Source organism: Silene latifolia, chromosome 1 (genome assembly GCF_048544455.1).
Source record: "Silene latifolia isolate original U9 population chromosome 1, ASM4854445v1, whole genome shotgun sequence".
Lineage (NCBI taxonomy): Eukaryota > Viridiplantae > Streptophyta > Magnoliopsida > Caryophyllales > Caryophyllaceae > Silene > Silene latifolia.
This window is the reverse complement of record NC_133526.1, coordinates 156,182,569-156,254,657: the sequence shown is the minus strand read 5'-3', so window position 1 is coordinate 156,254,657 and position 72,089 is coordinate 156,182,569. Positions and strand designations below refer to the sequence as shown.

The 72,089-nt window shown below is 40.1% G+C and overlaps 1 protein-coding gene across 2 annotated transcripts; it reads left to right on the top strand.

Annotated features, from left to right (window-relative positions):
- The first annotated feature begins 27,666 nt into the window (after positions 1 to 27,666).
- Positions 27,667 to 46,960, top strand: LOC141610855 (uncharacterized). Of its 2 annotated transcripts, none has more exons than XM_074429141.1 (25): positions 27,667 to 27,869; positions 29,501 to 29,615; positions 29,727 to 29,789; positions 30,813 to 30,914; positions 31,013 to 31,178; positions 31,307 to 31,405; positions 32,422 to 32,571; positions 32,673 to 32,712; positions 33,424 to 33,481; positions 33,961 to 34,043; positions 35,071 to 35,169; positions 35,272 to 35,387; positions 35,472 to 35,590; positions 36,300 to 36,370; positions 36,802 to 36,907; positions 37,265 to 37,404; positions 37,710 to 37,868; positions 38,249 to 38,352; positions 39,016 to 39,191; positions 39,643 to 39,832; positions 40,871 to 40,970; positions 43,708 to 43,876; positions 45,667 to 45,749; positions 45,822 to 45,898; positions 46,590 to 46,960. In XM_074429141.1, the coding sequence occupies exons 1-25, from the start codon at positions 27,804 to 27,806 to the stop codon at positions 46,759 to 46,761; spliced, it is 2,823 nt and encodes a 940-aa protein (XP_074285242.1). In that variant the 5' UTR covers positions 27,667 to 27,803; the 3' UTR covers positions 46,762 to 46,960. The 2 variants fall into 2 exon arrangements, 1 of the variants encoding a protein (XP_074285242.1); XR_012528424.1 differs by having other exon boundaries at positions 27,692 to 27,869; positions 40,871 to 42,739; positions 43,374 to 43,876; positions 46,590 to 46,920.
- The last annotated feature ends 25,129 nt before the right edge of the window (positions 46,961 to 72,089 follow it).

Genomic DNA, 72,089 nt, shown 5'->3' with positions numbered 1-72,089 from the left:
TTCCTCCTATTCAACTTCTATGCATGGTCTAACAAGACTCGAGTTGGTTTATATCTTACAAGTCAAGTTGAGTAGATAAGAGATGGTTGTAAATGCAAGGATTCATAGGCTTAGCATTTCATCAAACATAACATGTGCATAAAGTTGACATCACAACAAGCAAGCAATTTAATCATGTGAACATATTAGATTAAGCATGAATCAATCCCATGTTGGTTTCCCCTAATTACCCACGAATCCTAGCTAAAAGACTACTCACTCATTATCATGGGAAACATGTCATTAATGGTGTCAATCATCACAACAAGTATAAACATGATAATAGAATGAAGAAATGAACAATAAAGATTAAAGGGTAAAGGAATTATACCAAACTTGAGATGATCCAAATAATAAAGCAAAGAATAATAGAAGAAACTTGATTGATTGATAAAGAGTTGTCAATCCTCCAATAATAACCCAATAGTCTTCAATTACCCAATAATAAACTTGAATAATAAACTTGAACAATAATTAAGGAGGGATTAATGTGTAATTTGTGGAAAGATTAAAGAGTAATCTATTCTAATCTACTCCTAATCTAATCTAAGAGAACTTGATTTAATCTAAGGAAACTTGATTCTAATCTAAAAAAACTTGATGGTTTGATTATTACAAATGGGGTATATATAGTAGAGATTAGGTGCATGAATTAGGGTTAACTAAGGGTTTAAATGACGATTAAGTCCCTTGTTGAGGAAACGCCGGTCTTTTTGGAAAGACTCTGGTCTCTAGGAAGACTCCGGTCTCTAGAAAAAGATGTGCATCTTTCTTTGAAGCTTGAAGAAGATGAAATGGGTCTGCCTGGGAATCCGGGCGTCTTTAGCACGGGACGGGCGGATTTGGTGGTCTCTGCCTGGGGGTCTTGTGGAGAAGACGGGCGTCTTCTTGAGCTTTTGCCCGGGCGTCCAGAGGGTGAAGACGCACGGGTTGTGGGTGGTGGACGGGCGTCTTCTGGGGAAGACGCACGGATTGCTGGGCAGTCTCGTTTCTTCTTCTTTTCTTCCTTTTTCTTCATAAAATCCTTGAGGATTTCCTCGGGGATGCAAGGATCTTTTCTCATCATTGCCCATCTACTATAGTATGTACAAAGGCATTCTAATCTTGTCTCTCCTTTATGCTTGGTCATTGAATTCAATCAATTTAGTCTCATTTTGCCATGAAAATGCAAGGTTTGTACTCCTTTCCTACCAAGGGATCAAAACCTCAAAGAATATGCAAAACAAAGAACTAAAGACAATAAATGACCCAAATATGCACTAAAAAGCATGAGAACAAGGCTAATTCGGGGACTAAATATGCTCTAATTATGGTCACACCAAATATCCCCAAACCGAACCTTTGCTCGTCCCGAGTAAAGAGGTGACAAAGACTAGGACCATTATTTAAACTAACCTAATAACATAGCCGATATGAGACAATTAGCGGGTCTCACTCCGCCCCTTCAACTCACAACAAGACAACCATGAGGTAGGATGCCTTCTTGCAAGGCAGGGTGGGGCCTGCCAAAATGGCGATACATCCAAGCATTAAGGCACACAAAACAAGTAATGGATGCATCTACAAAAGAATAGCCACTTTCCTCATCTAAGTGGCGGAAATTATCTAAAGGGGAAGCAATTCAAGGGTACACACTCCTTCATAGATGCAATTTCTTCAAACTACTAAGCCTAGAAGGATACCAATAAATCACCTCCAAGTTGTGTCAAGCTAGGGTACCTTTGTCCTCAATCGTTAAATGCTTTTGTCAAGAATAGACTCCCTATGGTGTTAGAAACACTGGAGGATCGCGGAATTCCCCCTCTTGCCTAGACAAGAAGAAGGGTCGTCCCCTCTCTACCATGCACAAAAATGGATACGATGGATAAAGAGATCAATAGATATTTGAGTTTCACTTTGGGAGTTTGCTTTTGTTTTTCCCCCCAATTTCTTGTGGCATATAACATTTGAGAACACTTTCTTGCCATTTCTTTGATGTTTGGCATTTCAATACTTGACAACTTTTCAACTTTTCTTTTGCATTTCTTTTTGAACATTTTCAAAGTCACCCCATATGTAGTGAGGGTGCCTTATATTTGAAGCATAGGAGTTTTCATTTTTGTTACTCCTCTTTTCTTTTGATGCATTTTTGCAAACTTTCTTTCACTTTTCATTTCATTGAACTCAAATCAATTTCTTTTTGTGCCCATTCCCTTTTTGATGACAAAATGTGGTAGAACATGGATGAATGATGGTTGTATGGTTTCAAGGGTCACCTTGGAATAAACGGTAGCCAAGGAGTTATCACACCACAAGGTACTCTTGACTAGGCCTTAATCCATGGGTCAAAGGATACTAGCATGACACATCCTATGGTGTTTTACAAGTATTCTAACAAGCAAAGCCTTAAGAAGAAAGAGCATATACTAGGGCCTATATACACTTGTCAAGCTTCCCAAGTAGACGGTTTCGCAACATTTTTCTAACATGAAACTATATGCCATGATGCAACTAACATTTATACATCCTAATGCATATGATTCTACCAACTAGTATGTCATATCAACTAAATGCAATCCTAAATTCACATTGTTTATACCGCATCAATCAAAATAAAGCCACATAGTCATTAACATAAAGAGGAAAAAGGAGATTGGAAAGATCATACCATGCGGTCTTCAATATCCTCATGTCTCGGATGTGGCGTAGTCAATCAATGTGAACAAGGATGAACAAACACAATATATACAATATATACAATTCTACACTATAAAGGAATGAACTTGTTTTTGGATTTTCAATTTTTCAAATTTTTATGGGTTTTTTTGTTTTATGAAATTGAAAGACATATTTTTGTGATTTTTCAAATTTTTCAATTTTTATGCGTTTTGGAATATAAATTCCCATCCCCCACTTTATTTTGGACATTGTCCTCAATGTACATGTAGGAGTAGGAATGAAAAAGAAAAACATGTTTTTGGATTTTTTGATTAAACGCAATGATATGAATGCATGCTCTAACTAAATGCAATTCTATATGACATATATAATAAATGAATGCAATCTACATTACACTAAATGATGCATGATTTCTAGTAAACTATGGTCACCTATGATCAAACCTCCCCAAACCGATTTAAACACTATTTCTAGTGTAGAAAAGAATAGGATTGGTCATTAGTGACTATGCATGAATTGTAGCCTATATGCAACTATCTACATGAATCATGTGAGATATATTACAATGCAACTATACTATATGAACTAACTAATGTAAATGCAATATGAAATATAATACAAATGCAAGCTAAATGTATATGTATATAACTAAATGCAAGTGTATATGTAATGCAAAGTCAAAGGAAAGGATATCTTACAAATGGTGGTTTGAGGGAGGACTCCACCAAACTCATTCCTTGTTTCCATGATTATTGATGTTGTCCATGTTGCTCAATGCTCTCAATAACCGGTCAAAGGCTTGTGAATGGTCTTCAAGTAGACAAGTGTAAGTTTTGAACCATTTCAAAATGGAGTAGGGCCATTCCATGAGTGACCTCCCTTTGAACTCCTTTCCCTTCTCTTTTGCTTTGTGATGATGGCCTTCCCGGCTCTTAAAACTAGCAAACTTGAGATTCTTGTCATGGGGGCTTTTCCGGTTGCTCCTATTTCTTCCAAAGTTGATGACGCAAATGCTTGGACTAGTCAATTCTCCAAGGGTAGAAGGCGAACTTTCATGGCATTGATGATGGGATGTCTTAGGAGTTGGGATAGTGGATGCCAAATTTCCACATATAGACTCCTTCTTAACCTTTTCTTTGAGCTTCCCCACTAAGTAATTCGTGTATGACGATTTGACTTTCGTGAGAAGGTCCATAATGTCATCTCCAACTATCATGGGCTCCATAGTGGGTGCGAAAAGGTTCTCATGAAGGCATTCCTCCTCTTCATCGAAGCAATCTTCAAACTTCTCAAGGATGGGTTCCTCAAGAAAGCTAATCCCATGACTCCATTCATCATTTGAGTCCATATTTCCCTCATCATCTTCTTCCATAGATGCATCATCATCGCTTTCTCCATATGAATCATAAATAGGGGCTTCACTCTTCTTCACCAACTCATTCTCCAACACCTCAACATCTACTTCAAATGACACACCCTCATACTCACAAAGGCTAAGAGTATTTGGCTTACTCAACCTCATGTCTTCATCATCAAATACCACACTTTCATACTCACAAGAGCTTAGAGAGATTGGCTCTTCCCACTCTTCATTTTCCATGTCAAAAGTTACTACTTCAATTTCACATTCATGATCAATGTCTAAGGGATGGTGAGGAGTAGTTAGTTGGGTTTCTTTTATTTGGGCAATTTGAATTTCCAACTCCTCACCTTGGGTAACAATGCCTTGAAGAACAATGTCCCTTCTTTGGATCTCTTCTAGCATTTGTTTGAAGAAGTTTTGTTGATCTCCCATCATTTGGAGAATCACATTTTGAATGGGTTCATTTTCTTGTTATGGGTGGGTGTGAAAATGGTTGTATTGTGGCATTTGGAATTCATTGTGAAGTGGGTATTGGGTGGGTGGTTGTTGTGGATATTGGATGTGGTGATTTTGGTGGGAAAAATTGGGGTAGTAGTTGTATGAATAATAAGGTAGGTTTAAGTTGACTTGCTTCTCAAACTCCCCATACCCATAGTCATACTCAAAAGATCCACCACATACTCCATATGTCAAGTCTTGAGCCATCATAGCTAAGACAAGGAAACAACTACAAGCATGGAAACTACACAAAAATGGTAAGAACAATCCTTGAGGAACAAGTTCCTCAAGGTGAGAGCAAAATCAAAATAGACAAACAAGTAAGAACTTAATCACATAGCACCATCCCTGGCAACGGCGCCATTTTGATGTGGGTCATGTCGTCGGGTCACCCAATCAAAACACATTTATAATTCTCAACAAACAACTAGTTAGCGTTAAGTCGAGGTCGATCAATGGGACGGTGTGCTTTGGGTTCTAAGTCTATCTACCTCAATTTATGCTAGTGTCACAATTGATTTGGGTTTGTAGTTGTGTTCTAGACTAATAAAAGCAATAAAGTAAAACAAGCAATAAAAGGAAGGATGTAAACAAATGACTAAAAGCACTAGGATGTCATGGGGTCATAGGGGATTCATGGTATTGATCATACAAACATGTTTACAAAGTTGCAAGCAATTATTGTTGTAAAGGAACCAAGTTGGTTTATGTCTTACGGTTCATAGGAAGAGTTGGGTCCCGGAGCCGAATCGATTAGATTGTACAACACCTACAAGTCGACTTACTTTCCTCCAATTCAACTTCTATGCATGGTCTAACAAGACTCGAGTTGGTTTATATCTTACAAGTCAAGTTGAGTAGATAAGAGATGGTTGTAAATGCAAGGATTCATAGGCTTAGCATTTCATCAAACATAACATGTGCATAAAGTTGACATCACAACAAGCAAGCAATTTAATCATGCGAACATATTAGATTAAGCATGAATCAATCCCATGTTGGTTTCCCCTAATTACCCACTAATCCTAGCTAAAAGACTACTCACTCATTATCATGAGAAACATGTCATTAATGGTGTCAATCATCACAACAAGTATAAACATGATAATAGAATGAAGAAATGAACAATAAAGATTAAAGGGTAAAGGAATTATACCAAACTTGAGATGATCCAAATCAATATTGTCAGGATCGGGATTCTACTTTGGATTGACGGGGAGGGTAGGATCGAATTGGTAGAATCGGATCGTAGAATCGTAAGATTCTACGAACTCACCAATTATAGTTATTTTTTTTGGTAAAAACATATCATTGAAAATCAAAATACTTATTTATTAATATTTATCCATAAAATATTGATAATTAATTATTTTAATATTATTATATGAACATGTTTCTACAACTTACCCAAAATTTGAGTTTACGATGTCATTATATAAAAATATATATTAATTTTTTTTACTATGAAATCGGATCGTAGGATCGTAAGATCGTAGTATCGTATTATGATTCTACCTCTAGAAATTTTCAGATGATTAGGATCGTAAGATTCTACAACCATGATAGAATCGTAAGATCCAGGATCGGTCAAGCATTTTTAGATCGTAAAATCGTAGAATCGTAGGATCGAATCGGGATTCTGACAACAATGATCCAAATAATAAAGCAAAGAATAATAGAAGAAACTTGATTGATTGATGAAGGGTTGTCAATCCTCCAATAATAACCCAATAGTCTTCAATTACCCAATAATAAACTTGAATAATAAACTTGAACAATAATTAAGGAGAGATTAATGTGTAATTTGTGGAAAGATTAAAGAGTAATCTATTCTAATCTACTCCTAATCTAATCTAAGAGAACTTGATTTAATCTAAGGAAACTTGATTCTAATCTAAAAAAACTTGATGGTTTGATTATTACAAATGGGGTATATATAGTAGAGATTAGGTGCATGAATTAGGGTTAACTAAGGGTTTAAATGACAATTAAGTCCCTTGTTGAGGAAACGCCGGTCTTTTTGGAAAGACTCCAGTCTCTAGAAAAAGATGTGCATCTTTCTTTGAAGCTTGAAGAAGATGAAATGGGTCTGCCTGGGAATCCGGGCGTCTTTAGCACGGGACGGGCGGATTTGGTGGTCTCTTCCCGGGCGTCTTCTGGAGCTTTTGCACGGGCGTCCAGAGGGTGAAGACGCACGGGTTGTGGGTGGTGGACGGGCGTCTTCTGGGGAAGACGCACGGATTGTTGGGCAGTCTCGTTTCTTCTTCTTTTCTTCCTTTTTCTTCATAAAATCCTTGGGGATTTCCTCGGGGATGCAAGGATCTTTTCTCATCATTGCCCATCTACTATAGTATGTACAAAGGTCTTCTAATCTTGTCTCTCCTTGATGCTTGGTCATTGAATTCAATCAATTTAGTCTCATTTTACCATGAAAATGCAAGGTTTGCACTCATTTCCTACCAAGGGATCAAAACCTCAAAGAATATGCAAAACAAAGAACTAAAGACAATAAATGACCCAAATATGCACTAAAAAGCATGGGAACAAGGCTAATTCGGGGACTAAATATGCTCTAATTATGGTCACATCACTTTCAAAAGACTAACGCATAAAATAAACCACAACTTCGCGACCTTGTCGATCGATCAAGTGGCACGGTCGATCGACCAGCCAGTACAGTGATGGCAACGCTGCTTCTCTGTTAAATTCCATGGTCGACCGACTGGATACTCTGGTCGATCAACTAGATGTGCTGTAGCAACTTCCAACTTCATGCACGCATCCCAAGACGATCTAGTTCCGAGCTTCTACTTCATAGTTTCCATAAAATGCCCCCGGGAACGGATAAAGGCTCGATTTAGCTTACTTCCGGTCATTCCTGCAATAATGACATAGGAAATACAAAGTAAACCGTTTCGGGAGAAATAATAGCTTAAAGCTAACAATTAAGCATAGAAATACGTGCCAAAAATGCTAATAAAGTGTATAGAATATGCACGTATCAAATCTCCCCAAACCAAACCTTGCTTGTCCCCAAGCAAGCAATAAGACTCAATCTAAACACCTATTGGAACGGATTTCTTTCTCAAAACAAGAACGTATTATCATGCCCAACCAATTTAATGCAACAAATAATATCAAAGTATTTTGTCAAGCGCAAACGAGTTGAACATGTTCAAGAATTTACCAAATTTCGACCTTGCAAGACTCATGTATATCGGACTCTCACGGGTCGCTCATTCACTCAATTTAAGAATAGGGTGAGAATTTAATTGTGCAAGATAGAAGAATGAACGAAACAAGTCTCTCACCTAACTACGACCCATAAAAACATGCCTGCAATCTAACATGAATAATATCTCTACAATCGTACATATGCATTCCAACCCTTTAATGACCATGACACATGCCGTGGCGATTTTGGAATTGTGAGGCTACGGGTAAGAAGGGGCTAAAATAAATTTGGATAAGAGGAGGTAAAGTCGAGCAAGCAACTTCTAAACCCAAATTTTTGAACATTTCCCAACTTCATACTCGAGAGAAAAATCAAAACGGTGCTACTTGTAAGCACAAATCTCACAAACTCCCAAAAATAATAACAACTCCCCAAATAATATGAATAACAACATGGGAATTAAAAATCACCATCCGAAAATCATTCTAATCATGTGATTTCTCTTTTTCTTTTTTTTTCTTTTCATTTTCTTTCTTTTTCTTTTCTGACTTTCACTTTTTTTTTTTCAAAACCAGGACTGGCAGTCGATCGACCAGGTGGTGCAGTCGATCGACCACCCTTGTTTAAACTGAACCCCTCTGCCCAGTTCAGTTCCTTCTTTTTTTTTCTTTTTCAATTCACAGCAGCAGGTTCAATTCACAGCCTCCCTTCATTTTCCAACAAATCATCCAACGAGACAATAAAACCAAATCGCAAGATAACATTCCCGAATCACTACCTTTACTAGCTCGGCTAGGGTGGCTAAATTTGGAATGTAGTTTGTGGGACAAAAAGGCAAATTTGGCTTTTGTGGGGCTTATGGGCAAAATGAAATAAAGGGAACCTCTTCCACATGTGTCAGCAAACCGCAAAACCAAATGCATACAGGTATTAAGCAGATAAAATTCATGTTTATGCAAATTTATGTGACATGCCTTACGAGGAGTAACTATTCTCATTCCTACATGAAACTGGTCATGAATGACACCAGTTTAAATAAGCTCTAACCTTAGAAATTTTAAGTAGTTTGCCAATATTGAGTCAAGTCTATTTGTTTAGTAAAATTCCAACAAAAACTCGTAGACTATGCAAGTGACATACTCAACGACATTACAAGTGCAATGAGATAATACGCAAAGCCATTTTATCTTTGAAATCCATCCATTCCGACTCGACCTACATGCTAAAGTAAACGTGATATTTTTGAATTTTTTTTTAAATTTTTCAATTTTTTTTTTTTAAGATTGAAAACAAATGCAAGCTGAAATGCAATAAACGTGGAACAGAAATGCAATAAATAACAAATGCAAATGCAATAGACATATGCATATACCCTCCCTAAACCAAAACGCACAATGCCCTCATTGTGCTCAGCAGCAAACTCACCAGCAGCAACAACAAAATTGGGAAGAATATAAACATTTACAGAAGAAATGGAAACTAATGAAAAAGAAACAGAAACTCACTAAATACGGCCTCCCCAAACCAGCCAAAAATGGGGGAGGTCATATGCATCTAATCTCCACCGTCATACTCGGGATCGTTACCCTCATCCTCCTCGGATCCCGAGTCATCCTCCTCTTCCGCCTCAGCAGCAGCGACAGTAGTAGTCGTAGGAGTAGATGTCGTAGCAGGCGGAGGATATCCGCCCACCGGGGGAACAAAGAAGGACGGGTGAGTCCAGGGACCCCGTGGGAGCATCCCTGTCCAAGCAAACTCCTCAGAATCGGGTACATGGCCGAGCCATGTCCATCCTGTGCTGATCAAAACTCCTGCACAAGTCACCCAACACACGTGAAACCGCCCTTTGGTCCATGACCGCAGGGATAACAATAGGTGTAGGGGGACGAAAAGTAGCCGGGAAACCCGTGGGAGCAGGAGTGGAGGAGGAAGGGGCCTGTGAAGAGGAGGCGCGAGCTCCTCTCGAGGTGGAAGCAGTGGTGGTGCCCGCCCTAATAGGGAGCCTGTAGCTAGGCAAGGGCGGGCGAGTCGCCCCCAAAACAGTAGTAAGGGGCAAAATGGGAGGGAGGCCAAGGATAGGGATGAGGTCGCAAATGAAAGAATCAATCTTCCACCGACCCCGAGTATTGACCCACTTCACAGACTTGACGTAGTCAAGGTCCATGAAGCGTGCCTGAGGGTCGAGAGGAGCCTCCTCTCGAGGGAAAACAAGAACCAAACGGTTGGCTATACGAGTCACCAACCCACCACAAACAATAGTGGCCAAAGAGGTACCCTCACTTATAGTGTTAAAGTGAGAGGCAGTCAAATAAGCTATGTTATAAATACGGGCTACCCGACTCTCGATGTTCAGGTAGCCTGCTAAGATAGACAATTCAATTGTATTAACATTATTTGACTCTTTGCGGCCAAAAATGGTGTTACCCATTAGCCGGAGGAAGTAACGAAAAGGGGGTAAGTGGACGGAAGTGCCCGTCCTCTTAGGGGCGTTCAGGTCAGAGATACACGACCACATTACCCTGTGCACATCAGAAGATTCCGAGGTGTTACCCTCGAAACAAAGACCCAAATAACCAGCAAACTCAGCCAATGTCAAGGAGTAGGTGACATTAAACAGCCGAAAAGAAATACAAGAGCTACTCTTATTAGCTTCAAAAGTGGTCTGGTCAAAAGCAAAAGACGGGAAAAACTCAAGGGTTAAAGTATAGTAAGTGAACTCAACCATGTCCACCAATCCCGACATCCCTGTCCCATTTAGCAGAGACACAACAGCTTCAAGATACCCTAGTTTCTCTAAAGTTGGCTTATGAATAAAACGGGTTGCCTGAACTTTTGTTTTTTCGACCAAGGTAATAAATTTAGCTCTCTGAGTAGAGGTAGAGAAAATCACCTGCGGATAGCCAGGTAGACTATCCGTAGTTGCCTCGATCATTGGCGGCGGACCCCGCGACCGTTTAGCTGCTCCTTGACTGGACTGCCCACTGAAGATCGTCTGCTTCCCTTTCGTCATTATTGCTTCCTACAAAATTTAACAAACTCAACAATTAGCTTCCCACAATCTTGAATAATAGAAATTAACAAACCCTCAAACAAAATCAGAAATCAAACATTAAATTAGGGTTTCGAAAAATTTGGGGAAGACGAAATTAGACTCCTCCTAGTTGTTGAGATGGCTCGAAATTCAAAGGAATAGGATAGCAAATGCAATTAAAGCACAAATTCGAAAAGAAATTAGCCCTAAATCGATTTTCCCTCCAAATCGATTTTTTCGAAACAAGGTGACATTGCTCGAAATTTGGGCATAAAAATTCAGCGAAAATCGAATTTAAAGGACTAGAAGATGATTAGAGACATACCTTTGATGAGAACTTGGGGATTTGAGCAAGAAAAGTCGAAATTAAAGGGTAGATTAGCAAGAAAATCGCGAAAGGGGGAAGAACTAGGGTTTTTCTATTTTTTTGATCAAATGAGTATGAATGAAGTAGGAATTAGAACTTCCCTATTAACTTGCCCTCCGGTTTCGCGCGGTGGTCGATCGACTATCAGACCCAGTCGATCGACCAATCTTCCCTTTTAACAGCTTCTGATCTTTTCGCTTCAGTCGATCGACTGATGCACTTGGTCGATCGACTGCAAGTACTGGCAATTAAGCTCAGTTACGTTAATTAATTTATTTTTTTCCACTTCAAATTTCCCTCTGTCTCTCATCGACATCCAGGAGATCATCCTACGCACTTTGCATAAAATAATTACCTGCAAACATTCTCAAAGGCGCACGTCTTCCCATAAAAGTAATTGCTAAATTAAAATTAAATAAATCTAAAGCTCCTAATGCAAATTAATGAAATAAAACTGTAAAGTTCCTAATTACATAAAATTTACAAGCCGGGTTGCCTCCCGATTAGCGCTGGTTTAAGAGGTCCCGCACGACCTTCTTACCTCAATTTGCAGCTTCTAAAATTGGGTCAAAGTATAGTACTTCGACCTGCCCAACAAATTCGTCTGCACCGTGATAGTTTTTCACGTATTGACCATTCACTTTGAATCGATCTCCAGATGAGGTTTCCAATTCAACTGATCCGAATTTTGTAACTGTTGTGACCGTATAAGGGCCACTCCGCCTGGATTTCAGCTTACCAGGAAATAAACGGATACGAGCATTAAAAAGGAGTACCTTATCACCGACATTGAACTCGCGCTTGATGATCCTCTTGTCATGCCATCGCTTTGTCTTCTCCTTGTAGATCCTAGCATTATCATAGGCCGTGACCTAAATTCCTCTAACTCATTCAACTGCGTCATATGTTTCTCACGAGAGAGGTTAGGATCTAAATTCAAATCACAAATAGCCCACCAAGATTTACGTTCCAATTCAACAGGCAAATGACATGTCTTACCATAAATCAATCAGAATGGTGACATCCCAATTGGCGTTTTAAACGCAGTCCTATAAGCCCACAAGAACCAATTTAAGACTCCAATCTTTCCGTGATTTAAAAACAACTTTAGCTAACATTTCTTTCAATTCTCGGTTAGAAATCTCAACTTGACCACTAGTTTGGGGGTGATACCCCAAACCTCTACGATGTTGGACACCGAATTTAGTCAACATAGCACAAAGTTGTTTTTCTTTAAAATGCATACCTCCGTCGCTAATGACAAGCCTAGGGACACCAAAACGAGGGAAGATTATCTTTTTAAACAGCTTAATCACGGCTTTTGCATCGCAATAAGGGGTAGCAACAGCTTCTACCCATTTGGACACATAATCTACAGCTACGAGGATATATTTATTACCTTGACTGCTCGGAAAGGGTCCTTGATAGTCAATGCCCCAGACATCAAAAATCTCAACCTCTAGAATGCCTACCTGTGGCATCTCATGTCTCTTTGAAATATTTCCCGATCTTTGACAAGCATCGCACTTAGCAACAAAATTCCGACTATCTGCATGCAAAGTTGGTCAATAGAAACCAGATTGGAGTACCTTAGCCACAGTGCGGGACGGACCATGGTGACCACCATAGGCAGAAGAGTGGCAAGCTTTTAGGATATCCTTGACCTCCCATTGAGGCACACATCTCCGGATAAGACCGCCTGCACATTCCTTGAAAACGAATGGATCATCCCAAAAGTATTGTCTAGCATCATAAGTGAACCGCTTCTTTCACGCCATGAAAGCTTGGGTGGTATTTTACCTGTCACTGCAAAATTAGCATAATCAGCAAACCACGGAGGTGGATAAGACCCCGAATTAGTAATAGCTAACAGACTCTCATCAGGAAAAGAATCATTAATGGGTAACGAATCCTCCCTTTCTGTCAGCTGCAGACGAGATAAATGGTTAGCCACCACATTCTCTGCACCATTCTTATCTTTGATCTCCAAATCAAACTCCTGCAAAAGGAGTATCCACCTCAAAAGCCTCGTCTTCGCATCCTTCTTAAGAAAGAGAGTCTTCATTATTTGGATGGTCAGTATAAACAATAACCTTAGAACCCAACAAATAAGACCGAAATTTATCTAAGGCAAAAACTACAGCTAGAAACTCCTTCTCAGTTGTGTAATAATTGACTTGAGCCTCATCCAGAGTTCGTCTCGCATAATATATGGCATTCAAAACTTTATTTTTCCATTTGTCCTAAAACCGCACCAATCGCATAATCACCGGCATCACACATAATCTCAAATGGGAGGTCCCAATCAAAGCGGCTGTATGATTGGCGCGAGAAACTAAAGCCTCCTTTAACCTCGTTAAAAGCCTGAAAGGCACTCATCGAAAACTCAAAAACAAAGCATCCTTAAGAAGCAATTGTGTAAGTGGTTTAGCAATTTTCGAAAAATCCTTAATGAACCGCCGATAAAAACCAGCATGGCCAAGGAAACTCCTCACTCCTTTAACATTCATAGGAGGAGGCAGTTGCTCAATAACCCGCACTTTTGCTTTATCAACATGTATGCCCTTATCAGAAATCAAATGTCCCAACACAACTCCCTCATTGACCATAAACTGACATTTTTCCCAGTTTAAAATAAGATTAACATCAATACAACGCTGCATGACTTTATCAAGGTTAGCTAAACAACGATCAAAGTCATTACCATAAACTGAGAAATCATCCATAAATACCTCCATAATATTCTCTATGTAATCAGAAAAAATCCCCATCATGCACCTCTGAAAGGTAGCTGGGGCGTTACACAATCCGAAAGGCATTTTGCGGTATGCAAAAACACCCTGTGGACAGGTAAAAGTGGTCTTAATCTGATCATCTGGATGAATAGGGATCTGGAAGAACCCTGAATATCCGTCTAGAAAATAGAAAAATTTATTAGAGGCTAGTCTTTCGGTCATCTGGTCAACAAAAGGGAGGGGGAAATGGTCTTTCTTTGTGGCGGCATTTAACTGTCTGTAGTCAATGCACATCCGCCATCCTGTTACAACTCGAGTTGGTATTAATTCGTTTTTCTCATTTTGAACCACAGTGGTCCCTCCTTTCTTCGGGACTACCTAAACTGGGCTAACCCACTTGGAGTTGCCAACTGTATAAATAATACCTGCATCGAGTAGATTCATCACCTCAGCCATGACAACCTCCTACATCTTCGGATTCGGACTTTTTGACACCTGTCTGTAGGGCTTGTGACCCTCCTCCGGCTCAATTACGTGCATACAAATGTCGTGGTGATGCCCTTAATATCATCCAAAGAGTAACCTAAAGCCTTCCTGTTTTTCTTAAGTACACACATCAAAGCAGAAAGCTGGTTATCGTCAAGCTTAGCACTAACAATAGCTGGGTATTGCTCCGTATCATCTAAAAAGACATACTTAAGATTAGGAGGAAGTGGCTTACGCTCTGGCACCTTTACCTCAACAGAATGGGCAGAATCAGCTTCAATGGTATAGCAAGTGTTTACCAAATTCTCGTTGGCCAGGCTTATGAGCATCTCATCTTCTTCCTCTGTGAGCTCGTGGTCTTCCATTACTGCTTCCAAAACATCCAGCTCATCAGCATTCTCCGCTGGATTAACTGCACACTCACTTAAACAGGTTAAATCAACTAAGGGATCCTTGGCTAAGGATTCCCTCCGATTCTATTAATGACCTGTCAACAATATCAACGGAATAACACGTATCATCATCGGCGGAGTTCGATCGCGGTGCGAGCAAGCAAGACTGAACTCAATTATGTCATCCCCTACCTCCAAGGTCAAGACTCCGCGTTTGACATCTATCACGTCCCCAGCCGTATGTAAATATGGTCTACCTAAGATAATAGGTATTTGACTATCCTCAGCAATGTCTAAAACGACGAAGTCGACAGGAATAAAGAACTTACTCACTCGAACGGGTACATCTTCTAAAATTCCAAAGGGTCTCTGAATCGATCTATCTGCCATCTGAAGGGTCATATTGGTCATCTTAAGGTTACCTATATTTAAATTTTCACACACAGAATATGGCAAATATGGCATAACACTGACACTGGCTCCTAGATCACAAAGAGCCTTTCCAAATTCATGGATACCTATAGTACATGGAATTGAAAAACTACCCGGGTCTTTTAATTTAGGTGGTACGTTGCTTCGTGAAAGAACATTACACTCCTCCGTGAAAGCAATAGTACCAACATCATTAAAAATTTTCTTACGAGTCAAAATATCCTTCATAAACTTAGTGTAAGAAGGTACCTGGGTAATTAAATCAGTGAAAGGAATGGTTACCTCAAGATTCTTGACGATCTCCAAAAACTTACCGAACTTATGCTCCAACTTTGTATTCTTTAAACGCTCCGGATACGGGACTGCAACACTTGTCGTAGGGTCAACAATTTTCGTCTTCCGAATGTTTAAAATCTCCGTCAAATCGTCCGGGCCGAGGTATGTTGCGAGTTCAATTGACGGATTTTCGTTCAAAGATCGAGACCCGATCGATCGACCATTGGGCTCGGTCGATCGACCAAATGCACTGGTTGACAGTTTTCGGTCGTAAACTTTTTCGTGGGGGAACTTTGGTCGATCGACCGATGTTGTTGGTCGATCGACCATCGGGCGCTGGTTCAAATAGTTTCGGTCGAAACTTTTTCGTCGAGAGATCTCAGTCGATCGATCGATGTTGTTGGTCGATCGACCACTATCTTGCGATAGAGTTCGTTTTCGCACCAGAATTTAAACCTGACTTTTCATCATTTTCCGAGTCTTTTCTTGGCTTATCAGGACCGTCATATGAGAGACCACTGCGGAGGTGAATTGCATTAAGTGTCTCGATAGGAAACTCACATTTTCTTGAGGAATTAGCGACTTGGTTAGCCGCTAAACTCTCCAACTGCTTCGCAAAATTCCTTGCAGATTCAATCCCAGCTTCTTCTATTTTCGTGACTTGAACCAAAAGAGCTCGGATTATTTCTCTCAATTCCGCGGTCTCATCTGAGTTATGAACAGGAATTTCAATTTTCTCCTCGGAAGCTTTAGAAGTCTCGAGCTTTTCGAGCCGGACAGTAATAGAAGCTATGAGTGTCGCAACGGCACTCATTTCGTCATTTGGCTTTCGCGAGTTTCCACGCAAACTCCCAAACTCAGCTCTATGGACTGCCATCTCCTCAATAGTGTTCCAACCTTTATTCTGATCAGTGTTATTTTGGAACCTACCATTTGCAGCTGCATCCAGGATAACCTTGTAGTCATCATATAAAGAATTGTAGAATAGGTTGCAAAGGTACCACTGCTGGAAACCGTGGTGAGGAACAGACCGAACCAATCTCTTGAAACGTCCCCATGCTTCACAAAATTCCTCATCAGGTCCTTGCTGGAAATTTGTAATTTGGCTCCTCAAGGCATTAGTCTTTTCGAGGGGGTAGTATTTTTTGTAAAAAGCTAATGCTAGAGATGTCCAATCTGTGACTCTAGCTCCTACCCTATCAAGGTAGCGGTACCAATCTCGCGCAGAGTCCTTCAAGGAGTATAAGAACATCATCCCCTTTACTTCATCTTGGGTCACCCTAGCCGGTACAGGTATGGAACAGCAGTAGTCTGTGAAAATTTCCATATGCTTCAAAGGATCCTTGTCCTGTAATCCAGCAAACTGGTTCCGCTCCACCAAATTAATATAGGAGGAACGGAGTTCGAAATGACCATGAATAGGGGTGGGTAGATCGAGTCCCTTTGGAACATGTTGCACTTTCGGCTGAAAATTATCATATATTGTAGTTATGATCGCAAAACTGAGAGTACTCAAGCCTTCCTCTCAAAAATCTGTCTTCTAACTGTGCAAAAGCAAAACTAGAAGTAAGAGTAAGCAACGGCCTCAAGGAACCAAAGTTCCTTGAGACAAGAAAAATAAACTAAAAATAAAGCAAACAGAATTACACCGTCTCCCCGGCAACGGCGCCAAAATTTGATACCGTCGTTTCGTATCAAAATTAAATTTATAATCCAAACTAAAACTATAGCTAGTGATAGTAAGGGTCGAACCACAGAGAGACAAGATCAATTTTATTTGCTATTTTTAATCTATTGAAGTAACAATTATGGGGGGGGGGAGGGTTTGATTGGTTGTTTCTAAACTAATTACTGAAATCTGAAAGAAATTTAAAATAGATAATAAAAGGCAGCTAGGAACTTCGGTTCACCATGGCTTAAGGGTCAGTTAAATAAGGTCTAGGTCTGTCCAATACCGTCTCAGGATGTCAAATAGTTCTTCTAAGTCTCTATTCGAACTAAGCCTCTCGGTCTTCTTTCACCCTAGAATGAAACTAGATCACTTTCGCTCCACTAGTCTTTCCAATTACTTGTAAGAAATCAAACTTCACTAATTTCTCAATCTAGCAAAGGGGTAAAATCTCACAAAGGTAAATAAGGCCGGTACGGGTTCAACCTAGACTCAATAAAATTAACTCATGACGCCATGGATTCCCTAATTCCTAGCATAGAAATTTTAGCTACGCATGACTAAGAATATAACAATTGCAAAATTAAAGATGTAGAATAAAATTGACATGATTGAAATAGAATTAAAACTGAAGCATTGAAACTAAATTGCTTGAATATAGGTTGGTAGAAACTAGAATTAAAAAGACAAGAATAAGAGAAGATTGAAATTAAATTAAAGCTTACTAAGGAAATTGATGAACAAACAATTAATTCGAATCCGTCGCCTCCACTTTGTGTTTTCCAAAACTAGATCTAAAACTTTTTGTTGTTGCCTAATAAAAAGCATAACCTAAAATATTTGTTGTGTTCTACTGATAAACGTTCTGCCCATAAGATAAATTACAAGTGGGCTTTCAAAAGACTAACGCATAAAATAAACCACAACTTCGCGACCTGGTCGATCGACCAAGTGGCACGGTCGATTGACCAGCCAGTACAGTGATGGCAACGCTGCTTCTCTGTTAAATTCCATGGTCGACCGACTGGATACTCTGGTCGATCGACTAGATGTGCTGTAGCAGCTTCCAACTTCATGCACGCATCCCAAGATGATCTAGTTCCGAGCTTCTACTTCATAGTTTCCATAAAATGCCCCCAGGAACGGATAAAGGCTCGATTTAGCTTACTTCCGGTCATTCCTGCAATAATGACATAGGAAATACAAAGTAAACCGTTTCGAGAGAAATAATATTTTTTTTGGTAGAATGTTAGTTCTCATTAAGCACAATCAAACTATTACAAGCTAAATAATTAATGGATGTACCTACAAGCAGGCAATCCAAGTTTTGTCACACGGCTTACAAATTCCACTACACTTCATCAATTTTTGTCTAATACTACTCTGAACTTGCTGAACCACAACATACGGCCTTTGCAGCAATCCTTCTAGTCTAGCTTGATTCCTTTGTTGCCATATTAAGTAGTACACAGCCATGATAGCACTCAAGCATATGTTCTTCTTCATGGGAGTCCAATTCCGTCTGCCTATCCAAATTAAGCCATTACCACAAGGGCGAGGAACACATAACCAGTCACAAACTCCTTGCAGCACCTCTCTGGTATAGCTGCAGGAAGTAAATAGGTGCCCAATGGTTTCCTGTTCAGCACAGCATATACAACACATATCATCAGCAGTAATGCCATGCTTATAAAGCCTCTCCTTCACATTAAGCGCATTCCTGAGTAACAGCCAGCACAGGAACTGATGTTTAGGAACAGCCCAATTAGTCTACACCAGTTTTGCCCAGCCAACTTTCTGCTCCTTGTGTCTAAGCCAATTGTAACCCGAGGAAATAGTATACCCCTTTATATCAGCAAGCCAACTACCATTGTTAAACCCAGGTTTGAGAGTCTCTTTAACCTTGCAGATAGCTCTCCAATTGCCACTCATATGAGGCTTAGGAAGATGACTATCCCAAGTATCATGTTTAATATAAATCTGATGGACCCATTTGACCCACAAACTGTCTGGCTTGCTGTACAACCACCACACTAGCTTACCAACAGTAGCCAAATTCCACACTTGACTGTATCTAATACCCAGACCCCCTTCAGCTTGAGGGGTGCACACCTGCTCCCAACCAACAAGAGGGGATCTCATGTAAATACTAGTCCCATCCCACAAGTAATTTCTACAGATCCCATCAATTTTCTTTAAAACACATTTGGGGAGTAAAAAAATGTTAGCCCAATAAGTAAACAGAGAAGTAAGCACAGCTCTTACCATTATTAATCTCCCTGCATAAGAAAACTTCCTTGAACCAAAGGATCTTATCTTCTCAATAACTTTCTCAATCAGTATTTGACAGTCTTTCTTCCCAAGCTTCCCAGCAGTAAGGGGCACTCCCAGGTATTGGAAAGGGAGCTGACCTTCTTTACAACCAGCCAAACCAGTGATATATTGCTTATCAATCTTCTGAACACCAGCAAAGTATATATTGGACTTCTGATTGTTCATATGCAGGCCAGAAGCAGCAGAAAAGGTGGTAAATGATCTCAGGAGCACAAGAACAGAATTTTTATCACCTTTAGAGAACAACTACAGGTCATCAGCAAACATGAGATGCTGTAACCTGAGTTTGCTGCATAAGGAGTGAAATTTAAAAGGCATAGCAGAGGTAGTGAAATGCAATATACGAGACAAGTATTCCATTGCAATAGTGAAGAGGAGAGGGGATAGAGGGTCCCCTTGCCTCAAGCCCTTCTTGCCAGGGAAGAAACCAAATGTCTCTCCATTCAAAACTAGGGAGTATGTTGCAGTAGACACACATTCTTTGATAAGGGCAACAAACTGAGGAGGGAAATTCAAAGCCAATAGCATCTGAAAAAGGAAGCTCCAATTGACAGAGTCATAAGCTTTTTTAAGGTCAACCTTCAGGATGCATCTAGGAGTAACAGAAGCCCTATTATATAATCTGATGATATCTTGGCACACCAGGATGTTTTCAATGATATTTCGCCCCTTGATAAAACCACCCTGGTTGGAACTTATAATATCAGGAAGGATATGAGCCAATCTTGAACATAAAAGCTTTGAGATGACCTTATATATAACATTACAACATGATATAAGCCTGAACTGAGTGACATTTTCAGGAAGGTCAACTTTAGGGATCAGAGTTACAAGAGTGTGATTAATTTGCTTCAAAAGCTTCCCATGGGCAAAAAAATCAAGGATTGCGTTACAGAGATCATGGCCAACTATATCCCAGGAGTCCCTGAAGAAAGCACTAGAATATCCATCCGGTCCAGGAGCTTTGTGATTAGGAATAGCAAACAAAGCTTCCTTAATCTCAGTGGCAGTCACAGGGGCCAACAGAATATCCCAGTGTTCCATATTGCAAATAGGGCCCTTCTGCACCACAGGCACATTGACAGGATGAAGCACAGCAGTTTCACCAAGGAGCTTCTGATAGAAACTAAGAAACACCTGCTGAATTTTATCAGGCTCATTAGCCCACTGCCCATGCTCATCAGCTATTCTTAAAACTTTGTTCCTTGCCTGCCTATTTTTCATGTAGCTATGAAAAACCTTGGTATTATTATCAAAGCTAACAATTAAGCATAGAAATACGTGCCAAAAACGCTAATAAAGTGTATAGAATATGCACGTATCACAACTCCTGGTCAGGATTCCAAAAAGGCCTAACCTCGATAGGCTCCTTCATTGCATCCACACGACCCCTGCCAAAGAAATAAGTAGCATCATCCTTATACCTGCCCTGCACCAAATCCCTTTCAACAGCCAGATCCTCATTTACTTTGTTTTTGCTCCGCATAGCCTGCTTCTCAGCCTTCAACTCTTCCTGAACAGTATCAAATTTAGCCTGAAGAGCTTTCAAGGCATCTTGAGCAGACTTCAGCTTAGAAGACTCCACCACCAACCGAGCTTTCCCTGCCTCATTGTCCTCCTTTAAAGAGTGATTCTCAGCCTTTAACGCTTCCAATTCAGCCTTAAACTTTGTAGCATCCTTCTTCAAAATCTGACCTCCCAATCCAGGGTATCTTTAAGGCTGTGGACAGAATCCAGTTGGCAGGCACCCCTCAGCATATCATTGACATTCTGGCAAAGAAAACATACCTATTTAAGCCACAAAAAAAAGCACACATAAATACCCACACAAAATTAGACAAAAAGAAAATACCTCCTGAAGCATGGTGATCAGGTTGGCAGCATAATCCCTGGTACGATACATGGCAGCCAAGGCACGGGCAGAAAAATCCTCTGCCTGATACTGGTAATAAGGGTCATCAACCATAAAAGCCTGAGCCTGGATTTGTTCCTTAGCAAACTGAACCTCATCCAACCGAGCCCTAACCCCCCTGACCTCATGAACCCCTCCTGATGATTCATCTACCCTTTTCCTCTTCTCAGGATGACCACCCTCATCCACAACTTTCTCAGGGGATGCCAACTGTACTTCCTGCACAGGCTCCTGAATTTGTACAGCATTGTCACTCCCTGTGGCCTCACTACTCTTAGACTTCTCCCCTATGATTTGGGAAACACCTACCTTCACTAAGGACAGACCAAAACTAGCTATCCTGGCAGAAGCCCTGGTGGCTGCACGACGAGGTTCTACATCAACAATATAAACACATGTCCAAAACAAAAATCTTCAAAATAAAAGTAAACAAAACTTACTCCCTGACGAGGAAGCCCCTGAAGCTTTAGCACTCTTCACCGGTTTATAAGTACTTAATTTAGCCTTCTTGAAACGAGGCATAGGTGCCTGCCCCAGACACGCAGGCCATGTCCTCTCCACCTCAGGCAACACCATAAAAGCTGCAATCCGATCAGCCGACCCCTCAACATCAGGATTATTCACCCAGTCATTTACTACAAAGACAAAAGCAAGTAAGTATACTTCCCAAAATATAGCGTCTCCAATCAAAATACAATACAAAAAAGAAATTACCTCCTTCAACAGCCGGATAATTAAGGTAATCCATGCCAGGGGCAATAGAATCAGCCTTGATGAACATATAAGTCTGAGCCCATCCCTTATCATCCCCTGAATCAAAGTTAGTAATCAGATGAGCCATATTTGATCTGACTCGAAGGTTGAACCGGCGAGTGGAATGACTTTTCAAGTGGTAGACATTCTTGAAATCTTCCAGGGTGATAACCAGCTTATGTTTGGAACATAACTGCTCAACTGAATTAACAATTTTCCAAACCATTGGCATGAGTTGGAATGGAGGAACCCTAATAGCCCTGATCACTTCAGCCATAAAAGGAGAAAGGGGAAGCTGATATCCACCCTTAAATGCACATTCAAAAATACAGAACCAGCCTGGACTACCCCAATTAGCCCTTACTGGACCACTCTCAGGGATCCAAACCTCAGTCTCAGCAGGAATGAGACCCCTGACTTTCAGATAATGCTCAAAGGTTGGTTTCAACTGATTAGCTTTGTGGAAAGAAGTAGCCAAAGCCTTAACAAGAGTATATTCAACCCCTTTATATGACATGGATAAAATTTCTGGGGCAGCAACCACCTCCACCACTTCATCCTCAGGGATGATATCTGGGACATCGACAATAGCAGGAACCTTTTCAACTTCAGCAGGAACCTTCTCAACCTCAGCAGAGGCCTTAAAAGCAGCCGTCTTTCTTCTACCTCCAGCCATATTTTATTTTTTGATGAAGATTAATTTTTTGCATAAGAGAATTCTAGAAAGAGAAAGAAGAAATTAGAAGATTGGAATGTGGAAGCAAAATAAACAAAGCAAGGTATTTATAGCCGCAAAATTAAACGGGCAAGAAAACAAGTGGTTGAGCTTAATCATGACTCTCCTAGGGTTTTGTGAGTCTACCCTATTTATGGCAATATAGCCGTTACAGAAGCTGAATCAAACTCAACTCCTAATCCGTTAAAGATTCCTACATAATTTTTGCCTGGCCCAAATTTTTATCTCCTCATTCCTGGTCAGACCCTATAAAGGAATAAGCAGATAAGGGACAATTTTTGGGCCCAGAATTATCCTGCCTGGCCTGAAAAAGACCAGGCAATGTTCAAAGCCAAGACCTGAGCAGGAAATACTTCGAGTCAGGCATTGAGAGAAATACAGACAGGCGCCAAGCAGGAGAGAAGCACAGGACAGGCAACTACTAAGCCTGACCTGAAAGGAAACTACGTCAGGCACAAGAGAAATATTATCCAAGCTGACATGCTACAAGAAAGGCACGATCAGGCCATATAAGTAAGGTCCCTACAAACAAGGAAGACTAGTTCAAAAGAAGAAGATGGAAGAAAGAGTCAAAAACAACGGCTGAAATGCTGTTGTAGTCAATCAACTACTTCCGGGTAAATAGGGCACGAGTCCTATTTACCAGGAAACCCTAAACAGATGAGAAAAGGCTACTTCAGAGGCTAATATAAATAGAAGAGAAGACAAAAGCAGAAAGGACATTGGAACACACACTAGCATACTCATATCTCAACTCTCATTCTTGTATTAAAAATATAATTAAGCAATATCCTTAGCCTGACACGCCTGATATACAAATACCCTGTCAGGCTACCTCAAATCATAGTAACAATCTCTCCTGGCTTGGTGCCCGTGGTTTTTTTTCCCTTATTCCCAGAGTTTTTCCACGTATAAAATCCTTGTGTCTTTATTTTTTACTTATTAATTTACTTAAGCAATATTGGTCAGGCAAATCAATTGAGTTAGATTACCCCTTCTAAATTCCCCCTGACAAGGACGTTTCTATTCAGTAAAATCCCTGCCAAAACAATATGCACTCGTCCAGATGTCTCATATGCTTTAAGCATGACTAGTAGATATCAAGAAAATCCAGGTGAGAGTCACTGGATAGAAGTTAAGAACATCCTCAAGTACTTGCGAAGGACTAAGGATTCTATCTTAGTGTTTGGAGGTGACTCCGAGCTATGTGTTAAGGGTTACACAGACTCGTGTTTTCAAACAGATAGAGATGACATGAAATCCCAGGCAGGATTTGTATACATGCTCAATGGTGGTGCCGTAAGCTGGAGAAGCTTCAAGGAAGCTGTGATTGTGGATTCTACTACGGAGGCTGAGTACGTTGCAGCATCAGAAGCTGCCAAGGAAGCCGTATGGATTAGGCAATTTTTGGAGGGGCTAAGGGTAGTTCCTACTGCCAAAGATCCTATCACGATCTTCTGTGATAATAGTGGGGTAATATTTCAAGTTAAAGAGCCCAAGTCTAGCAACAAGTCCAGACACGTACTTAGAAAATTCATGTAATTAGAGATTTCATTGAAAGAAAGGAAATGGCGATTTGTAAGGTTGGGACGGATGACAACATAGCTGATCCTTTAACCAAACCTTTATCGCAGACTAAGCATGACCAACATGTTATTTCCATGGGTCTGAAACGCATGCCAAGTTTGTATTAGATTATGAGATATAAAATGAAAAACTTTGTTTTTAGTTTATATGTGATAATCGCATTTGTCGTTTGAGTTTCTTTGTGCAAACTCATTTATTTATTACTTTGTTGTATCCAAATGGGTTGTTGAGACAATATTGAACTCCATTAAAGGGAACTGGATTAACATAGTATTCGCCCCTATTTATTTAAAGGAGGTGATGTCTCGAAGTGACTAGAGTGTGATGCGATTGATGGCAAGTTCAAGTGCCATAGAGTCATATGGGATGACTAGTCGATCACATAGACGGACTGTATGGGACACTCTGTCGGACAGTGACCGCTTATAGAGTTCTGGTAATTCATAAAGCGTGGTCGTGGCAAGAGCTACTATAGTATTCTTAGGAGTCAATTCTTTTGACTAGAGACTATTCGCCCAAGTCGGCACAAATTTCTGAATGGCTTTGATTTATGCTCTACGACTGTCGTAACTGAGGTCAAATGAGTATATTTTGGGTCATGATGAACTGTGGCTATACGAAGGGAATAGTGCGATAGGAATTGTCCACCCCCTTGTCAGGGTTATTTGAAATCTCAAGGCCACTCGAGGAGCTGTGAACTGAAAATGCGTGGCCACGGTCGGAAGGTATCTACAGTAGATAATTCCGGTCAGACAGTTATTCTCCGGATCGAGGAAGCCACTCATGATATGATTAAATGTAAGTACGACTTGCGAGACACCTTGCATTGAGTGGGAGATTGTAATAGGACAAGAGAATTGGTGACGCACACTTGTCTCGGACAAGTGGGAGATTGTTGGAGTATGTGTCCTCAACAATAGTGCGATCACATGTTTAATTCTCAACTTAAGAATACGTGAGGGATGATTCATTTATATAGTCAACTGATCAACATTAATCAGTAATGATTGGCTAACTAGAGTTTGACATTACTGTCGTTTGACGGTGGTGATCAGTTGATCCGTTAAGGTCACACCTAAAGGACAATTCCCTTAATAGACAAATTGATTAATTTTATGACGATACAAGTTAATCAATTCCTTAAAATTGAACAATTCAGTTGTGAGAGAGAATATTTATATCTTATTGTAATTGAATTAAATAAGATTTATTTTAGTAATGAAATACTTTATTACTAAAATTGATTATTGTTTGTGAAACAATTGAGATAAGAATGAATTATTAATTATAATTACAATATGTTGTGAATTATAATTAAATGACCCATTTTATTTATGTGATCAAGAATCACTAGCCAATTTGTTATATGTAATTTAATTAATTTATAAAATGATATTTATTTGATAAATACGCATTAAATTAATTAATAACATGTAACATACTACATGTGACATATTGTGTGACAAGTGACAAATTGACAAAATAAAATGGAGGTCCATTTTATATAAATGACCGAAAGAATGGAGGGTGGTAGACATTAGTTGGTGATTTATTTTATGTGATAAAAATAAATTAATTAAACCTACTCTACCTATTCTTACACACCTACATTTTGATAAGAGTAAAAGAAAAAGCAAGATGCCCTCTTTGGCCTCATGCTACCCGGCCACACTCTACTTATGGGAGAGTTTTTGGTTCTCATTTTACTCTTATATGTATCCATAATTCATTCATTCATTTTTTTACATGCAATTCTCTCCTTCTCTCACAACTCTCTCTAAAATGGTTTAGAAACCGTATAAATTGTTCATCATAAATTCTAAATACAATATTAGATTACTAGTGTAGTAACAAGAATATTTTATTAGAATCATTTTAAGAATACTAGTGGATTAATCTAGTTAATTAATATATTAGTTTAAGGGATTTGTCTTAGGTGCAATCAAAGGAGGATCTCTACATTGGGATTTTGGAGGATCATCCAACATATTTAAGCTCAAGAACAAATAAGGAAGGTGACCTTATTTGTGCCCTTATTTCGAGCCATTCAACAATGTAATGGACATTGTTTTTCTTATTTAAACTCTTATTTAGTTATGCATGCACTAGATCTAAAGAACTAATAATTAAAATGTTAATTTGTTCACTATTAGAAGAGTCTAATAATAGGTATATGAACCTAACAACCTCCTCTTTCGGATGTGGTGCTCACAGGTCTTATGAGGATGGTTGGTGATTATTAGTCGTATGCGGAAAGCGTGCTACTCAGGCCAAGGATATGAAATGAGCTGGGTGGTACTGGTTGGTCACCACCTTCTCCGGGCTATGTTAAGGTTAACATTGATGCTTACGTTCCGGGAATGGAGAAGTTGGTTTGGGAGCGATTGCATGGGATGTGACGGGTAATATCGTTTAGATTGGCAACAGGCGGGGCAGGGCTGAATGGGGGGGGGGGGGGGGGGTCGATGTAGCAGAGGCACAAGCGGCGATATTTGGTTTGGAGGTGGCCAAATCGAAAGGAATGGCAAATATCATTTTGGAGAGTGATGCACTAAATTTGGTTAGAGCGACGAAGACCAAGTTAATCTCCAGATCGCTTGTGGGACTAGGTGTTGATGATATTTGTTATCTTCTTTCTTTGTTTTCTAGTGCTAAAGTTTCTCATGTGAAAAGTGATAGAAAGGTTGCACATTTCACGGCTAGGTTGTGTGAGACGGAGGGAAATGAGCTTGTATTGGTATCTGATTTTCCGCCGGCTATTACTACTCTTGCGGAGATTGAATTAATATAAACGGAAATTTCCCATGGTACCCTCGAACTTTGGCAGATTACACATGGTATCCCTTGTTTTAAATTTATACACATGGTACCTCTGTATTTACCTTTTTCTTTCCTAGAATACCCTTTGGTAAACTTTCGTCACAACGTCGTTACTCATATGATTTGTGACGCCTTTTTTTAGTTATCTAATATACTAAAACTTCATCATCTAATACCTAAAATCCTTATCTAATACTACCTAAAATCCTTATTTTATCTAATAAACTAAAATTTAATACCTAAATAACAAAACATAAATAACATAACATACTCAATTAACATCTAATTACTCATAAGAGTAAAACGCTATGATGGAAGTTTGTCAAATGATATTCTGAGAAAGAAAAAGATAAACACGGACACCATATGTAGAAATTTAAAATGAAGGGTAACATGTTAAAAAAAAAAGTGTAATAATGTTAATTTTTGTTTAACTGTGTTGACTCGTCTACAAGTAAGGAGAGCAGTGTGAGGAGGTTCAACGATCGCCGATTCGACGGCACTCTTCATTTCTCGCCATTAAACCCAACTTCTTCATCAATGGCTTCCGTCGCATCAATCGTCCGTTCTCATCTTTCACTCCTCTTCCTTGTCGCTCTTCTTTTGGTATTTTCTTCTTCTTCGTCTTCTTCATATTTTTCTTTTCGCATCTCCTATTTCAGTCTACTGTCTGGATAATAGCGCTTCGATTCAAGCTTTCGATTTTTCTAGGTTAATTGAATGTTTGGACAATTGTTATGTAGGAAATAAATTTGTAGATGAAATTGATTAATTGTCTTCGTCCGTCTTACCTTTAAGCTACTTACTTAACACTTGATTAATTTGAGTTGTGATTGGGGCACTTATGCGTTTCGTAATAACGATTAAGGGGATCTGGCTGTGTTGCTTATTGTTACCTGTGTTAAATACTCGAAAACGCTGACTGAAATGTTACAGGCAAGGGGAACTCATGAGAGGAATCAATGTATATGTTTGTTGTCATAGTGAATAATTTTTTCTTGTTATCCACTCCAATATTGCAAAATGGCTTAACAACTCCGTCTTCTCTTGGACTTAATTTTGAGTAATTGAACTCACCTCGAGTCAAGTTAAGTTAAGGGGGCGTTTGGTTTCGGAAAGGGAATGTAATCAACAAAGGGAAATAAGGGGTAAGGAATCAAATTTCCTTTGATTAAAAACATTGTTTGGTTTGACTCTCAAAAGAAAACTTCAGTCAATCCGAACATCACCCACTAGGCCACTACCACCAATTCAACCACAAAAACTACCAATACTACCCACAACACCGTGGTCTCCCTTCCCCACCGTTGAAAATCGCCACAGCTACCCTTGAAAGTTGAAACACCCTCCCCCAACCCCCGAAATCCCTTCCTCACCCCCTAAAACACCGGTTAGAAATTGAATCTGAGTTGTGGTGGCTGTGGGTGGTGCGCCGGCAATATGAAGGCCGATACCGGGATAGATGGTGATGAGCGATGTTCTGTGCACAGAGTTCGGTCAGTAGAACGTTTCAAAGCCGGTAAGTGATGGGGACAGAGGGGTAGCTGGCACCGGCGGTGGGCCGCCGGCGTCCATGGTGGTAGACGGGCAGCGACGTTGTGCTTTATGTGGTGGCAGCAGGTGTCGAGGTGGGGTGTTGACAAACTTACAGTGATGGTTGTGGATATGTGAGGGTGATGATTTGGATGAAGGAGGGAAAGAGAATGGGTTACCCTAGGGGGGTGGGGGTAAGGATGTAAAGAGATTAGGAGGTAAGGAGAAGGGTAAGGGAATGATTGATTTGCTTAAACAAACATGAACAAAGGGTTTGAATGACTTTTATTCCCTTTCCCTTTCCCTACACCCCAATACCAAACGCCCCCTAAGTTTAGTTCATTTTTGTTATTCACTTCAGTTTAGTTTAGTTAAGGTAGATTCAATTTAAAACAATATGCCCTACATTGTCTCTCCTTATATTATGAAGTTTCAATTGTTCAGTGCAATTCTCGACACAAGTTTCAACATGGTTGTTCAACAATTGTCTATTTGTGTTTTAACACACACAGAAGGCTATGTAGAGGTGACCGTACCTTACAACGCCATAGGCAGGTTCCTTTGAGTCAATGCGGTAATGTTTTTGTTTATAGGGGTCATCATCAATGGCCGAATATACATTCTTGCCTGATGTTGATTGGTTGCTCAAATTTGTAAATCCTAATCCCTGAAACATCTATGATAACTATACATATTTTCTCCAGGATTTTGCTCATGTCTCACATGGATCTCCACGTAAAAGTGGGTTTTCGTCTGTGTTGTCCTTGTTTAATCTTAAAGAGAAAAGCAAATTCTGGACTGAGTCTATCATGCATGGAGGTAGGTTGATGTCTTTATTTGGGCTTTGTTTTGTTGAAGACAACAAACTTGATTGAGAGATGTTCCTTCATCTATTTGGATTTTGGCATGACAGTCTCCGTTGATGTTCAGATTTTGATGATTTGGAATCTTCCAGCCCTACAAAGAGAGGATCCCTTAATTACTCCCAGGCAGGTAGTTACCTTTTTCGACTTCAAGTTTTGTGACAGTCTCCATTGATAAGTGTGATATTTTGCATGATTCGTTGACTGATGTCTAGCTTTCATCAGTTATTCAGTTTACGGGTTATGACGGATGAAATCACTATTATTATGGATGAAATGGAAGTATTTTTGGTAGGAAGGATGGTAGTATGTGGATGCAATTGAAGACTAAAATAACACACTGAAGAGCCTATTTTGAATGAGTGAAGAATTTGCTAGTGTTTGATGTAATAACTGTTGATGTGTGTGGATGAGTCTGATTACAATACTAATTGTAGTGTGCGATACCAACAATAGATACTGTGTTGTGGGAGCACCTAGGCTGGTAGGCATTACACTTAAATCCTGTTTATAAGGATGGATAAACGAGAACTAGAGAGAAGGTAATTATTTGTAATAGATAGATAATAGTCGGCTTACGATTGGAGGAAGATGTATTCAGGTGTCTGGGAGGGTGTTGTGTGTTATGTTCGAGCTGGATGTATTTTCTCTGACCAAAAGCCGAGGCTGCAAGGAATGTAAACATTGTCAAGTGGTACCTTCTGAATATGAATTGAGATTGTTCAAAGCCTCAAACACAGTTGCCTGTGACTTTTTATGTATCATATGCTTTGTATTCGTATTTGATGGCTGTAGCACAGGCTGTCAGAGGATTTTTCTGACGAATTATGACGCTCTTATGTTATTACATTTTTGTACCTTGTTAGCATCCCATACTTATGTTCTGAGATATATACGTGATTGGATTGTGTAAAGGCTAGGATGGATACTTTTATGTGACTTTCCTAAAACATACAAATTTAGGTCATTTGCTGCTGAACATCAAAATATAAAGATAAATTAAAGGTCAATTTAGATCTAGTAGAAGGTCAGATCATTTTCTATGAAGTATAGTTTCTTCATGTCTGTAGTTCCATCTTTACTGTTATTAATTTAAACCTTCTTTCCTGACCTCTTGAGTGATAGGGATGATTCTTTGTTTGAACTGTCACAGGTAACATTGCAAATTATTTGAAGCTCAAGGAAGTTGATTCCCTGTATCTTCCAGTTCCCGTGAATTTCATTTTTATCGGATTTGAAGGGAAAGGAAACCAAGGTAGTTATTGTCTACTGTATTTTTGTCTACATGGTTGACTATGTGTTCAGCCCAATAGTTATTACGGTGTTTCCTGATTTTTGTTATTTAAATGTCAGATTTCAGGCTACAAGCTGAAGAACTTGAGCGATGGTTCACAAATATTGATCACATCTTTGAACATACTCGGATCCCACAGATTGAAGAAGTGCGGAACCCATTTCACAATATAAATGTTGATAAAGGAAATCATCATTTTCCTACATTGAGTCATGTTAACTACAAGTAATGGTTTCGTTATGGATTATGTTATTATTTAACTTATTTGTAATCTTGCTCACGCAAATATGTCACTTTTTTCTATAGAGACTAATATGCACTGAAACATGGGAACTTTGGATTGTTTAATGCAGTTTTTCTGTTCATGCAATACAAATGAATGAAAAGGTGACTTCTCTGTTTGAGCAAGCCATTGCTGTCTTATCCCGAAAGGAAGATGTGTCAGTTACCGGGTATACTCTGTTACATCCTTTCTTGTGTGTGATGTACACTGATGTTTCCAATGTATGTTACCCTCAGCACGTGATTGTTTATAAGATGTAAATCATAGTCATAGTAAGCTTGTAAACTCAAGTGCTCAAACTCTCTTCTTCCTCATGAGGCACTGGTTGATATGATATAAAACAAGCATCAGCAAATATTTATCTCTCACTTTAGAACTAGCTTCTGCCTAGTATAAGATACCTTTTAGTAACCTAAATTTATGAATGCGACATTTTATGCAGTTGATGCCTGGAAGGTGTACAGTGACCTCAATGAAAAAGCAAATTACAAACCTTTACATCTTTAGGCGTTACCTGGTATCAAGGGTTTTTAGTTTTTTTTTTTTTCTTTTGAATTATCTAGGAAGGAGCCATGGAATAGTGTTATATCAGAAGCTAGAAAACTGATGTCAGATGTAAAGTTGAAGTAAGGTGTGAAGTTGGATTTGGAAGCTGTAGTGGTAAGAGGAGGTTAAAAGGATGAGGAACATGTATCATATAGGTGAACTTATCTGAATGTTGAATCTGTCAAAGATAGTGTAAGCCAAAGATATCTGTCTTATAAGGCAGTGTTGGGCAAAATAGATGTTAATTTTTTTCTTTTTGTTCACAGAAATTTGATATTAAATGGTATATCTGACATATCCCATTAAGTGTTATATTTTTATGTTGGGCGAGATGGGACATGCTTGACTGATTGTGATTGCATGTAACTTTGCCCAGTCTAGTTCAGCAAATAATTTTATTGGTTTCTTGCTTGTCTAGATATACTAAAATTACACATAGAAGATGATTCAAAAGAATTAGAGTGTGAAAGTGGGTGACATTTTGGCATTATGCTACCCGAAATTTTTTGACGACTCTAGCCCGGGGAACAGTCATTCACTGTGGTTTTATTTTTTAAATGAAAGTGTGTTTTTTCATTCATATTTTCGTGATGAGTTTCTGGTCATCAATTAATATGTGTTGTATATTTCCAACTACAGGGGAAGTAACAATGATTTGTGGCAAGTAGACCTGGATATGATGGAGGTTATCTTTGAAAGCCTGGTTGAGTATTTGCAACTTGGAAATGCATATAACATTTTTGTTTTGAATCCAAAGCATAATGCTAATATGGCTAGATATGGCTACAGGCAGGTTGCATAACTTGTTATATTTCCCCTTTACAAGGGACTTCATTAATGATTTCTATATATCTTCTGTCACTTTAATTGTGCTCGCTATTGGATTGCAGGAGAGGATTATCGGAGTCAGAGCTAAACTTCCTGCGGCAGGTGTTTTTCTCTCTTTTTCTTTTGTTCTTTTTCAGATATAGCTTAATTGAAATAGTGATAATGTTGAAGTACTTTTTCTGCATCCAATGCTAAGTGACTACTCTCTCTATTTCTTAACAATTGCCCCATTTTCTACTTTCGGCTTGTTCTCGGAATTGCTCCATTTCTGTTTTTGACCATGTTTTGTGTGGCTAAATTTTATGTTGTGGCTAAATTTAAGAATTGTGTGAGTATTATTTTTGAAAAAAACCTTGCCATTTTCTAAGAAACAGTTCCATCTTGTTCTCATTGCGTATCATGTCTTCAACTTTAATATCTTCCCAACATTATGACTGACTTACATCTATGATCTATACGACTTTCTTATTTACATTTTCTTTATTTTAACAATTTTTTTGGGTTTCATTGTCCTTCACCCTTCCTTTTTTTCATCGCTTTACCTCTCATTGACGGTTTTAAATGACTATTCGAGTTAGCCAACTTCAAAAATTTGGTGTATCATTGGCTTTGTTGAACTATTTGCACCTCGTACTTTGTGACATAGCGTCTATTGATAGAAGTCATCTGGGAATAGGCTCTCTCGGGCATGTCTGTCACATCCGACTGCCTTAGATAGGAGCCTTTGAGACACTGGGGTTATGTTGTTGTTGATGTATCGTTGATTCTTGCAATACTTGATTCTTGTTTGAGTATGGGTTATGGTTGGTGCAGAATAAGAGCTTGCAAGCTTCTGTACGTGAATCAAAAGGTGTTTCAGATATTACACTAGGTGAGCCAGCTCCCTCTTAAGTATTTAAGTTATTTTCTTGGACTAATAGATATTGTGGTTCTAGCAAAACCGATCTGAAAACCATATTCAACTTGTATCAAACGGAAATTGAAACAGTTGCGGCATGCTTGAAAGAAAAAATCGGCAACCGAATGAATCTGATTCAAATCCGAACCAATTTGGTTAGCATCAGAAGAGACTTATATTCTCATAAATACCCAACCGGTTTACCATGTGGTGCATTGATTATTGATTTATGTATCACAACTAATTAAGGCTACTGAACGAAAAAAGAACTTTGAACTGGATCAAACCAAATTTGAAACTAAAGCTCACCCTGAATGACACTAAAACGATTTAACCCAATGTGAATACGAACCAAATGACTTGTTTGGCAGGTACGTGTGTGATAATATTGTATAAGTTGATGTTTTCTGATGTTACTCATAACATCTTTCTGTTTCTGGATGTCTTTCTAGCTATAGAAAAGATCCAAAGACCTTTGTATGAAAAGCACCCGATGGCCAAGTTTTCATGGACAGCAACCGAAGAAACAGATACGGTTCGTGGTGTTTTTGGAATTTGACATATTTGTTACATTTCCTTGCCTTTTTTCTGCTCACAAGCTGTCTGCCTCTGCTCGCTTCTGAAAATGCATGTGTATTTCAGCATCAGCTACATAGTACTTTTGCAGCTATTATAAGTGCTATGTAAGACCCATTAAGAGTTGCTCCCTCCATCCCAATTTTTTTGTCACTTTTTTCCCTCTTAATAATTCTCAAATTAATTGTTCTCTTTCTATTTTTAGTTAGGTAAAGAGTGGATGGCCACTATTGCTCTTAGTTAATTAACTACTATACCCTCTATGACAATTAAATTGGGTCCGTTTTTCTTGAGTTAAGGGATATTGTTTTTCTTTATAACTTTTTTCTTAAATCATCCCAAAATAGAAAGTAGGACAACAAAATGAGATAGAGGGATTACTACTTACTCGAGTCTCTCCGTGAGCTTAGTGTTGAGGTGTAGAACAATTCATTGGGCCTCAACCATCACATCTAACTATGTGATTTTCCAACATTGACCATGAAGAAGAGTCTCTACTATCTTATAAACCATGGTATAAGACATGGGCTCTAATCCATGTTAGAAGACCATCTCAACCAAAAGCTTTAAGTTGATGGTTGAGGCCCAAATACCCAATCAATGGTTCTATACTTCACAATTTAGTAATAATAATAATAAACTTGTTTCTGTGAAATGATTCTGAAGATTAAAATATGTATATTTCCTTACTGGCCTGATTTTTGGAATAAGCTTTTGCCGAATATAAAAGCTCTCCTTCCTTTTCCCTTTCTCCATTAATCCCTCATCTAACTCGTTTCCTTTTCTAGAAGTGGTGGCTGGCAAACACCCCAGATAAGAATTTTACTGTCTGATGGTTACATGTTGGGTATAGTATTACTAATTCATAATGATGTCTTGTTGTATATCTTGATGGAGCGAGGAAAGTAAAGAGAAGAAAGAAAATTTAGAGGAAACAAGATGGTTTTTTGAGTTATTCGTATGAATTTTGCTTTCTTCTTTTGCAGGTAGAATGGTCTAGTAGATGCTCGGAAGCTCTAAATAGTATCCAAAGCCTTTATCAAGGAAAGGATACAGATTACGTTGTCCAGAGCAAAGTTTTGCAGGTAGGTTCTTTGTTCAGCTAGGGTAAATCACAACAGCAATGATGTTTATATTAAAACGCAGTGGTTTTGTATTACTTATTTATTAGTGTAGCTCATTTGAAGGTTTTGAGCGGAAAGAGTGGAGATTTAAAGCTTGCTCTCCAAAAGGACTTAAAATCTGGGGACTTCAACAGCCTTCATGCTGAATGTCTGACAGATACGTGGATAGGAAAAGACAGGTTTCAATCTCATGAAAGTTTATTTTGTTCCATTGGTATGCCGTTTCACAGTTTCTTGACTTGTACTGATTACATGACCTTCAGGTGGGCATTTGTTGATCTAAGTGCCGGCCCTTTTACATGGGGTCCGGCAGTTGGAGGACAAGGTGTACGTACTGAGCAAAGCTTGCCCAATGTAACAAGAACTATTGGTGCCGTTTCAGGTCTTTGATAACATTTTCCCTGTTTTGTATCTTTTTTTTCTATTTGGATCAAGATGTATGGTATTTTGTTGCTAGCAATGTTACTTGACTTCAACTCTTCACTTCTAGGGCTATACCCATGTCCAACATGACACTCAAAGATATGGGTGTGAAGTAGGTATCCAATCCTTCCTAATCTGACATTCCTTATAGCTGAGGCAGAAGGAGATTCGCATGACTGAAGTAGAGTAGTAGAGAAGGAGATTATTTTATGAAGCGTATAGTTTGATTTATTTATTTTATTTATTAAACCATTTTCAGACTTAATTCTCCAACATCTCCTTTATTCACATAAAAAAGTAAATATTTCAAGCTCATAGTTAAAGTTCCCTTTTTAAGATGTGTCCTCTACCCACACAGGCTGATCCCTTGTAATTTTGGCTTCTTCTTTCACTATAGTTGGCCCGGCGTCTGAACAATAGTATTAGTAACTAACCATATATTTATGAAATTGGTTCTGCTTAGTCTGGTTGTTATCTTTTCTCTTCCTTTTTTCCCCGTATCAGGAGCTCTTTCGTGATATAGTTCTTATGGTCATTGCTTTTCCATTCAGTCCTGATTCTGTACAGAGTTTTTTATGTTTTGGCATGGGAATGAATGTGGTCTATAGTGTTGTACATTTGATATGTTTTGAGTAGCTTTAATTCAACATTCTTTTGTCTTTCTATAGAAATAACTGAAGAGGAAGCTGAAGAGCACTTGCAGAATGCAATTCAAGAAAAGTTTTCTGCTCTTGGAGATGTAAGTGTTTTTCTTATTAATTGTTGTCGAAAAGTATTTCTTTGATAAACAAATTATCTTCTTCCTTTGTATCCTTTTTTTGCTGTATGAATGTCAGGGATGTTAACGTTGCAAAGATAGTTGTAGTCTAGTCCTTTTGTTTTTTCCCCTGAACAGTTTTTTCAGTACTGTGTAAGTGTGTATAGTGGTCGGCAACTCTCTCTAAAGCCAAATTGCAACTTGTCTCTCATGTTGATACAACCGAGTTTGAGTAACATAGATGGTATAGAGTGTATTAGACGGTCATCTCAGTAAGACTTGTAGGGCTCCACATAATTCTTTTCGTTTTTTATTAATGTTAATGATTCCCCTATTTCATCGTCGTGGTTTAAGTGAGGTTGTATGCTCAGGTTTAATTTTTGGTTTCCTGATGATTGTTTAATTGTTCTCAGAAGGAACACGAAGCTATCGACATCCTTCTAGCAGAAATCGACATTTACGAGCTTTTCGCTTTTAAGCATTGCAAGGGGAGGAAAGTGAGGCTCGCCCTTTGTGAAGGTATTTTAGTGTTGATTCAGCATTTGTTTTTTGTTAATTCACCACACTTCAAGTGTATACTGTGAAGTGCCTTGCAGGCGGGTCACGATTTTGTAGGCATCTTACTGCATCTTATTTCTTTCCACATGCCGCGTAATACTGTTTTGCCTGATGCTAATGCTTTATGCATGCATCATATGCTGTTCAATTGTAGAAGCTTATTTTGTGATAATCATTACAGTCTATATGCATCAGCTCTGTGTATCTTACAATTCGCTGAAACTCCTTTGGTTGGATAAAAAACTGAGGAAAGAAGTTTTTTTATATAAAAATATGAAACTTTTTTCTATTTCACCAGTTTTAGAACTTGTATTGCAGAACTTGACGAAAGAATGAAAGAATTAAAGAATGAGCTTCAGTCTATGGAAGGTGATGAATTTGGTGAAAGCCATAAGAGAAAGGCGCTGGATGCATTAAAGAAAATGGAGAGCTGGAATCTTTTCAGTGATGCCCACGCGGTATATTTTTTTTAGCTTTAACTTAACCAACTCTAACGGGCTTTTTAAACTCCCTCCGCCTCCAAAGTGTCACATTTGACTTTTGGGCTTAAAGTTTGGTCATGACTTGAATATGTAGAAGTGTTGTTATCAACCGCTTGAATTTGTGGTGCGACTCAATCCTATTTTTTGTCAAATTTTTTTCTATGTTGAGTCAAAAAAGTTGACTTTGACAATCTTTTGGTACGAGGGAGCTTTATTCGTTGATTCCAAAATACAAGTTTTTTCTTTTATGAGTTCATGTATTGACACAGTGTACTTTGCAGACAATGCACAATTACACAGTCGCTCGTGATACCTTTCTGGCGCACTTAGGTTCAATTTTGAGGGGATCTATGAAGCACATTATTGCCCCTTCTGTAGCAGATGGAGCATTCCATTTCTATGATCAGATCTCTTATCAGTTATTTTTCATTACTCAGGATGTAAGCCTTTTCCAACTCTTTTCATTTTTTTTTATTGTTGTGCTCTTTGTTAAATATTTTCCCTTCCCTAGGGTATCCGTTCTCCATGCTCAATCAATCCCGAGTAAATTACTTATTGGTAAGGCCATCAGCGCTTCTGTTTTCATGAAGTTGTTGATAATCGTCCAGTTATGGTTAAGGGCCAGTTGGCAACAAACATTATCATTATAGGGGAAAGGCTGCATACGCTGATCCCTCTTTCCCTTTTTACACTTGAAGCAACTGGATTTTCCATGTCAGCTTTGTTTATAGTCATCTGTGTTCTGACTATTCATGTTAGTTGCCTATGTGGACATATGCAACAGTGCGACACCACTAAAAAGTTGTGATTGCTGTTGCAGAAAATCAGGAGCATCAAGCAATTACCAGTGGATCTAAAGGCACTAATGGAGGGGCTATCATCTTTATCATTGCCTTCCCAGAAAGTGATGTTCAGCCAGCACATGTGAGGATTCTATCATCATTATATCTCTTTAGTTAACAATAAGCGTACTTATATGCGGGTATGTTAAAGCAATATTAAGAAAAATAACTTGGAATTAATTTGGGATGATTGTTTGGTTTTTGCGTGAGAGTTCGACCATTGCCATGTGGTGTCATCGGTCAACCTTTGATTGTTTCCTTTTCTCCTAAGGATCTATGGCTTGATTCCTAAAACATGAAAGAAAATTGAATTGTAAAGCACAGTTTTGTTGTTGACTGGGTTGTGCATCTCAATGGCGTAACCTGGATGAGGGGTTGAGAAAACAGACTTGTGATGTGGACGTGGAAAATATTTTTGACATGAGTTCTAATGTAGGAGTAATTTTTGAAAAAAAAATTGACATGGGAGTAATTGTTGAAAAATGGTATGTTGGTGGGAATAATTGTTAATTAACTCTTTCTTATAAGACAATTAACTTTTTTATCTATTTTAATTTATTTATTTTTTTAATAAAAATTTGCGAATTATGGTCGTTGTAATACTCTCACCGAATTGATACGCAAAATAGCGCGAATCGTGAATACGAATTGTGACTCCGAATCGAGCGTATTACGAATTTGATAACCTTGGTTTCAGTATATATAGAAACTAGACATTGTGTTGATTGGTTTTTGATGCCTGCAGGTTACCACTGTCCGATGATCCTGCGTTGGCTATGGCTTTCTCAGTATCTAGGAGAGCAGCTGCTGTGCCAATGTTATTAGTCAATGGAACCTATAGAAAAATTGTCTCTAATTATCTTGATTCATCCATTCTCCAACATCAGTTGCAACGGATAAATGATCATAATTCACTGAAAGGTTATCTAATATCCTTGACTATATTCTGGAATTTACGTGGAATTATCATGGCTAGTTTGTGTCAATTCCTGTGAGGCTAAAATTAAAGCCATAGAGTGACAAAGTGACCTATTTATTATAGCTTGTTTAATATTGGTGAACTTTCTCGTGTTTTTACTTATACATGCCAGTATTCTTTAAATAATAGTTCACTTAGCCATCAATGAATGACTAGCCTCCAGTTTAGCCCTTGCAAACTTATGAGTTGTATACTTGTATGTCAATTTTCGTCCAACTGAAATCGTACAAGCTGATGGCACCTTTTAATTCGGTATTTCTTATGCTGTATATGCTATGGTAAATAACATGTCAACTGGTTTGCAGTTAAAGTTGATAATTAGGCATCCTGAAATTGTGTTCTAAGATTCAGTATTTCGAGGGCTTGAATTGATAAAATGCATGATAAATACAGGAAAACACGCAAATGACAGGCTGACACTGGAGGTTCCCATATTCTGGTTCATCCATGGTGATCCATTACTCGTTGATAAACATTATCAGGCAAAAGCTCTTTCTGATATGATCATTGTTGTTCAGTCTGACACTTCATCCTGGGAAAGTCATTTGCAGTGCAATGGACAATCAGTCCTTTGGGATTTGCGGTAATTTATCTTTATATTGCCAATTTGGAGCCAACTTATTAATAATGTGGCTGAATTTGGATTTGCAATATAGTCCTATGAATTATCTGGTTTAACTTTGTGTTATCTAAGGCCCAATTGAGCAAGTGGGTCTTTCCTCATAGGAGTATATACTAAAACAACTCAACTCACTACTGTAGACCAAATAAAATTTGAAATCTCCTAGTAAGCTTGTAAGCCCAAAAAGGGAAACATTTTTACTATGGCTGTAGTTGGCAATTCTTGTAAACTCATTAGAATACTCTTACAGTCTAAGATCTACTGTCAAGTGTCAACAACCTCAATTTCTTAACCAGTTGGGGTGTTAGTTATGAGTTATGACATATACATTTGTAATGACTCGCTTGGCCCAATTTTTTCGAGAACGGGTAATTAGAGTGTGCATGAGGCAAGTCACAGGATTAGGGAACATTGTGCTTAGTAAAAAACAAGCCCCGTGAACAGGTTTGAACTGACTGCTCTTAGAGTATTCATTTATTTGAAGAAGCCAACATTGGAGGATGATTAGCATTTGAAGGCTTCTATGGTAGCGCTGGCTAGTGATATTGAGTTACATGACTTACTCAAACTTAGCTTCTTGAACACTTCTGATTCAAACGTCCACCGGATCTCCAAACACTATTACGTCCTCCACTTCCTCTACCCTTTGGCCTCATATTTTTTTGGTCTCAATATATGTCATCAGTTTCTACCTTCTCCAATGACACCATATTCCTCCTTGTTTAATTTCATACTTCATTTGGCTTGTTGCTCTAAAATTTATCCCTTCATAGCTACATGTTCATTTGAAAAATCAGTTAAGAGGTAGATTTATGGTTCGTCATTCTCACTCCTTTCTTTGTGGTCGATTCAATTTCATTTTGGGTCATCTGGAAGCATCCACTTTGTGTTGTTAATACAAGGGTAAGACTATGAACATCCCCCCTCTCCCAGGTACCACGCAATTTACGGGAATCCTTGAGGCACTGGATAATGTTGTTATTGTGGTGTTTGTCTCAGGAAGCCTATAAAAGCTGCAATTGCTGCTGCTTCTGAACATTTAGCTGGTTTGCTTCCTCTTCATCTTGTATACAGTCATGCTCATGAGACTGCTATGGAGGTAGGTGTTTCTAACATTCGGCATCCAATTTTGTGTTGGGTTTTTAAAACATTAAAAATTAAATAAAAATTAAAGCGCGCCTTCACTGTATTTTGAATGACAAGTTCACTGGTTAGTGGTTACTGTTTGACTTTATATCTCTATGCTTCTCCGACACTTCACTTTGGTTGCAGATTGCATGTCTGACATTCTGACACGACAGGTCACTTTGGTACTTCATTTTAGGCGAAAACATAAACCTTTTTTTTCTCTCTCTTTTTTTTTTTCTTTTTTTTTGTTGCAAAATAGCCTTATCCAAACACTACGATACGGTGTCATGTCCAACACTTGAAGCAATGTCGGGGTAACATAGGCCTGACTCGATGTCCTTCATAGTACAGAATGCTATCTGATGTCTAAGATGAATTTTAGTTATTCTTTTTAATACTAAGGGGGTGTTGGTTGGAAGAGGGGCAAGGGAAATGAATCAAGAAAGGGTTAGAAGGGGAAAGGAATTTGATACCCTTTGATGATTTTAATTGTTTGGTTTGGAACATGAAAAATGTTAAAACTCCAATAACCACCCCCACCACAAAATCCACAACCAAAAGTAACCACCACACACGCACCACCTGCTACCCGTCGCCGTCGATCCCCGCTACCCCGTCGCTGGCCTCGCCTTTCCCACCCCAGGCTACCCTCGTCGAAACCCTAACACCACCAATTAAAACCTTGGAAACCTCTTCCCAAGCCTTGAACCCCTCTACCACCCTCCAAAACACCGGATATTAAAACCTTGGAAACCTCTTCCCAAGCCTTGAACCCCTCTACCAACCTCCAAAACACCGGATATTAAAACCTTGGAAACCTTTTCCCAAGCCTTGAACCCCTCTACCACCCCCCAAAACACCAGATCCGGTGTTTGCGGGGGTGGTAGATGGGTTTCAAGGCTTGGGGAAGAGGATTCCAAGGATGGGGTGGTGGTTTTAGTCGGTGGTTTGACGAGTTTCGATGAGGTGGTCCGGTGTTTTTGGACGACGGCAGGGGAGGGGGACGTCGGTGACAGTGGCAGAGTGGAGGCAACAGTGCTTCCGGATGGAGGTGCTAGTGGCGGGAGTGTTTCTGGTTGTTGTTGCGAGGGTGGTGATGGGTGGTTGTGAATGTTGCTGAGTGATAGATGTGGTTGGCTTGTTGGGGGATGGGAAACCTTGGCAGGTTGGGGGGAATGAGTGTTGAGGAGTTTGAGGGTTAGGAAAGGGTAAAAGGAGTCATTGAGGGGGAGTTTGGTTCGTATGAGGGAAAGGGAAACAATGGTAAAGGAAAAGAAAAGAATTGAATTCCCTTTGACTTCTTGTTTGGTTTGATAATGTAAGGGAATGATAAAAGAAACATCAACCACATATAAGAACTATCAACACCCACCACTCACCGTCGACCACCAACCACCAATGTCACCATCATCGACGCGCTTAAGGTCGCCCTCCATCGACGATCCCGCCTAATTGGTAGATTCCAAGGGTAGTTTCCCATACTATTTTTCCCTCTTTCATACCTTCAATTAGGACAGACAAAATTAAACAATAAATCAGCAATTACAAACAAATACCCAAGTTGTATAGTTAGATCATTCATAATGAATTTATTGTACCATCAGTCAAATATTTTCCTCGTCAAAACCCATTTTTGGGTTTGAGGAACTAATTTTGTAGTGTTTTGGATGGTGGTTATGGGTGTGGGTTAGGGATTTCGAAGGTTGGAGGGAGAGGGTCGACCATGGTGGAGCGGTAGAGGTGGGGCTGTGCCGGATCCGGCGAACTCGGAAGCTCCAATAGGGCCAGTGGTGGTGATTGTTGGTAGTGACGGTAATGGTACGGGGTATGGGTGTGGTGTGGTGGGTTGGAGTCATTGAGGGGGAGTTTGGTTCGTATGAGGGAAAGGGAAACAATGGTAAAGGAAAAGAAAAGAATTGAATTCCCTTTGACTTCTTGTTTGGTTTGATAATGTAAGGGAATGATAAAAGAAACATCAACCACATATAAGAACTATCAACACCCACCACTCACCGTCGACCACCAACCACCAATGTCACCATCATCGACGCGCTTAAGGTCGCCCTCCATCGACGATCCCGCCTAATTGGTAGATTCCAAGGGTAGTTTCCCATACTATTTTTCCCTCTTTCATACCTTCAATTAGGACAGACAAAATTAAACAATAAATCAGCAATTACAAACAAATACCCAAGTTGTATAGTTAGATCATTCATAATGAATTTATTGTACCATCAGTCAAATATTTTCCTCGTCAAAACCCATTTTTGGGTTTGAGGAACTAATTTTGTAGTGTTTTGGATGGTGGTTATGGGTGTGGGTTAGGGATTTCGAAGGTTGGAGGGAGAGGGTCGACCATGGTGGAGCGGTAGAGGTGGGGCTGTGCCGGATCCGGCGAACTCGGAAGCTCCAATAGGGCCAGTGGTGGTGATTGTTGGTAGTGACGGTAATGGTACGGGGTATGGGTGTGGTGTGGTGGGTTGGGCCCCCCCCCCCCGCGGCTATAACAAAACAAAGAGAATGATTAATCTTCATTCCCTCAGCCTTTCCTGAGACCTCCATGGCTCCTTACCAAACGGGCTCCTTAAAGATGACTGTGACCTTGGTGCATTCTCTTATAATCCGTTCACCGCTTCATGGCTTGAGTCATGTGTTGTGTTGTTACTTGTCCTTTTGTTTGTTAATCAATTCTTTCCTCAAATGCACAGAATTGGGTATGGTCTGTGGGCTGCAGTCCTCTTTCTATCACAACTCAAGGCTGGCGAATTTCCCAATTCCAGTCAGATACTATTGCGCGGAACTATCTTATCACTAGTCTGGAAGAATCTATTCAGCTTGTGAACTCAGCTATAAGCCTCCTGGTCCGGGAGCAAACATGTATCCTTGATTATAACCATCTTTTAACGTCTGTCTTCTACCATTTATATCGTCTTTTTTAGTTAGTAATTAGGGCACTTCTCTTCTTTTTCTATTACTCCCTCCAACCTAATTTTATTCTCCCCTTTCACTCCAAATTTTATCCCAAAATTATTGCCCCCTTTCTATATTTTAGTAAGGAAAAAGTTTGATTATCCAATATTGCCTCTAGATAATTAACTACTGCCATCTTTACCCTAAAAACATTCTCGACTTTCTTTAATTCAAGGGGTAAAGTAGGTAGTTCACTACTTTTCCTTAAATCCTCCCAAAATCGAAAGGGGACAATAAAAATGGGATGGAGTATTATATGTGCTTTTTAATTTACTAATTTATCTATTTATTTTCAAATACTTTTGTTTAATTCTTAAGATTTTCAAACCTTTTTGCTTCATTCTCCTTCTAGTATCTTTTTTTTTGGAATGACTTATTTTTAGTTGATTTCGACTTTCTTTACTCTTTGTACTTTTACTTCAATTTTATTTTGATTTTTAAAACTGTTGATATTTTGGTATCTAAGTTTCTATAAAAAGAACAATGTGTGTGTGTGTGTGTGTTTTTTTTACATTGACTTTTACCTATTAGTTTGATACCTTTTTATCATGTTCTCGGTCCAGCAACTCTCATTTATATTTTGGGTATGAAACCGATCTGTGAGTATTTCAAAGGATGATTCATGTCAACCAACTCCAAATCATTTTGGGATTACGGCTCTGATGTTGATCATCAATGTATAAATCAAATGTTCCACATGTCTCACAAAGTTCCCACTTCCGAGTGTTTGTGCTATTTAAAGTGGTTGCAGAAATGCTACTGCATTGTTAATGAAAAACACTCTGTACATAACTAATTCAGAACTAAGTGCCTCATGTAATTCATCGACTACAATCAGTCCACTTGTGTTATGAAGTATCTAATATCACAGAGTGATAGTTTCCTCCTGTAAATCAGTAAAACATTTTAGTTTTGAGACTTTGAGTGAAGAAGACACTACTAGACTAAAAGCAAAAACAGTTCTGCGAAAGGAGTAAAGGCTGGCTGATCATTTTAATAAAAATAAACTGAGGTAAACCTGTGTAGCTCCAGCAGAAGAGTGGCTTAAATGTTCTGAGTTGTCCCTAGTGTACCCAAGCTTCGCTCATTTGAAAACCAAACCTTGTTTTTGATTACAATTCCTTAGTCCTGGAGTTGCTGATTTTAACCCTTCGCCTTTTATGTCCTATATGAGAAACTTTGCAGTTCGATCAGATTGTTCAGTTAATTTTCTTGAGACTGCTGATTATATTAGTTTTCGACCTCTGTGCTGTATATCCTTCGCTGATGGGAGGTCTTATGTGGTCAAGGAGTATACTTATTTGATGCAAAATGGTGAAAATCATGTGATTCTAGTATTAGGGACAGTATTTGAGTTCGATGATTTGCACCATTCCCATGGGAGCTCACGCGAACAAAGTAATTGTAAAGCTTGGTAGGACAGTTATTTTGCTAAACTATGTTTACTCACTCTCAGAGATCTCAGGGCCAGAATGGATGTACCCTGCTCTCATGCCAGTATCAATTCACACCCGATATTTGACCAATTAATGATCTGTAGAGCAGTGAGGTCCTCAGTGTCGTACACAATCCCTTTGTGTTAATTACTTAGAGCTAGAAAACCATTATAAAATCAATTCATATCAGCATGTTTGTTGTGTATGTTCAATTTTTATTATGACTACAATCTGTCCAAGTGGCTACTTGACTGCAACCAGCTCTAAAATCATTCAAGCTTTTTCAGTCCCAGGAGAAAGACTTAGTGAACAAGTACAAATTTGTTGTTAGCTTGTGGAAAAGAGTGAGTAGTTTCTTATCTTGTGTTTTCATCTACTTGTTTTTTTAAGCCTGTTCTAATGAAGTGTGCTTTCAGATGGCTACTGTGGCTGCAGAATTGAGACATACTGATGGCTTAAGGCTGCTGCACACATTGAATGATGCATCAAAAAGGTAGGGCGTATGACAAAAGATATTCCAAAAAGCTACTCCGTATGTTACTTGGACACGTTGCTTTGGGTGCATGCTGCTTGTTGGACATTGCGATATTCTGACATGAATGTCTACACTTCACTTTGGGTCTAAAAGTAAGAAACATTGTCATATAATACCCAAGCCTGACACTCTAACACCGTGTTGCTTGCAACACTTGCAGTTGAGTTAAAGGAACATAGCCTCAGCCTGAAAACAGAGTTCCTTTATCATCTGGGTGCTCTGATGATATTCTGCTTGGGGCTTTGCTTCCATCTATTGCGACATTTAAGTAGATTTCCATTTGTGCATCATGTTTTATTGAACTGCTTCCCTGTGCTTCTCACCTATACTGCTTGCTGCTGCCTGATTTAAAGTAATCTTGAGGTCACGGTTAATGGGTTTGGTCTCATATGTGAGAGTCTCATACAAGTTTATGTGTTTATTTTTGTGTGCTTGAGTTGCTCTTATCCTTTTTCTGTAATCTGTACTCAACAGGATAAACCAGCAAATTAGCATCTTGTAAGTAAAATATGAATTATGAAAGATGTAAACTAAAAAAAGCTATATGTAGATGACCAGGATCTGCTGAAAATATGAAATTAAAAAGCTACATGTGAAACTTATTCTCTTCTGGGTCTAGCTATCTTATATTTGATGTACATTTTTGTAGCTTTGCGGAACAAGTTAATTCAACAGTAGCTCTCTTACATCCGATACACTGCACTAAAGACCGGAAGGTAGATGTCGAGTTTGACATGACGACAATTCCCGCTTTCTTGGTGGTGTTGCTTATTGTGTGGTTACTTCTTAGACCAAGGCGGGCAAAGCCTAAGATTAACTGACCCAAATCCCATGGTGATGGTTTATATTCGAGGAAGCTGAAAGTGGGATTAGCTGTTATAGTGACCTTTTATGTAAACACTGAATTTTGATCTTTTGTCATGTATTATGACGAACAAGTGTACTTTTTTTTGGTAGATAAGAGACTTTTTCATTGCTTCCTTGATTCTGAAGCTAAGAGCAATTGGAAGATATGAACTACAGCATGCCTCACCTGTAATAATCCCTCAGACCCCTATCACAGACCTCTGGTTGGGGGATTGATCTACCATAAAACAGTCATGCAATTTTTTTGGGACATTGAATGGTGCCCGTTACTTCCTATGCCCTGTGCCCCAATCATCCGTGAAACTTTGATTTAATTATCTCTTGCACAGAATTGAAAAAAAAGTAATAAATGATTGGGACGAGGAAGATGAGTAGGCTGCCTTCAGATTTTTCAAAATTGTCCTTTATTCTAGTATTAAAATCCTTCAAGGAAACCCTACTGTTGTCGTGCCTAATTCCTGCTTACCTGGTTCTTTGGCGAATGACACGGCCAACACCTCTTTTTGCTTCCAAGCCCATAATGATTCAAATGAACATCAATCATTCCTTTTTTTCAGCTTGTCCTAAGAAGTGCAAGATTTCTTCGTTTGGTAAACTGTCACGGGCCTCGCTTACACGTAGGCGCAGCTTGTCCTAATAAGTGTAAGATTTCTTCGTTTGGTAAACTGTCACGGGCCTCGCTTACACGTAGGCTTTGCAGGTACCCTTCTAATCGTCAAGTGAGAGAAAAAGAGAATTACTAGCTCCAAGAAAAATCATAGCTAACGGGTTGAATCTCCGAGAGACAATATATCTACTTGCTCTACAAGTAGGTCTCTCTCCCGTAAATTTCTACGTCCTCGAGGCGTATGTGTGTCTTGTTGCAGGTACTCCTCCGAAGCCCAACTGACAAAGAAGAGAAAAGAAGTTTTCGCTCAATTGGCAAGCTCAAATCGTCCCCTCAAGAAGCCTTTCCTTTTTTGCTAACCCCATTCTTAGTTTAATTTCCTTTTCAAATAATGTAATAATAAAATCCGACTCTCCGAGTCGAGTAGGTGCTGCGTAAGGAAAAAATGTTGGTAGGACGAAGGGGAAGATATTAAACGACGATAGTTTGCCTAAATTTCTGGATATCACCATTTGTGTTATCCAATTAGTCAGTAGTATTAGTATGCTAGGTGAATCGCAGTTGTGTTGCTGTCTTGCAACATTTTGTAGATCTCTAATCAATTATTGCATGAAAACTTTGGTCAACTTTTGTTATTATATTAGGGATCGAGATATAGAAGTAGAGTACTCCGTAAGTATATAATGATGATGATTAGCTGATTTTAAGGAAGTCAGCAGCAGCAGTTGCATCTGTTATTGACAACCAAAACTAGATTTTTTAATGGACAGCATTAATTATCATCTTTAATTATAATTATCATCTTTAATTATAGTCAATAGATGCCGTAATAACTAGTATTGAAATCATAGCTCCTTTGACTTACGCCAACACTACACGGAGTATCTTCCAAGTTGACTAACACATGTTGTACCGCTCCGGCTACCAAAGCCTAATAGGACCAAAAACTACCTTTCATCCAACTCCCCAATAGGTTCATATGGTAGACCAAAAACTGACCCCTCTCTCAAATCTCTCTTCTATCTAATTTTTTTTATATAAGGTAAAGAAACTAGGTTGATCTTAATAAAATCAACCTATAACATCCTTCCGGATGCGAGGGTGGCCGAAGGCTAAGCACTTACAGACCACAAAAAGAACCCAATCATGCTATGTAAAAGAGATTGACTTAATGAAAAAGTCAATACAAGAATAGCATTAAAGAAAGAAACCAAATAAAACGCATAAGAGTACTTAGAAATATCAAATGTAAAAGACTAACAAGTATTCTCCCAATTAAAATCAAACAATCAGATTTGTTCGAGAAACACGGTCTAGCAAAACAGGTTTCAAAAGGTCCATTCAAGATACAATCTAAGACAAATTTCTATTTTAAATCCTTGATCCAAACCTTCTTTCGAGCAAGACATGTGACTGTAAATTGATCATCTAGGCTAAGATGAAGAGCAAAAGGCAGTCAAGTCACAAAGAAGAGCAAAAGGCAGTCTAGTCACAAAGAAGGAAAAGATTAGAATTTTTTTGCTGAAAAAATTGATTTTAACCAAAGGAAAAAGAGCAAAAAAACAACTCAAAGACTCCAGCATAAATACAATTCTTCACTTAACAGTAAAAGAAGAGAAAAAAGATTGACATACAAACAAGAATTGATTCACATGGAGCACATGTAGAATCAATGGCTAAGGAGGGGTCGTAAGATGCTAAAGATACTCTCATAGAAGAATATTTAATCCTTAGCAAAGGATTGATAAAGGCTGGAAGAAAAGAACTGGGTTTATTAATTTGGATTTTCAATTTCTAGAGAGAGGAGCCTCTCTCACTCTCTCCTCTATCTAATAAACTTCAAAACTTACAAAAAAAAAATTGATTAACGACTGAAATTTTATTAAACAAATCGAAACGATAAATTAGTGAAATTCACAAATAATCTGATCGATTCTGATAAATTTACAAAAAAAAGTTTGTCAAAAACAACCTTAAATATAATTTTTTTTGTCAAACACTACATTTTAGCCTGATTCCGTCAACTTAAAGCATTTCCGGTCACTTAAGTGTTTCGCACGTGAGAACCTACTTTGACTCCCATTAAACCACCACTTGCAACCAACAACCACCACAAATAACACAACTACGTCCTACTTTACACTCCCCTCTACCTACAAACCAAATTCCAGATCAAACAAAGCATCATAATCTCATTAAAAGACCCACGAAAAATCTCCTGACCACCTGCCGTAAACCCAGATCTAACACTCCCCTCTACCTAACATACTAGCCTTACTTTACACACAAATCGATCCCACATAAGCCACCTTTGATCATCGTGTTGACAACCACTGGAAAGCCTGTACTCTCACCTTTCCAACGAGTCCAAGAGCACCTCAAACCAACCTCCTTTGCTATCTCAGACATTGACTGAAAGTCACCCCATTGCAAGTGGTCAGGAAATGCTTTAAGTTGACGGAATCCGGCAAAAATGTCTTGTTTGACAAAAAATTTATATTAAAGGTTGTGTTTGATAATTTTTTTTTTAAAGGTGGTGATTGGAAAAGCTTTTTTTTAAAAGGTTGTATTTGATAAAAAAAAACCTAAAATATATCATAATAACGATATCATCTCATAATAATGAATATTATTCTCTACGATTATATATCGATCTCGACATATCCTAACAGATGATTTTGATGGCATTCAATTATATCGAATGATGATGTATAATAATAATAATAATAATAATAATAAGAAGAAGAAGAAGAAGAAGAAGAAGAAGAAGAAGAAGAAGAAGAAGAAGAAGAAGAAGATTTAACGTAATTATGTGTGTAATACTCCATTGAATCGAAAACATTATTCGGGCGGGGTACCCCGAGATTCATTGATAGGCTTAAAATTTGATTAGTGTTTAAAGGGATTGAAAGTACTACTCATATCAACAAAGTGCAATTTCTTTTCTGATTATCCATGCAAAAGAACTCCATAGTTAAGCGTGCTTGGCTGAGAGTAGTTTTAGGATGGGTGACCTCCTGGGAGGATTCCCGGGATGCGCACGAGTGAGGGCAGAATGCGCTGGAAATGACCCGTGTTTGATATGTGGGCCATGTCACATCCTGGCGAGCTACCGTGAGTGGCCGCTTCCGGCCCAAAGTTTGGGCTGGAGTGTTACAATGTCTCGATTAATTTACGTAAACAAAAAGTAATTGAACATACAGGGCCCACATATAAATAACTAATAATAATAATAATAATAAATTAATAGACGTTTCTCCAATGAATTTGTAAAGCATTTCTCACCGTCTTGTGATGCACATCTCATCCACCATCTTCTCGGTGCACATAATTGCTACTATTCATTTGGAGCACTTCTCTCTAATACTTTGATAAAACAATTCTCTCTACCGCTTCATTTATGGTGCACATCTCACTATATTTCTTAGAACAATGTTTCTTGCTGGACAAGTTCTGCCATATTTGGCTTCTCACTAGACTAACAAATTTTTGACAAATCACCATATTTTTTTCATTTGTGACATTGAGGTTTACCCTTAACATCTTCACCATGACCAAATTTCTTGCGATGGTTATATTACACTCCTTTACATTTCCCTTTAAAAAAATGTTTTGTTTTGAGCTAAAAATGTCTCTTCACCCTTTTCATATTCCTCTCCCACATAGACCGTCTTTAATATACGACACTAAGAGCATTAACTAACTCTCCTACACTTATTTTGGAAAGATCTTTTGAATCTTCAAATGATGAAATTTTGCTCTTAAAAATTTCCGAAATAGAGACTAATTTATCAGTTATCCTTTTATCGGGAAAACTCTCACCTAGTAACCTAATTTGATTGACAATAGACATAAGTTTACCTACATATTCTTTGATCCTCTGCATCTCAAATTCCCTCTTTGAGATTCAAAACTTGTATTAGTTTTGTTTGTTCGTTGCCTTCAAACTCTTGCTTTAGTACCTCGCATGCTTCTTTGGGTGACTCACATGTCATAATGCTTGGAAAAATTCGTCGAAGATGTAATACCACGGTTTTATGAGCCCTGTTACTCGGCCGAATAGAGCTAACTCGGCCGAGTAATGTGTCGTGTGTTTTCTGGTCAGGCTACTGTCCAGGAACACTCATCCGAGTAGTGTAATACTCGGCCGGGTAAGGGGTACTCGACCAAGTACTTTTAGTAATCGACCAAGTATCCGGTCTGACGGGAATTATTTCCACGGTTTGGTTAAGGATGATTAAAGTTATAAATCATATTTTACAGTTTTACTTTTCATTTTACAAAAAACCTAATTACTTCCTACGTTCTCTAATCATCCTTAATCACTCCCAAGGCTTTGATCGTTCGTGAGTCTTTGTTCATCTCTCCCCCTCTCTCTCTCTCTCTCTCTCTCTCTCTCTCTCTCTCTCTCTCTCTCGTGTCAGTTGTGTCGGTAAGTCACTAGTCCCGTATCTTTTGTTAGAGTTGTCTTTTAGGGTTTTACCCTAGTTTTGGAATTGGGGAAAAGGGTTAATTGCATATTTGTGATTAGATTGTTGTGGTTATTGTTAGGTAAAGGATGTGTAGAAGAGCGTTTCTAACTTCTGTTGTAGATTCGTATTCGGATCAGTGCTAAGGTAGGGTTTCCCTACTCAGTTGTCTGATTAATTCATTTAACATGATTATGATTGTATTGGCATGATTAGTATCGTTGTTGGCTTGTCTTACTTAATTGTTGGATTTGTGGTGGATTGGCTATGTTGGTGAGGTGTGTCCTCGGCCGAGTGGAGTCACTTGTGGGAGTGGTTTCACACCCTTGACTCACCCCTTGTGGTTCCCGTCACAAAGGGGGATGTACACATTAATGGACATGGGTTGTTGCTCGTTGTGATGAGCGGGGCTTAGGTGAGCAAGGCTGCGGTCCCCCACTGGCGGTGTGGATTATCTGTTGCGGCAGGTAATCTGGCAGGACTACACACTTGAGTGTGTAGTCAGATATGAGGCATGATTGGAATTGAAGGATGGTTGTACAGTTGTTGTAGTGGTTGTTTCTTGTATATTGCTTATCTTGATTATTCAGTGAATTGACCCCGTTGTTGTTTTGTAAAACTATGGTAATCCATTCGGGGACGGTGAGCAGGTTGTGACAGGTGATGGTTATCTTTAGATGCGGGGACGAGGATGGGATGTCATCACTTTAAGTCTAGCTTCCGCCGTTACGAGTTTAGATGTTTTGGATTTTATTGTACTGAGATTTATACACTTTCGTTTTGGTTTTCTTTGAGACGTTGTAATCGCTAAACGTTATGCTTTAATAAATGTTTTTGAATGGTTACTTTTGATATACTAACCTCGGACAACCGAGATGGTAGCAACTTCACATGCTAGGGTAGTCCTTGATAAGACACCTTGGTATGTGGGGGTGTTACAAAGTGGTATCAGAGAAACGATTTTGGAACCTAAAACCAATGAACCAAATGAACATAGGGAGTCTAATTAAAATGAACCCGAGTAGGAGTTGTTTGGAGCTACCGCAAAGGCTTGGGAGACGTCCCGAAGTCGCATTTAGGCCCTTACAACTTTGAGCCGGTCAACATGGGGGTGTCTTGGGAATCGTTGTGTGTTGAAGTAATGTGTGTTGTATCTATACGTGTGTTCCTTGTGAAGTTGTTGGATGAAATAAGAAAGTGATTGCGTATCTTGAGCATGGTAGTACTTGAGCATGATATATGCTTCCTCCATACCAATCCAAAGGTAACATTGATTTTTTCACACTTGCCGAGACACGTTTTTCAATGTGAATATCTTTAGTTACACATTATTAAAAATTATAAAAATTGATATTCTTATAGCATTCATGACGATAAATCAAATAAGATCTCACATTACTATATTTTATCTTATAGATTAAGAATAATATCGAAGATTCCTTATGACCATAAATAGTGCCATTTTGGTCAATGTTACCTTTGGATTGGTATGGAGGGAGTATATGTTATTATTTGGCTTTTGAAGGGTAGTAACATGTTTGGATATAGTATATGCATGTTTAAGTACGTTTTTCTTAGTATTGAGCTCGTTTTTGGCATGATTCGGCCAAGTAGGGCGGGTACTCGACCGAGTAGGGGATACTCGGCCGAGTAACCAAGCACTCGACCGAGTGTTAATTTGTGTGTGCAAGACAGTAGCTACTGGTTGTGATCACTCGACCGAGTAAGAGGGGTACTCGACCGAGTGAGGCATACTCGACCGAGTACCATGAGTACTCGACCGAGTATGTTTTATGTGATTTGGAGGTCAGCTACTGGAGTAGGATACTTGGCCGAGTAGTCTCAGTAATCGACCGAGTAGTCCTTACTCGACCGAGTAGTTCACAGTAATCGGCCGAGTACTTCCTTGGCGGATGGTTTGTTTATTTTGAGCCGTAGGCTATGTGTTTACGTTTTCTTGGTTATATCAGCTCAAAATGCCACCAAAGTGGTCAGCTGCATACGTCCAAGCTACTGAGATGACTTTGGATGAGATTTCCAGAATGATTGAGTAGCAAGATGCGCTCGTGGAGGCATGTAAGAACATGGGTAAGGAAAGTGATAAGCCTATTGATGCATCTGACCTTAGTACCATCATTTCTCGCTTCCACCCCTCTACTTATGAGGGCACCGATGAGCCAAAGGTTCTTGATAATTGGCACCGTGAGATGAAACGTTTACTAGAGGTTGTAAAGTGTCCGACAGACATGATGTTAGAGCAGGCTGTGTTCTACCTGAGGGATGGGGCTGGGGTATGGTGGTAGAATGTGAGGGAGGATGCTAGGGCACACTACAGAGACCAGAGACAGGATGCTATCCCATGGGTAGGCTGTAAGAGTGCTATGAGGGAACACTTTGTGCCGGAGCACATCCATCACAAGCTGAGGGTTGAGTTCGATTCCTTCACCATGGCTGATAATATGACCGTTACAGAGTACTATCATCAGTTTATAGAGTTTTCACGGTACGCAGAGGATATGTAGATGGGTCAACAGAGTTTGGCTCTTCGCTTTGAAAAGGGGTTGACATCGAAGATCATGGATAGACTACCAGATGGGGTACTCACAGATCTGAAAGAGGTATATGTACGAGCAGGGCACGCTAAGAGGTTAGTGGACTTAGCCAAGGAGGCTAAGGAAAGGAATGCTGAGAAAAGGAAGGCGGAGAGTGAGAGTGGCAACCAGTCGGGCCACAAGAAAGGCAATCACAATCAGGCTAGGACCTTTTCTGGAGGATTGGGTTATGCAGGGAGATCTCGAGCTTAGGGGAGATGAGGCGGCCAAAGTACTAATGATAACTCCAACCTTACCTGCTTCAACTATGGCGGAGTGGGTCATAAGAGGCATGAGTGTACCAGTGCTAGAGGAGGAGGCTTTCCAGGGACTTATCAGGGAAAGTTTTCCCAGGTTTCAAGCCAAAGCTTTACTAGCAATAAGCCATTTGGGTCGTGGGGGTAATCGCGGAGGGAAGAACAATAACATTGGCGGCTACAACCACAACAATGGAGGGTCATATCAGCATCTGAACAACAGTGTGACGCAGAACACGACAGCCAAGTCGACTATTTTGACTACCACGGTCCAGGGTGGAGGTCAGAAAAGCAGTGGGAAACTCTTTATGATGGGCAAGTAAGAGGCAGAGAATGATGCTCACATTGTTGCCGGTATTTTTTTTGTTCATAGTACGCCATCTTTTGTTTTGTTTGATTCGGGGGGGAAACCCACTCTTTTGTGTCTAGGAGTCATGCCTTAGCTATGGGTTTGGGAGAATATGAGCTGGTGAAAGATAATGTGTTTATACCTTTGGAGAAGTCAGTGTCATGTTCTAAGTTGTATAGAGATGTGTTCATGTTGGTGGGGGAAGTATACTTACCGGTCAACTTGTTAGAGTTTCAATTGGATGGGTTTGAGGTTATTGTCAGGATGGACTGGTTGGACAAGTATGATGATAAGATAGATTGTAGACAAAAGAGAGTATCTTATGAACTGGATTTTCAGCCCGTTCTTGGATAGGTTTGTGGTCGTCTTTATTGATGACATCTTGGTCTACTCTAAGACTAAGGAGGAGCACAAGGAGCATCTGAGGTTAGTACTACAGACTGCGAGATAATCAGCTGTATACCAAGTTATATAAGTGCGAGTTTTGGTTGGAGAAAGTGGCATTTCTGGGTCATGTGATATCAAAGGAGGGTGTTTCGGTGGATCCTAGTAAGATTGAGGCACTGACTAAATGGGAATCACCAAAGAATGTTGTTGAGATTCGGAGTTTCTTGGGTTTAAATGGCTACTACAGGAGGTTCGTGAAGGACTTTTCTAAGGTCGCAAGACCTATGATAGCTTTGATGCGGAAAGAGACCAGATTTTGTTGGGATGAGAGTAGTGAAACGGCGTTCTAAACCTTAAAGGAGCGTTTGACCACAGCTTCTATTCTAGCTCTACCTAAGGGAAGTGAGAAATTTGAAATATACACTGATGCTTCAAAGAATGGTTTGAGTTGTGTGTTGATGCAGAATGAGAAAGTTATCGCTTATGCGTCAAGGCAGTTGAAAGCTCACGATTTGGAGCTGGGCGCAGTTGTTTTGGCTTTAAAGATTTGGAGGCACTATCTTTATGGGGCAACCTTTAAGGTGTTTTCATATCATAAGAGTCTAAAGTATATCTACACACAAAAAGAGCTGAACATGCGACAGAGACGGTGGATGGAGTTGATTGGGGACTATGACATGGAGATCATCAATCAGAGGTGGTGGCAGATGCTCTGAGTAGGAAGAGTGTACATTCGTTGTGTACAGCTATGTCCTTGATGAAATGGAGGGATGAGATGACCAAGATGGGGAACCATATGATTCGAAAGGGAGATGCCATCGGGGACTTGACAATCGAACCTAATTGGTATGATGACATAAAGAGGAAGCAGGAACTCGATCCCAAGATTTAAGAGTGGAAGTCAAGGGTAGTGAGTGGCGCAGTTTCGAAGTTTTCTATCCACACAAATGGGAGTGTTCATTTTGATGGGAGATGGTGTATACCCAGTGATGTGGACTTGAAAAAATTGATCATGACGGAGGCTCATTACACTTCTTATTCAGTTCATCCGGGTGGTGACAAGCTTTACAAGGACTAAAAGAAAACGTTTTGGTGGCCTAGCATGAAGAAAGATGTGGCCGAGTTCGTGGCTAAGTGTCTAACTTGTCAAAGAGTAAAGGGTGAACAACGCAGACCACAATGTAAGATTCAGTCACTTGAGGTACCAGAGTGGAAATGGGAGTCAATCTCTATGGACTTCATCGTGGGGTTACCAAGGACTCAGCAAGGTAACAATATGATTAGGGTTATCGTCGACCATTTAACAAAGTCAGCTCAATTCATTCCAATGAAGGATACTTGGACTAATATACAGTTACCTTTGGGTTATAGGAAGCATGTGGTTTGGTTATATGGGGTGCCAAAGGACATAGTGTCAGATCGAGATGCAAGGTTCATATCACGGTTTTGGCAAGAGTTGCAGGATTTGATGGAAACTACCTTGAAGATGAATACAGCTTTTCATCCTGCGACAGATGGTCAGACTAAGAGGACTATTAAAATTTTGGAGGATATGTTGAGGGCTTGTGCCCTGGAGTTTGGTGGATGTTGGGAGGATATACTAGACTTGATAGAGTTTTCATATAATAACAGCTATCACACCAGCATTGGGATGGCACCGTTTGAGACTCTTTATGGTAGGAAGTGCAGGAGTCCCGTGTGTTGGGACGATAGTGCTGAAACTGTGATTTTAGGACCACAGATGGTACGAGATATGATTGAGCAAGTTCACTTGATTCTCCAAAAGATGAAGGCAGCTCAAGATCGCCAAAAAGAGGGGACATTGATTTCGCCGTAGGTGACAAGGTTATTTTGAAAGTGTCACCTATGCGAGGGGTGATGAGGTTTGGCAAGAAAGGGAAGTTGAGTCAGAAGTGTATCGGTCCTTATGAGATCCTAGACCACATAGGTGAAGTAGCCTATTGGCTAGCTTTACCACCATCGCTTGATCGGGTCCACAACGTGTTCTATGTTTTGCAGCTACAGAAATATGTGAGTGATCCATCACATGTACTTGAGGCTGAGAACATAGAGTTAGATTAGTCCCTAACTTATGTGGAGGTTTCCAAAGATATCTTAGACCAGAAGGCGCGCAAGAAAAGGAATGGTGAGGCCGTCTTACTAAAGGTACTTTGGTCTAGTCACAATGTGGAAGAAGCTGCATGGGAATCAGAGGAGGCTGTGAGAGAGCGTTTTCCTCATCTTTTCGATCAGGTATGTTTGGTTACGGGGACGTAACCGTTGTCTTTTAAGGGGGGGTGGGATGTAACACCCCTATATACCAAGGAGCCTTAACAAGACCTTCCCTGTCATATAAGGACAATACCATCTCGGTTGCCCGAGGACAGTAATTATCAAATGTCGATAAAAGAACAACTAAAGTTTATTACAAGTGATTAACCAAAACTAAAGGTATACAAAAGGTACAACTCAAACTACTATCAATTATGTGAACTACACTCCTGTCATGACTCGTGAAAGACTCATCCCGCCAAGCACCCAGCTATCATCCAGATCACAACCTGCTAAGACTGACTGCTCACCATAAGGGATCACGACAGACACAACAGAAACAAACAAGGAGACAAAACCACACAAGGTCAGTAACTGAGGAAAACACACCAACAACTGCCGGCACAATACAGATACAACAAAACACATGCAAGCCACATCACTTCCAATCAATCACCATCACCGACTGTCCACTGGACCAGCCCTGCCAGTTGGGGACCGAAGCCTTTCCCACCTAAGCCCCACTCCTCATATCGAGCGATAAATCCATGTCCATTAATGTGCACATCCCTTCTGTGGCGGGTTCCACAGAAGGCGAATCAAGGGCGTGAAGTCACTCCCGCAAGTGACTCCACTCAACCAGGGACGCACCCCGAAGATCACAGACAGATATAAGATATTCACAATACTCTACCAACAATCACCAAATCAGAATCCAATATGATAATTACTCCACAACAACAACAACAACAACAACAACAACAACAACAACAACAACAACAACAACAACAACAACAACAACAACAACAGCAACAACAACAACAACAACAACAACAACAACAACAACAACAAGAAGTTACCTCAACCAATCAACCATATCAAAAGACACACTAGACAACCAACACTACTGAGTAGGTGAACCTATCTTTAGCCAACCGCAGCGATTCCACGTCCGACCACATGATACCAATAAACCAAGCAATATACCTATACAAACAGTACAATCACCTATTACTATTACTACAACCCTAACTAAAAGCAACAACGACAATGATGATGATGATGACATACCTACGCATAACAATCCAGCGTCAAGACCGCTACCCGACTCAAGCAACCCATCCCCATGGCACAAGCATCCTCAAAGGTTCCAATGGAAGGAATTATGGTGAAGGGGATAAGGAGAGACGACATTTAGGTTTAGGGAAGAGAGGCGGAAATGATTTACGGTTTCTCAAAACACGATATATAAATCCTCGCTGTAAACACGCTACTCGATCGAGTAACTAACTTACTCGATCGACTGACCCCTACTCGATCGAGCTCCCAAGCTACTCGATCGAGTAGCCTCGACTAGATCGAGTACCACACGCACAAAGCTTATTACGTCATGAGACATCCCTCCTGGAGTGTCCCAAGGTCTAGATCGGTGTCTAAGGTCAGTCAACGTCGGTCAACAGGTCCCTAAAAGGACGAGTATTACAGTCTTTCCCCCTTAAAAAGAACTTTGTCCCCGAAGTTCGACTCATCCTCTTCCGAACCACCAGACAAAGAAACCAAGGCCATCAACACCGTTTACCCGACACAGGTCAACATAGCTGTTTAGAAATACCATCCTACTACGTATGTCCATCAGACATCATCATCATCCACCTTAGCACACAATACACAACACGACTCCCAGCTAATCACAAACTTTCTTTTGAATCACTTGAACGCATACCAGTCACAAAACAACTAACTCAACCATCACCTGCACCCACTACATGCTACTATTTGAACGTACATTAACACAACTATTAGACTGTACTTTCATTCATTACTTGTCAACAACTGCCGATTACGAAACATACAAAACAACGATCCTATCACCGATTTATAACAACACACGTTACTAATTCATACAACACATATTTTATTCTACTTTATTACCTTAACCACACAACACAATTCTACTAAGGATAACTCCACTGTTTTCTAATAACATCTAATTCTCAAGCCAACATAGCGAATAAATACTGAAAATAAAGTACACAACATGTTATTTTATTCAACAAGTACAAACTCTTACTCAATTGCACAATAACCACTATGAAACTATTCAAACCATCATATAAAACTGTTCAAACAATCATTCACATACTTTAAAATACCACATAAATACTGTAAAGTTGTTATAATTACATCATTTTTCCTTTGCGACATTACTCTTCCCCTCTTAAAAGGAACTTCGTCCCCGAAGTTCACCATCAAGCAACTTCCCAGTCCTTCAAACCGATACATATTATACCATCTTGACATTACTCATAAACCACAAAACAACCTTGATTCACATTGACATAACTTACTCTTTGACATTACACAATTTAACTCGTATAAACTTAAAACCACTGAAAGTATGTAACACACCGCAAGATATATTATTACAAACTTACAGCAAGGTCATCAACTATTTGTTGTACGATCATACCGAACATGCAACAACATTATAAACATTGTATCCTACTTACCCAGTTCGACTTGATATAGACTACAAAGTTATACAAATACCACCAAGAATTGTGCAAGATGACCAATATGCATATACGACTCATGGCAGCAATGACACTTTGTTGACATTACGTAAACATGACCCACCAGATATATATATATATATATATATATATATATATATATATATATATATATATATATATATATATATATATATATATATATATATATATATGCAATCATTATTAATTTTGAACAACACCGCCGCACATTATATTACCTGCATCAAATTGATTTATCATTCCGACTAATATACATAGCATGACAAATATATATATATATATATATATATTTATATAGCACGACCACACGCAATAATATAACCTTCGGTGAAGCTAAACGGTGATACTAAACACCCACAATAAAGATTAATTTACTAGCATCCAAAGATATGATGATTCAACCAAGTCTCAAACCGAAAGGTTCCTGTAACAGTGACACCCGATCGAGTTGGTCAGGCACTCGATCGAGCTGGCCTTACTCGATTGAGCTCATCAGCTACTCGATCGAGTAAGCCGAAATTAGAATACTCCCTCCAAGGTAACACCTGCAGCTACTCGATCGAGTGAAGGGCACTCGATCGATTTGCCACAGGTCAAAAAATCCCCTAAACGTCAATCATAAGCCAAACAATCATATAAACACGAGTCGGGACGCTCTCCCGACCCTAAAATCCTGCATAATCAGTCTAAAAGTACTCCAAATATGGCCTTATGGCCAACATACAAACCAAAGATCTAAAAAAAGTACCAACCGAAAACAAATACTATCAACTACAAACTATGAAACAAAAGAAGAAGAAAAGGAGTATCATCACTCCCCATGCTGCTCATCCATGACCTCATCACCACCACCACCACCACCACCAGATGTGCCCGCTCCTGCTGCATCATGACCTGTCACCCCACCAACACCAGCATCTGCACCCATACGCCAAGGGGCCAAGCAACCATAGGGATATGACTGGGGCTCTCCCCAAGTAGACCTCTCCACGCCGAAAGAGTGAAAAACTCCACTGTCGTCCCCAACATCCCTCCACCACACAGGCTGCGCTGCCTCAGTCCCAATGCCCTGCACATATGCCATCTCATGGAGGTTCCGGAGTGTCAAGGTCGCTGACACCCTCTCCGTGAGCTCGTTCATTCTCATCTCGGGGCTATAGAAAGGAGGGTAACCTGGAAACTGGTATTGTGGCGGTACTGGCTGCTCTGGCTGAGTCTCAGCCATCCTCTCCCTCACTCGCTGTGGTCCCCTCCTGTAGATACCCAGTATCTGCTGAGACTCCAACAAACACCCGATGATTATCGGACTACAATATGTTTTGGAATCGCGGCGTTTGATCAACAGTTTGTGTACAACTTTACGTCGGAAAATTTAAAAGGATTTCGAAAATAAAATATCTCAAAACATTTCAAAAATATCTGGATTGTTTAATGCACGACGACAGGGTCGCAATGACACTAACTAGAGTCAAAACTGACACCGGACCAAAAACCGACTCAAAAATTCAAATCCCGACTCCAACAACGAGTCAAACCGAGTCAACCACCGAAAACAAAACATTTTAAATCTTCTACCTTAAGTTTTCCCGGATTCATGTTGATCAAGTACCAAACATGTGACTATAAAACCTAGGATAGAACAAATCATGATTGCGTTTGTTGTGAAAGTGACAACACAACTCGAAGAACCGCGACGTGGCTCGCGCCTCTTTGAGTAGCCCAGGTGGCCACGTCGCTCAAAACTCACACAACCACTCATTCTCCTATAAATACCCCTCAAATGCCACCTATTTGACACTTACGCGAGTGTCCGCCCTCTCTTTTCTCCCTTAAAATTCTCGACTCGACTTCTTAAGTCACAACCCGACGCGTATTTACGACCTACCGATCGTAAATACAAGCCTTACACATTGTTTGGTACCGTCATCGTGCATTAAATCACTTGACCGACCACTTTGACCACTACACCGTCACTAACATTAAAACACTCTTTTACTTACCAAAATGGTTTTAAACCGAGTTTTTTCGATCAAACGAGTTGTTACACTTACGTCGGTCACTCGCCATAACCAAACATGTAAGTATGAGGGTGTAAAAATCCTCTTTTATTATGTTTTCATTTGTTTCATGACTATAACATGCTAAAACGTGCATAACATGAACCAAAACATGGAATAAACAAGCCAAAACTGATTTTTGGCCTGAGATAGAAGCCCCTTAGGTCGCCAGCTTGCCCACGCCTAAATGGGGTGTCCAGGTCAGAGATCAACCGTGTTTGTTCTCGTCATTTCCCTTTAATCCATTTTCACATTTGTAATCTGTTTTTACCGTTCCAAATATTTTCGAACCCTTTTTTTTTTTTTTATTTCATTTGTTTTAACCATAAAACATTTTTCACCCTTGGTTCCTCATACCATGACGGTTAAATCCGTGTTTCGGTGATAATATTTGGTTAATGACATTTAAAAGGCATTTAAAACCTTTTATTTCATTTCTTTATATTTTTGGGAGGTATTTTAAAGCCTTTCATCATTTTTTTTACATTTCCAAAAACAAACATATTAGTCCCCAACACAAAGTCATCCTTGGTTCTACATACCATGCCGGATTTTAACCCGGGTACGATGATGAGTACCGACTAATTACATTCAAATGGACTTAAAACAATTAGTCCATAATTATTTTCAAAACTATTCATGTCAAGTTTTTCAAATCGAACCCGACACCGAATATTATCAAAATAATGATGATTATTCGAGTCTAGTTTTTCAAATCAACAAATGCGGTCTAAACGACCCCTTCAAATCAAACCGGGTTCAAATACCCATTTTCATCACGTTCTATAACGTTTTCTAAAAAGTCAGAACCCGGCACATAAACCGTGGGCTAACCCGCGCCTAAACAGGCCTTCCATTTCTCATTTCCAAAACCAGGAAGGGGCCTCTTACATCGCCGGCTGGCTCGCGCCTCATGTAGCCGTCTGGTACAGAGCCTGTTCCCTTTTCCAGCATGAGTCTAGGACGATCCCGACTCCGATTAACTCGGATATAGGACGGATCAGATGACTATCTGTTCATCCAAAATTACATTTGCAAAATGCCCTACTAAGACAAATGGATCATGTTATGCACCCTAAACCTATAAATGGATGTTTAATTTCCGTCTTGCATGCAAATCAATCATTAATCCAACTCGACATCTTATAATTGATACTTGGATTAAATTAACCGACTTAGAAAGCTCTCACATGTTAGGTTTAAATTATTGGATGCACATTCATGCATTTAAACCGTTTTATCAACTTTTGCATTCAACCAACCAAGATCGATCAGAGAGGCGCTACATGGCGGAATTGGGTGTCTGATTAAAGGGCTTACCAATACGTACCTTCACCTCTTACTCAGAAACTTTGGATAGTGGATGACCTTATCCAGGGCGTACGAGAGTCATTCTAGAGATAGGATGCTAAAGAGGGACGATTTCCTTATCTTTAGTACCTATGTCAAACGCTGCTTTGTGCTTCGATTTGACCGAGGTATAAAGTGGAATTCGAATGGGTTCCAAGCATCCCACAAATGCTTGGTGGCGACTCCGAACATCTCTAATCGTTTCCAGACCTTTACCGAGACGAAACCGACCGATCTAAAACGATCCGGTCGAAAGCATTTTTACGCCGCCGAGCGTGGCTTTCAAAAGGCCGCTGCATGTCCACAGATTGGCCTGGCGTGCAGGTGTCCCGTGACTACGGATCGGTAGGTGGCCCTAATCCACATACCGAGACGTGGCCCATGTCCACAGATTTGGCTACTCTACTGGGGAAAACTAGGACACTTGTGTCTTTGTGATCCTTAGAGGTGAAACTCGAACGAGGTCGTAGTTTAAAGTGCATTAATTGATATTACGTTCATAAGTCGGGTTCCTTGTCTGGGCCCACAACCTAACCCTTTTCGACCAATTGGCTCGTCCCGTCGGCGTGAGTTTTCTCACCCCCGTGTTTCGAATCCCAATTGAGTCAAACATACCATTGACGTTACGCATTTTTGTTTCGTCAAAGAGCTTTCATCACCTTCGAGCACGAGGCTAGGGCACCCTCCTTACACATTTTGTTTGGATTGGTATCCCTCTCGAAAATCGGGGTTTGATTGCTTGGTGTGTAACCCACCCTTTTAAGCCAAAACCCGTGTCAACATAATGCATAATATAATGAACTATGAGTGCTTATGTGTTACTTGATCATAAGTCCTTCCGTGCCATTTTCAAACTTTCAAAATCACCCTTTTTGCGCCGTTATAATGGCCGTTTCAAACCTCGGTCTTTCGCCGACCATTGCACGCCTTTCTAGGCCGTCGTAATGACGATTTTCAAACCCGGTTTTTATAACCATTTCAACACGCCTTCCTAGGCCGTCGTAATGATGATTTTCAAACCCGGTTTTTATAACCATTTCAACACGCCTTTCTAGGTCGTCGTAATGACGATTTTCAAAATTGGTTTTTATAACCATTTCAACACGCCTTTCTAGGCCGTCGTAATGACGATTTTCAAAATCGGTTTTTACAACCATTTCAAATCACCTTTTTACGCCGTTATAATCGCCGCGTCTAGACACGGATTTTAACCCGTTTCGCGCTGACAATGGCTCTTTCAAAATCCGAGAAAAGCACACACCCTTTTCTCGAGACACTTTCGGGGTCCCGAGGACCACGCACCGTCCCCGAGACCTCTTCAAACATTTCAAACCCGATTTTCAAAACATACAATTTTGAATTTCAAAACCGTCTTGGGAAACAATACACTATTTTCCGAGCCGACTCAAACTCAAACCGTCTTTTGCAAATAAACTTAAGACAACCCCTTTCAACTGATCGACTTGCGGAGATCTCTATCTTCGGAAGCCGTCTTTTAAAGCGACAAATGAATCTTTTTGAAAATTTCTATTTTCGAAAATTTCAATCCACCATTCCAATTCCGCCTCGTGTCTATCGAGTCAAAGCAAACGTACTTATGGGTCTTTACTTATGAGTCGTCTCACCACGAGACCCGTCCAATGGCGTCACGCCGTTATGTTAGATTCGTGTCAAAAGTTCGGTCAACACCGTCACGTTATAAATCGAGTCAGCACCGAGGGACCACACACGGTCACCCCCGTCTTGTTGAGTCTGATCTTTGTCTCGTCCTTTGCGTTGTATGTGTTCAGTCTTTGAACCGTGTCGGATTGAGTTGTAATGTCAGCCGTTTTTCTGCCTAAGAGCCATGGCCCCGTTTTCAGCTTCATCCAACAACAATGATAACAACAGAGATGTCACGACTGATCAGCTAGCCAGCCTGCTTACCGCTCTTAAGGTCACCCTGGATCGCGTCGAGACCCGTATCGATGCCCTGGAGAACAAGGAAACGGAGAACATAATACTCCACCTCTGACTGAAACTGAGAAGAAGCTAAAACTCCTGGAGGAGCAGCTCCTAGCCCGGGGTAACAATATCCATCTTGAGAACAACCGAAGGATCGAACCTGTTGGGGATCAGTTACCTGACAACTTCACCCTGACTGATGTGCCTAAGTTCATAGCAGTGGAGGATCCACTTAATCATATCCGTGCTTTCAAAGACTACATGGCCATTAAAGGGGTCAAACAGGAACTTTTTACCCCGATCTTCTCATCCTCCTTGGAACCGATCCCTCGCCAATGGTACTACTCCCTTGATCCGAAAAACCTTACCACTTGGGACGAGATCGCAATTGAGTTCGCCAAAAAATATACCGACAATGTCGAAATCCAAGCCAACACCCGTACTGTTGAGGTACTAACCCAGAACGATAAGGAAGGGTTCACCGAGTTCTTAACCCGTTGGAGGAGGGTGAGCACTCAACTGGTCAGTAAGCCGAGTGAATCAACTTTGGTGGAAAAGTTCGTCAACAATCTCCGCCCAGTATATGCCAACTTGCTAAGATATCAGAATATTAAGACCTTCCAAGATTTGCAAATTCTGGGGACACGTATTGAAGATGACCTCCGGAAGGGCGTCTTGGCCAAGACTACTGACAGAGGCTATCAAGGGTCCACCTCAACCGGATCCCGCCCTTACGGCCAAACGAACAAGATTGATGAGGTCAACCTCATTGAACCATCTGCTAAGAGAACCGAGCGCCCCCAGAGAGTGTTCACCAACATAGGGTCAACTTATGCAAGTGCCCTGAAAAGGCTCATGGACCAGGGGAAATTACAACCGATCGGACCCACCCCGGATCCGACCGACGCTAAGAAATCCCGCACGGAACCCCAACGCCTCACAAGTATCATCGAGGGAAAGGGCATGATACCGAAACCTGCTTCAAGCTCAAACACATCATCCAAGACATGATTGAGAAAGGAGATTTGCCTTTACCCCCACCAACTAAGCCAAACAACAAAACAAACCCTTTGGGAATCCATGCTATCTCCGACGATGAGCCAACTCTGGACTGCTCACACCTCATCCTGCCATTTGATGATGAGGTGAATGTCTTGGAGAAAGATCCCTCAGACGCAGTGTTTGTGTTCAGTGCTGCCACTATGCTCACCATGTTCCAGCAGGTCGAGGAAGCCATAGCCAGTCTCTCCAAGAGAATCACCCGACTTGACGATGCCTACCGTCGACTTATCTTCAATCCTCCAGCACCGCGCCCAAGGGAGAATTCCCCAAGCATTCAAAACTACCCACACCAGGATGGATTGCTCCCGCGACCATTCTGGCATTGACTTCACGAAAATCACCCTCAAAATAACTACCCTCACAATAACTACCCTCATAATAATTACCCCCATAAAAATCATCCTCACAAAAATCACCCCCACAAAAATATCCATCACAAGAACTGCCCACCGAGGAATACCCCTCCAAGGTACCCTCGAGACTCTGAAATTAATGGCATCTGGAGAGACGACGTTGAAGATGTCTACCTGGTCCCAGAAAAAAGAGAAACGGGCAAAAGAGATCGGCCACCTTACCCGGTCCGGACTCCCCTATCAGAACCCGAACAATCCAACGGTCGTTCCAACAACGAATGACCAAGTCATTCCGGAGGTAGACACTCAGCCAAGGGCTCCTGAGAATTCATTCCTCAAACAGCTTCAGAAGGCAAAAGCCGAGATCTCGATCTGGCAACTGATCACAACGTCCTTTGAACATCAACAGGCTTTGCTGCAGGCCTTGGGAAAATTAACCGTGCCCTCCACCTCTTCCCCAGAAGAAATAGTGGCGCATATGATGAGGGACGCCCCTGACCTGAACAACCCAGTCGTCTTCTCTGACGAGGACATCCCTCCGTTCAGAGCCAATCATAACCTGGCCCTGTATATCACCGTACAATGCCTCAAGAAAAACGTACCCATGGTCCTCGTGGATGACGGATCCGCGGTGAAAGTCATTCCTCTCAAGACTGCTCACAGACTGGGTATTAAGGAAGCTGATTTGGTCTCGACAAACCAAGGAGTACGCGCCTACGACGACACTCGTCGCAAGGTCGCTGGGCTTATCACTTTGACCGTCGCAACCGGACCATTGAAAAGACAAACCAGTTTTCAGGTGGTCGACATCGACGCCTCTTTCAATATGCTCCTGGGACGTCCCTGGATTCACGCCGTCAAGGGGTTACCTCAACTCTCCACCAGAAAATCAGGGTCCCCTTCAATGGAAAAACAATCACAATTCCTGCTTCCCCGATCAAAGCTGTCATGAGAAAGGGAATAGCCTTCCAAGCCATTGAGGAGGATGATAATGAAATGTGGGGTTTTCAAGCCGTGAACGCCATAACTGAGGAATTAACGCCCTCTAATTGTAACCCGTTCGCCAACCTCACGGTCAACCGTATCATGATGCGTCAGGGTTACTTCCCGGGTTTGCCGCTCAATCCACTGAAAGATACTTTGCCTCCCTTGAAACAGGCTAAGGTCCCTAACATCCCCTTTGGACTGGGATATGAACCTACTAATGAAGATATCCAGGAGATGAACCTCCTAGTTCGAAAACGCAAGAAGCACGGGGTTATCCTCCGTCCCTACCATCTGACTCTCAATGGATACTTTGTCCCCGAAGGAGAGTCCGAGCTCTACCATAGCTTTCCGGAGCCAATCTATGACTCTGCGGCCAGGGCTAGGTACCGGGGAGTGAAAGTCTTCCAGGACTGCTACTTTATCCCCGACAACATCGAAGCTGCATCAACTGAGTCTAAGCCGTCACCATGCCTCGACGGACAAGCTGTCGCACTCCTCTTTGGGGAAGAAAACATCAAGCGCCTCGACTATAAGGACATCATCAACATCGCCCTGAAGGACAATCAATTCGACCCAACCGCTTTGATCTCCGACACTTATCCGGAGAAAGCTACCCAAGGCTGGAGGAAGACCGTCAAGTGGACCGATCGCCAGGGCCGCATTCTCAAGATCACAACTGGGAAAGGCTCTATGTTCAAGGAGGGAGGTGAAGAAGAATCTGAGTCGGAATCTGAGTCGGAGTTAGAGTCTGTCGTAGCTCCTAACACTCCTAATGTCCCAGTCAAGGTCCCCTTCCCGCTGTTTTATCACAAGGTCGTGGCTGATTCAGAGGCTGAGTCTACTAGGGTCACCCCCACTCCCATGAAAGGTGACAACCTGGAGCCTGTTCCAGGGGCCGCCTCCTCTGTTGTGTCGCCTCTGACTGACCACAAGATGTCTGTCCTTTCCGAGCTTTTCGCTCGTGTCAACTTAATGAACGCTAAGTTTGCATATGACTCGTCTCATTTTAACTGCAATGCAATTCTGAATGACTATGAGGAATTTGACTTGAGTGACTACCCACCTCACCTAGCCAAAGGACTTGACAAACGGGAAACCAGAACCCCCATCATTGAGGAGACCGAACCTATTAACGTAGGAACCGATAACACACCTCAAGAACTTAGGATAGGGACAACCCTGGACCCCTCGGAAAGACAACAGTTCATTGACCTCCTCCACGTGTTCGCCTGGTCTTACAGAGATATGCCTGGGATTGACAGAGAAATTGCAGAGCATCGGATACCCATTAAACCCGAAGCTAAACCTGTGAAGCAGAAGCTACGCCGGATGCGTCCTGAATGGGCCCTAAAAATCAAGGAAGAAGTGGATAAACAGTTCAAGGCTGATTTCATCAAAGTGTCTGAATACTCTGATTGGGTGGCCAACATTGTGCCCGTACCAAAGAAAGACGGAATAATTTGGGTTTGCGTCGACTTCAGGGATCTGAACAAGGCGAGTCTAAAAGACGACTTCCCTTTGCTACATGTTGACATTCTGGTGGACAATACCGCCGAGCATGCTCTCCTATCCTTCATGGACGGGTATGCTGGGTACAACCAGATTAAAATGGTTGAGGAAGATATGCACAAGACAGCATTCACTACATAGTGGGGTACATATTGCTACACAGTCATGCCCTTCGGCCTCATCAACGCCGGAGCAACCTATCAAAGAACCGCTACTGATTCCCGTCGTTGTGTGCACCAAAAATAATATTTATAATCCAAACTACTACTATAGCTAGTGGCAGTCAGGGTCGAACCACATGGAGGCGATGCAATCAATAGTTGTTCTATTTAAGTCCAAAGGTAACAGTGTGTGGGGGTTTGATTTGATTTGGTCTATAGTTAAAGGCAATAAAAAGACAGTAAACTAACTAAACAGATGTAATCAAGAATTAAAAGGGTGCTAAGATGGTCGGTTCACTATAGTTTCGGCGGCAATATACTAGGTAGGTCTAAAACAAACACGTGAGACGGGAAAATAAGAAGTCCTCTCGGCCCATTCTCACAGGTAACATCTTTCGATCTCGCTACAGGTCCCTAATATCACTAATACTAACTTTCGTCCTGAAAAGTGACTAAAAAGGCTGAATTAACTCATCTTTCGATCTCATTAATCTAGTCGTCTTAATTAGGCAGGCTACTTCCCTTCCCTATCTTTCGATCTTTATTGGGTCGGTCAATTCCTAGGCATTCAACTAGTCGCGTGCACTCGATTCGTCAAACATGACAATTAAATTAATTAAAACGAAGCATATCTCACGTGGCTGGTCGATCGACCAGGGAACCAAGTCGATCGACCGGCGTGCGATTTCAGGTCATCCTAATTTTAATGCCGCCTAACCTACAGACTCCATACATCCTAGCACGAATAATTTAGCTACTCATGATATTGATAAAAACAACAACAAGATTAACGAATAAAACTACTGGATTCATGCTTAAAATAATTAAATAAACAAATGACAATAAACGATAATCGGCTTTTGGGATTACTACTCTAGCAATTCTATACTACAAACGAAATAAAGCGATCAAACTGAAATAAGAGCAGGAGAATACCGAACGGAATTGCAGAGAATAAAGATCCAAAAACCGAATGCCAAAGTAACTTTTATTGAAGGAAATAATTATAAACTAAAGAACCCTAATAAGTTTTGTGATCTAGAACTGATAAAAACTGAATGCCCAAAGCTTAATGTTAGGTTACGTTATATAGAAATATCACGTAACTTATTCTCAAAACCTAAAACACAATGGGCTTTTTATTTCTCGTTCTATTAATTCACGCAGACTAGCAGCTTGGTCGATCGACCATGAAAGGCAGTCGATCGACTGCTCTTCGCTAAACAAGTAGCCATCTTTGGAACTCGTGGGTTGGTCGATCGACTAAGGGCGTGATCGATCGATCAAGTAGCTGATACTTGACTTCTAAATTCTCGTGGATTTGTCTTCCGGGCCTCGAAATGCGCACCAAGCTAGTTCCTTGAGTAAATACTTCACGTCAAATGCAATGCAAGGTACTCGGGGACGGATTCGGCTCGAATTCTACTCATTTCCGCATAAATCTGCAATATTACATAAAAATAAGAAAGTAGACGAAATAGGGCAAATAGTAGCATAAAACTACACAATTGAGCTCTGAAATGCGTGTAAAATGAGGTGTAAAACATCATATAAATGACACGCATCAAACTTCCCCAAACCAAACCCTTGCTTGTCCCCAAGCAAGAACTAGACTCGATCCTAAAAACCTAATTGGAACGAGTTCAATCTCAGAGCGAAATGCAAACTGTAAAGCCTAAACCAATTTAATGCAACAACCAACAATCAACTCGTAATATGAATCATGCAAACGAATTATGAAACCGTTAAAAACCCTCGAGTCATGTCAACTGCAGAGACTTATCAAATCGGACTCTCACGGGTCGCTCATATCACTCAAATAAGCACAAGGTGAATAATGTAAAGATAGAAAGAATTCATTTTGTAGTGACGCTCACCTAACTACGACCTATAAGAACATGCCTGCAATCTAATATGAAAATAATCTCTACAACCGTACATATGCATTCCAACCAATCAAATGACCATGACACATGCCGAGGTAAATATGGATATGTGAGGTATGGGTAAGAAGAGGCTAAGATAAATTTGGATAAAAACAGAGTTAAAAGCCAAGCTAGTAACTACGGGAACCAAATTATAACAACGTCCAACTTCTTGCTCAAGATTTCAATCGAAACGGTGCTAATAGTAAGCACAAATCTCACAATCTCCATAAAAATCAATTAACTCCCCATAAGATATAAATGCAACCTGGGAGCAAAAATCGCCATTTAAAAAGGACTTTGAATTATGCGAATTGATTTTTTTTTCTTTCTTTCTCGGGCTTCAGTCGATCGACCAATGAGGCTAGTCGATCGACCGCCCTCTACAGTACACATGCGTTATTCTTTTTTCTCTTTTTTCGAATCATTTTTCTTCTCTTTTTTTTTT

Coding starts and splice junctions, on each gene's coding strand:
- LOC141610855 (XM_074429141.1), top strand. CDS start 27,804: ATGGCTTCCGTCGCATCAATCGTCCGTTCTCATCTTTCACTCCTCTTC. Junction 35,591..36,299: donor AACTATTGGTGCCGTTTCAG/GTCTTTGATAAC, acceptor GTCTTTCTATAG/AAATAACTGAAGAGGAAGCT. Junction 38,353..39,015: donor GTGATGTTCAGCCAGCACAT/GTGAGGATTCTA, acceptor TGATGCCTGCAG/GTTACCACTGTCCGATGATC.